Raw genomic sequence first — 72089 nt, forward strand, 5'->3', positions numbered from 1 at the left:
CATAATTCATGTTTTCATCAAGTTGAAAAATATGAACTTACTCAAGCCCTGTTGGCATGTAAACATCAAAATGGAAAGTTTGTATGTGCTCGTGTTCTGAAAATGAGATCATACATTGAGAGATTAGGGATGTTGGGTGTCGCTTTCCCAAGGGAGATAGCCATTGACTTGTTTCTACTCTTTCTTCCTAATTCATATAGTCAGCTCATTAAAGACTATTATATGAGGGACCACGACATGACCCTAATTGATCTGACACATATGTTGATTGTTACTGAAGCAGAAATGGTTAAGAGCATAAGTCAAGCAAACATGTTTGAAGGATATATCTCCCAGATTTCCATGGACATTGACGATGGAAACAATGGTAGTCTAGAAAAGGTTTCTCTTTCCAATGGAAAGGGATCAACCAAGGTCAAACCATTTGATCGTATGGTAAAGAGAAAGGCTAGTTCTAAGATAGTTCCATGTGCTGACCCAGAAGAATCCATATGTTTCTATTTCCAAATGAAGGGACATTGGTTGCGAAGCTGCCCTGACTACCTGAAAGATCTTAGAGATGGTAAATTCAAATCGCGTGACTCCATTTCAGGTACATCCATTATCTAACTCCATTATTTTAATAAGTTCCTATTCGTAGATTCTTAATACATGATGTGATGATCACATTTTGATGTTTTGCAGGATCTAAGAGAAAGAAGGAAGCTTAGAAAGAGTAAGTTGAATCTGATCTTGAGAGATGGATTTCGGTCGCATAGTTCAATGATCAGATTTTGGAGCTACTTAGGAGTTATGATAACTTAATAGATTGCTTAGGAGATGTTTAGAAACATAGTTTTCATATTTTGCATTGTAAGGACAATTTTTTTTGCTTATTATCAATAAAAGTAAATTTTGTTTTATCCAGTTTACTTTGTATTTTCTTGCAATGGCATTTATGAAAGTGTTGGTTATATTTTTATTGTTGGCAATATTAATCGTGGATTTAATTCTTGTTACATCGCTTATGGTATTGTCATAATCAACCAAGTGAAAAGGAATTTTCATCACCCAAGTTTCAATTCGATAGAAACTTGGAATCATGCAATTTGAATAGTGTGATGTATGAGAATCTTGACAGTTGGAGGATTATGAGTTGATCACATGTTTATATTAATCAAGTGAAAGACTAGAGGATCTAGTACACAATGATGTGGACTATTCAGATCCGTCACAAAGGATCATAAATTTATTCGTCATGATTTACTGTTACTTTCAGTAAATATGGTTGTGTTTATAAGATTAAGCATAATTCTGACACCTTGAAAAGTTTCAAAGAGTGGAAGAATGAATAAGAAGAATCTGTTAGATAGAAATAGGCAGAAAGATAAGGGTTTCTCCAATATGATAGGAAATAAGAGTACTTTAGTATCATGTTTATGATTGTGGAACTATATCACAATTGATCCTCAAAGAACATCTTAGTTCAATTGTATGACTAAGAAGAGGAATCGAATATCGTTGAAATATTAAGTCGAGAGATTAGTCATATTTCATTTCGAATCAAGTTTTAGAGCCATGCTCTGGTGACTCCAAATCGTATCTTGAAACTTATTTCATACTAAGTAGGTTTATAACACCCCATGTGGAGTAATAATGTTTTCTTACTCTAGAACATTTGGAATTGGTAGTTGTTCTGTTTTTGTTGAAACAAGGATACTGTAACACCGTAAATTTCAAAACAAAATTTTCAATTTTCTTATAAAACATAATTCGATTAATATTCATCAAACAACCATATTAATTATCCAATATAGGTTAATACAAAATCCCAAGATCACAATGTAAAAACTCCGAGTGTGTGTGTACGGATCAAGTCGGCGCCTTCCCGCGGTCGTCACTAGTACCTGAAACAATAACATCAAACACTGTAAGCACAAGGCTTACTGAGTTCCCCAAAATACCACATATAACACATATTAGCCACTCGAGGCTATAAATCTGTGGGTCCGTGCACCCAAACTCTGTGAACCCTCAGGTTCTAGCTCTGATAAACATGGACTACATAAATCACATAGAAATAATGCAGTACAACACATAACATACATAGCATACAAATACTCTATCACATAAGGTAATATAGTATAGTGAGAAGACTCACATCGCGTATCTCGGTATCTCACGAATCCTGGAAATCCCTCGTGCTCGATCCTCCGAGCTCTAATCCTCCTATAACATTATATGTTTCTAATTAACACTTTATATCTCTAAGGTTGACTATCCATAAGAAGTCAACACAGGTCAACTTTGGTCAACGGTCAACGGTCAACGGTCAACTCTGACCGGACTCGGCGAGTACCATGGCGACTCGGCGAGTCTAGACGTTTTCACCAGCCCTCTAAAATCCCCTTACTACACGTCGAGTATTCCCCCCCTTTACTCGACGAGTTTCACCTGAATGAATCGCGGGGCCACCCCGACTCAACTCGCCGAGTCTCAAGGACAACTCGGCGAGTCCAAGTTTGACTCAGTCCACTCGTCATCCTTCTCCAACTCACCCTGACTCACTGAGTCTACCCATGACTCGATGGACCACTCGCTGAGCAGTCCCAAGGCAATCTTCAAGCTACTCGTCGAGTCGGATGAACAGACTCGGCGAGTCCATGCCATGCAACCACTCCAACTTGCTTCTAAGGTCAGATCTGCTTCCAAAAACTATAGATCTGGCCTCCCTCGACTGATTCATCACGTAAAGCTCCTATCTTGGTGCTCATAACACACCCTATAGCTCATAAATGGAGTTTTTGACCTAAGGCATGAGGATTCCAATCCAAAGCCTCCATTGATTCCCAAAAAGCTTGGGTAAAGGGACACTCTGGACCTCTAAGGGTCCAGATCTATGGTTCAAACCTCATAAGGGACCAAGAGGACACTAAATCTTGCCATAAAAGGGTTCAACAAACCCTAAATCTAGATAAACAACAACAAGGAAGAAGGTAACTCGGATTTATTACCACAAAAGTGATGCTTTGGACTCCAAACCCACAGAAGTGGCTCCTCTTGCTTTCCCTTGGCTAGCTCTTCTCCTTCCTTGCAACAATGGCACCTCCAAGGTCAATAATGGCCTCCTACTTAGCTCCAAATACTCACACTCGATTAGGGTTTCACTCAAGGGGCTGATGAGCACAAATGACGGCCATTAGGCCCTTTAAATAAGTCTCAAACCCGAGAAATTAGGGTTTCATTACACAGCGCTGACTTGCCGAGTCCATATCCTGGACTCGTCGAGTCCAGGCGCGATCCCGCATCCAGATCCACGTCCCTACTCGGCGAGTCTGAGCTCCAACTCGCCGAGTCCCCCCACAAATCAACAAAATACAATAAACAAGATACCTGATAAAATCCGGCTGTTACAGATACACTAGATAAATTCCATGAAGTGTTTCTTATCAAAAATCCACACTAACTTTTGAATATTTGTTTTTGATCATCAAGGAATGTTCCTTGAGAGAGAAACTTATATGTCAAGAAATCAGTGGGAGTCTTATTGATCTTGAAAATTTCAAGAGTCAATCGAGAATAAACCTTTTAGTTTTTCACTAGCACACGACTTGAGGTTGATAATCTATCGTGTTAAGTTGGCACATTCTTGTTTTTGTACACCTTCTAGTTGAGTTGGCAATGCTTATGAGTTCTATGGTTCTCATTTGACTGCAAAAGGCAGGGCACGTTGGTCAGTGAAAGTTCATTGATCAATATGTTTGAGCCAATTAAACAACATGGAAGTGTTGGTCAGCCCTTATGCTACCAGACGAAAGAAATTAAGAACAAGTAAAGTCCATTCCATGAAAGCTGAATTAGAATTTGAATTTTTCATAAACCTTGTCTTATGATTGTAGGTTGGAAATGATAGATTTACATGGATGGGAACATATACACCATAAGATCTAGGTGGCAATGCTTTCGCTCTAATTCATAAAAATGATTATGAGGAAATACTTTTACTGGTAGATTTTAAAGATATCATTTTGGTTAGTGTTTGTGTTAATTGCGTTCTCAAATTCACAATATGATTACGTCATCCATTTTTATAGTTCGAATTGTGAGAAATGGCAAGGAACTGTTTGAACATTCAGGAGTTACAACTATAAGTTCTGAAAGGGTTTAAACACACACACACATATTCTATCTAATAAAGGTGTATAAGCTTGAGAAGTCTAGATGAAGACTTATCGAAGCATCACGTTTCAGAAATCTGCACTTTAGTAAGAAAGTAAAAAAGTATTAATTTCTATAAGTCCAGTTGATTTCTGGATACATGTCAATGCCATTGGGAGCATAAATGTTGTGCTGAGTGTTGTAAGTTGGCAATACTATTTTAGGGAAACAAAGTTTTAAGTTTGTAAGTTACAAGGTTTGGAAATTGTTTTGCTATAGTAAAGGCTCAAGGGAGAGGGCACTCATATTTTGTTTCAAATCTAAAAGTTTAGATTAAAGTTTTAATAAAAACTTAGTCTTGGAAATATATGAACATCGTGTTGAATCATTTCAACATAGGAAATTCGATGTATGGAAGTATTATAGCAAGAGACTGAGAAGATATCAAGTCTTTAAGTAAGACATAATGAATCGAGTCCCATTTGCTTTGGAAATTGGATCGATTATGTATGCTATAATATTCACTTGTTCTAATTTTTCCAAATGAATTGGGGATTGAGAGGGAAAAAGGTCTAGAACATGGTGTGAATAAAGTTGTTAAAAAAATTGTCAAGAATTTTCCGAGGTTTTACCTAAATATTGGTTTCTTATGGATAGTTGGAAGTATAGTATTATGTTGGACGGACCATATTGACATAATTCTGGGTGGAGGTGTTTCTTATCCAGAATATATGGTCATATGGGAGTACGGAAATGTTTTCATAATAGGAGTTGATTATTGAAATCTACATGTGACTTGGAAACTTTAATGCAATGAAGGTGTTCAAGGTGTGTATCTTGAATTTGAAGACTTCGTTACCATGGAATTGTTTTAAATAACCAAGTTTAAATAGAACATTTTGTAATATCGTTGGCAAAGTCTCTTTGACTTTGAAGCCTCGACATCACAAAAGGGATATTGCATGTAAGGTTGATCTATAACACATTTATTAGTAACAAGAATTTATAATTTTGAAATGAGCATCATTGTATTAGTGTCCAATCGATATGTTCACAAATGAAGGACCATAGAGAGTCATAGCATGCATGTTTATAACATAGCATGACAGATGTTTAATTCAAGTGTTTAGTTGATTGCTTGAAACATTATATAATGAATGAAGTCTAATTAATGTGGTGGTTATATAATAAGAGGTTTATTTATATTCAATAGTTTTGAGACCATAGTTAATTATGTTATTATTGTGTTTCACTATGCATGATTTACTTCCAAAATAATTTGATTATTCAAACATCCACAATCGATAGTACTTTTGGAAGTAAGTAGTGAATTAAGACTGTCATGAATTGAATTGTAGATTGTCTATGGGGATTAGATATAGCAATTATATGCTGCAACGTTCATGAATACTTGGAAAATGAGGATTTTGAGTATTGGATTAACCCACGCTTAGAGAATTACTTCGTGAATTTTATCACAAGTAATTTTGAGACGATAATATCTTGTATTCTTGAAACGAAGATATATGAGTTGTTGTTTACAAGCCAGTTGTCCATTATTAATACGTAAATGCATTGGTAACTTGATGTTATCTAACATATTATTGTATGTGATTTGATGAGTGAATAGTGCAAGCATATAAGTCGAAGTTTATACGTTTATTTTTCCCTAACGGGAAAAGTGATATCTGTGTGGCCCCTCGATGATTTGATAATGACATCTACAGTGCTTGGCCAAGCCTGTACTGAATTGATGTGTTCAACTGGTAGTCTGATTTTAGTCGTCATAAATCAGAAATCGGGAACAAAACTTGGACAATGAGATTAATTATATCCATGTCTCATGTCTTTTTGATATCTTGTAGAATGGAGGAATATTTGATCACTTATCTTAGGACACGTAACTAACTGGGCCAGAGATCGACAACATCTTTGAGAGCTACAATTTGCTAATCGGTTTTTTGAAGAATATATTGGCAACTATAGTTATTAGACTTATCCAAGTGGGAGACTGTTGGATTAGGTGTCTAAGCCCATAACTATAATTGGTATATACTTAAATTGATAGTAACAAAATCCTTTTGGGTTGCCCTAAAAGTTAGCAACTGTACAGATGATTTTGGAGAGAGAGATTGAATTTATTGTTTGATTAATAAATTGAAACAAATGATTTTTTAATATATTATGAGAATAATGTATTAATTTGAAATAGTAATACTTAATTAACACTTAATCAGAAATTAATTGGAATTAATTTTAGGGTTAAAAGAATTAATTAATAATTGTAGGGACTGAATTGTCATTGTTCAATAGTTCGGCAAGAGGTAATCTAGAACCATCCATAAGGTGGGACAATTTCTTGGAGCCTAAGGGTTCTAGAATAGTCTTTAATGGATAACTAGGAAAGTGGATAATTACCCAATTTAAGATAATCTTGGATTTGGGCTTATTTAGGGTTTTTGGATTGCACTATAAATAGGGCATAATCGTATTATTTTCGGCCAACTGATTCCCTAGAGGGTTAGGATGAAAATTTCTATAACATCATGTTTTGGATCGTCTGAGATTAGGGTTTGTGGGCTGCAAGCTGGGCATGAGGAAGTCTCGGGGTTGCGATGAGTTGCTAGAAGCGTAGGGCATCTCGACACCTTTCCGTGAGTATGAGGTTCATTGGAATTGGAGTTATATCGAGGAAGCTTTGGAAGTTTGAATTCTTGGAAGGATAAGTCCCTCATTTGAGAAATGTGGCAGCTGAGTATGCTGGGCGTATGTGTGTGTACGCTTAGCGTACTCATGTGTGTGACTTTTAAGTGGAGCCACCTAGTACGCTGGGTGTACTAGGCTCATAATGAGAAACCCTAATTGAGGGGTGTCCCTATATAAAGAATGATATGGCCTCATTCATGGCCACCATCCTCAACCAATAAACCCTCTTAAACTCTAATCCTCGTTCTTGAGCTTGTGTGTCTACCCATTTGAGAGCCTTGAGTGATTTTGTGTGTTCTTGGAGTAAAGAAGGAGCTTTAGAGAAGAAGGAGTGAAAGTCCAGACCTTAGATTTGAGCATATCTGAGTTGGGAGCTTCATCATGAGGTATAAAGTTCCAAGCTTTCTCACTCTTTTGTTTTGAGCTTCATATTAGATTATTTTTGGGTTTTTGTCCCAAAGTTGGAGACTTTATGAGTCATTGAGCTCTAGAGACTATGACCAAACCCATGTGAGTGTATTTAGTGGTGTTGTGTCGTAAAAATCAAACCTTGGATGTTGGAATCAATCCATGCATGAGTTATGAGCATTTTGAGTTAAGAGAGTGAGTGTTTTGGGTGTTTGTGACCATTTCAACCATGTAAAGGCTTAAATTCACTGACTTTATGGAGTAAGGGCTATTATGGAATCCATACCAAATGAGTAGAAAGAGTGAATCTGGGGAGTACGTTGAGCGTAATTCCAATACGCCCCGCATACTGCCCTAATGTCCCCGATGGCCAATCTGGATTCGTGAGTACGTTGAGAGTACCAAGGGAGGTACGCCCCGCGTAACCTTACTGTGGACTTTTAGGTTAAGTCTCATTTTTTGGGCCTTGATTGTTGGGCTTGGAGTTTGGGCTTGTTGTAATAGAGTTTTGGATCAGAGTATTATATATGTGATTTGGGCCCTTGAGTTGGGCTTGCCACTTATTGATTGGAACATGGGATATCATTATGAACGTTTTTATATCAATGGTTTTTACATTATAATCTATTTAAAAACGAAATTTTTGGCCTTGAATTTTGGGATGTTACAATGGATATCCCATGCCTTACCAAAACCGCTCACAAAAACTCTTAGCATATCTTACAAAGTTTGAATGGTCCTCTCACTCTGACCGTTGGTATGTGGATGATAAGCGGTACTTATGTCTAATCTCGTCCCTAGAGATTTTTGAAGTGACAACCAGAACCGTGATGTGAATCTACTATCTCTGCCAGAGATAACAGATATTGGTACACCATGCAGTCTCACAATCTCGCTGATGTATGTTCGAGCTAGTTTCTCCATCTTGTCAGTTTCCTTTATTGGTAGGAAGTGCACGGATTTGGTTAATCTTTCGACTATCACCCAGATGGTGTCAAGTCCACCTACTGTTTTGGGTAACTTGGTTATGAAATCAATGGTTATCCGCTCCCACTTCCACTCGGGTATTTCAGGTTGTTGTAACAATCCTGAGGGCTTTGATACTCTATTTTGACTTTGGTGCAACTCAGACGCTTGCCAACATAGGAAGCAATTTCAGCTTTCATGTTCGGCCACCAATACAATTTCTTGAGGTCCAGGTACATCTTGTCTGAATCGGGATGCACGGAGTATCGAGTCTTATGAGCCTCATCCATGACAATGTCTCTAAATCCACCAAACTTCGGTGTCCGGATTCGATTCCTGAAGTAATAAACTCCGTCACCCTTGACTTCAAGATTTTTATCCATTCCTCTTAAAGCTTCGCCCGCCACATTTTCCGTTTTCAAGGCTTCCATTTGAGCTTCCTTAATTTGCGTGGACAAGTGTGAATGGATCGTCATGTTTAAGGATTTCACTCGGCGGCCCGAGTATTCCTTTCGACTGAGAGCATCAGCTACTACATTAGCTTTTCCCGGATGATAACGAATCTCGCATTCATAATCGCTCGGTAGTTCAACCCATCTTCTCTGTCTCATGTTGAGTTCTTTTTGGTTGAGAATGTGCTGAAGGCTCTTATGATCGGTGAAGATTGTGTATTTCGTGCCGTAGAGACAATGTCTCCAGATCTTTAGAGCGAAAACGACTGCTCCCAGTTCGAGGTCGTGGGTAGTGTAGTTGACTTCGTGCGTCTTGAGTTTTCTCGATGTGTAGGCGATAACCTTTCCTCGTTGCATTAGAACACATCTCAGACCTTGGTTTGATGCGTCACAGTAGACCACAAAGTCTTCTGTTCCTTCAGGCAGGGATAATATAAGTGTGTTGCATAGGGCTTGTTTCAGTGTTTGGAACGCATTGCCTTGCTTTTCTCCCTAGTTGTAGGTTACACCCTTCTGAGTCAGGGCGGTAAGCGGTTTGGAAATCTTTGAGAAGTTTAGTATGAATCTTCGGTAATAGCCAAAAAGACCCAAGAATTGTCGGATTTCTGTTGGAGTTCTTGGAGTTGACCAGTTCTCGATTGCCTTGATTTTGGAAGAGTCCACGTGTATTCCTTCTTCGTTGACTACGTAACCAAGGAAATCTACTTTCCGAATCCAAAATTTGCACTTTGAGAATTTTACGTATAACTTCTCTGTCCTTAATGTTTCCAAGACTTGACGGATACGTTAACTATGTTCTTATTATTCTTCGAATATATGAGTATATCATCTGTGAACACTATTACGAATTTTTCAAGGAAAGAACGACATACTCGGTTCATTAAGTCCATGAACACCGCCGGTGCATTTGTTAATCCAAAGGGCATCACTACAAACTCATAGTGACCATAACGAGTTCGGCAGGCCGTCTTGGGAACATCTCCTTCCAGGACTCGCAGCTGATGGTACCCGGATCTTAAATTGATCTTTGAGAAGTAGCTTGCTCCTTGGATCTGGTCGAACAGGTCGTCTATGCGCAGAAGGGGATATCGATTCTTGATTGTCAGCTTTTTTAGTTCTCGGTAGTCGATGCACATGCGAAAAGATCCATCCTTCTTCTTTACGAATAGGACTGGTGCTCCCCAAGGTGAGAAGCTTGGCCCGATGAATCCTTTATTGAGTAGCTCGTTTAGTTGGCTGGATAATTCCTGCATCTCTGTCGGGGCTAGATGGTACAACAATTTTGCTACTTGGGTAGCTCCAGGAATCAAGTTGATTCTGAACTCGACTTGATGTTCTGGTGGAACTCCAAGAAGATCTTCAGGGAAGACGTCCGGGAAATCGCAATCTTTCGTTTCTTTTTCCTTATCTACAACGTGGGCTAGGAAAGCATGGTATTCTTTTCGCAAGTATTTTTGGGATTTGACGCAAGAGATGATTTGTAAACTTGTACTGATTTTATTACCATAAATGATAAGAGTTTCGTCATTTGGTAGATTAAGGCGAACGGCCATTTCGTGACAAAGTATATCGGCATGGTTGTGGCTTAACCAATCTATACCGATGATGACTTCAAAACTTCTTATAGTGATCGACATTAGATCAATTTAGAACGAGTGTTCATTTAAATCTAGCATGCAACCTATGTACATATCGTTTGTTCTTTCTGTTTTATCGTTGGCCATTTCTACTGTAAATATCTTATTAAGTGGTTGGGGGTTTAGTTTAAGTAAATGTTTGAATTCATGGCTCATGAAACTCCTCTCCGCACTACAATAAAAGAGTATGCATGTATATATGCTATTGAGGAGAAACATAACCGTAACCACCATGGGATCATATATTGCTTCGTTCTAACCTATTGCCAGCACCTTTCCTGTGCCTCCAGCATTCCTTGATTTAGGGTAATCTCTCTTGTAGTGCCCAGCTTCACCACACCCGTAACACGCCTGGCCCACACCGACTCCAGGAACTTAGGTGATTGGTTGTGTCAGTGCCTTACAAAAATGGGCAGTGTGCCCTTTCCTGTTGCAGTTATTACAGTACATCACCCGACAATTCCCATTGTGATGGAAATTGCATTTGCTGCACTTGGGTATTGCTTTGCTGGTGAAGGGGTAACAGGAATAGTGGTGGGAGTAGTATCGGCATGGACTGCCACTACCTGTTGTTTCTTGGAAGGTTCTTGTGAAGATTGACCCTTTCTTTTGTTCCAAAACTTCTTCGTGTTGTTGTTGTTGGTATTGTTGTTGTTTTTGTTGCTTTATATGGGTTGCTTCGGAAGAGAGGTCATGAATCATTGGCAGACGCCATGGTCAACGAGGGATTGTATCAGCTGTTTGGCACTGTCGAACGTAACTGGCTTGGAAGCGAGTACACTTCCTCGAATCTGGGGTGACAGTCCCCATATATATCTCCCGATCTTCTTGCTCTCTAGAGCAACCATTCCCGGGAAAAGCATTGTTAACTCAATGAACCTATTGGTATAGGTCGTGATGTCCGAGCCTACCATAGTCAGGCCCCAAAGCTCTTGCTCGAGCTTCCGTACTTCGCCTCTCGGGCAGTACTCTTGCATGAGTATTTGTTTCAGGTTTTCCCATCCCATGGAGTTAGCCACTACCAGAGTTAGTGACTTGACGTGGCCATTCCACCACATTAGGGCTCGTTCGGAGAAAGTGCAGGCAACAAATTTTACTTTGCTCCCTTCTTGGCATGAGCAGATCTTGAATACTACTTCCGTTTTCTCTATCCATTGGGATAGAGCCATGACTCCTCCAGTACCATTAAAGGATATGGATTTGCTGTTGGTGAAGTCCTTATAAGTGTATTCCCCGAAACGAACCTAATGTTGACCATTGGTAGAGCTATTTATTCTTCCTCCTGATCCATTGTTACTCATTTATGCCATTGCTGCTGTGACAACAGCTGTTACGGCTGCCTGGAAAATAGCATTGTCCATTGATGGGGGTGGTGGTGTTGGTGTTCCTGTAGTATCGCAGCGTCGTGGATTTCTTCTTGGTGGCATGATTCTGCCATAAGTTAAAAGATGAATTCTTGATAAGCCTTCAGAAATGATTATGGAAATTTTTAGTATTATATGCTTTATGTTCCGAACATTGCCGAAATTGTAAGTTAATTGTGAAATGGAAACTTAAAAAAATAAGCGCATGATTTCCTTAGTATTTTAAGAATTAAATGAAATACCCAATGAAATAATAAATGCGTGTCAATCTCATTGGTATTAATATTTGATACATCGATCAGGAAAATTTGACCTTAACACGGGTCTAGAGTACATCAATGAAAATGGGAAAATTTGACTGCATTCAGACCTTCGAATTGTGTACTCACAATTTGACGGGTTTACATACATAAAGGAAAGAGTGTCCCCAACACTCACTCGATAAGTATAAACATAGCGCAAGAAGTACGCGCTCTACTCCGAACGGGTGGTACGCTGCGGACCATGATATGTTGTCGTGGAAGTCCGAGCTCGAGCTACTTAACGTTCAGCCTCGATGACGCGCCTCTCCATTGCGGCTTGGTTTTTCCAAAACTCCCTAACCTCATCTCTTGCAGCGGTAATGTCTTTCTAGAGGGAAATGGTGTGCTCTATGGTTCGATCATGTTCTTCGTCTAGTCGACACAGACGTACTACCGTGATCTGCGCAGTGGCACCAATGTCTAAGATTTGGTTGGCGTTTACCCTTGTTTGCTCACCTTGGTTAGCGATGCGACGAACCATGAAAGGGAGTTCTCTGTCAGTCGAACCCCCGCTACGGAGGTCATAAAAGCCTTGTCCCATGTCGTAGGGTGGACATTGTCCTTGTTCCCTGCTCCATCATTTCAGATCCACAACCCAGAGGGGCGTCGGGATCTGAAAGTCCCACCGGAGATTTGGTACTACCTGGGGAGGATCGTAGACCTCGGGTTCTGAGTCAGTGCCTTCATCATCTGCTTCCTCATCTTCTTCTTTGGGTTCCTCATCTTCGGGTTCCTCCTCGTTGGGTTCCTCTTCGCGATCTTCCTCGGGAACCTCTACGGGTTCCTCTTTCGGATCTTCCTCAATCCAACCTCCATTGCCCTGGTTTGGGTAGTAGGGATCCCTGGGGATATGAAATCATGCAATTTTGTCTGATCGAGAATAGAGATAAGAGAATTATATATAAACTTGAGTGTAAAAGAGAATTTTTATGATAAATCCTACACTGAGTCCTCTTATAATTACCTAGTGTATACAAATTACATATATTTGAGATTGAATAGACCTGTGGATAAATAGCTTCACTCTAAGCCCACATCCAAACAAGGAAAATGACCTAAAGCGAAATCATAAATCCTAAACCCATGCAACCTCACTCATGTGTAACCTTAAAGTATGCACTTTGCAGTTATAGACCTGTTAGTGAAAGTTTTTAGTTTTTATAGACTTAATTTTTATTTAATTGACAATTGTAGTCCTAACGAAATGTCGGGGTTTACAAACTTGTTATAGTTTTTATTGTGTCATAAATACTCCTATAGTATTTAAAATTTTAAGTTTGATTCTAGTGTTACTTTGGTAAGTTTTTGACTTGTTACTCACTATGACTATTCCCCGACATACGTTGGTCATATCTCGGATAAATATAGTTGATCAGGCTATATTTATCCTAGATCTGATTACATATTTCGAGGCCTAATCATAGTGTCAAACTTGTCCTAATACTTTTTGTATAGTTTTGACTAGGATACTAGACCATTGCATGCATGTACTTATACTTTTATAAAACTAACATTTAAATTATTAAAAGTATAGTTTGTGAAAAATGTTTTGTCAGAGAGTTTTAGTCCCTTTGCATTTATAGTTTGTATATCTTATGTGTTTCGATATACTTAGTTCACTATAAACAATGCTCTGATACCAATCTCACACACCCCTAAGCCAGAACGGCGGAATCATTTGGGGGTGGATGACTTCATGTAGTAACATAACAGTTGAGTAAATAGTAAAGAAAGAAAACACAACCATCATAAATATAATTTAAAAGGTTACATTGTTGATTGTATTACATGTTTCAAAAGAAATTACATTATGATGATATGATAAGTTTGAAATTGACGCCTTAGCATCCCTTTCCCAAAAACTGTTGTTTACCTATATTACTGAATCCCTGATATCTACAAGTAGTTTTGAAAAAGTGTCAACAATTAAGTTGGTGAGTTCATAAGTGTTTTTGTATAAGAATTATATGCCTTTTTGTATAAAGTAATGGAGTTTGTATGTAACATCCAAAGTTTTGGTATGTCTTGAGACCTTAAGGAATGATATTTTTTACATAAATGGTCCCTTAAGTATGTTAGGCGTACTTAAGAGTACGCTTAGCGTACTGCATGGTTGTGGTCGTGGGGGAATCAGGGTATGTTGGGTGTACCTTGAGTTACATGGGCCGTACGCGCCAGGGATGCAAAACCATAAATCTCGGACTTGGGGCCTATTTAAACATCTTTAAGTCCCTTGGACTAAACCCCAGAGAGCCACCCTAGCTATACAACGTTCTTATACTCCTGGAAACCTTGTGAGATCATTCTTGAGCCTTCAAGAGTGCATTTGTGGCCTTTTTAGTGTGTATTTCAAGAAGAAGGGGTGGTCAAGCAGGCTTGGATCAAGTGGGTGCTTCAAGATCCTACACCAAAATCATATTTCAAGGCTTCTGGAGGTAAAAAGCTTGCATCTTTCCTTTCTAATCTTTAGATTTAGCTAGGGTTTTGGTGGTTTGTCCCTTTTGTGAACTTTAGACCTCTTTTTGTTGAGCTAATCCTCCCTATTCGATATGAGAGGCAGATCTGAGATCCCCTAGTCATGTAGAAGTATAAAAATGGAAGCTTGATGAGAGATTTGACCTCATGCTTGGGTAAAAGACCTTGGAAAGGTCTTAATGGGGTAGTTGGGTGTGTATGAGACATGCAAGGGCATAAAATTGCCAACTTTATGCTTTAGGACATCTTGTTAGACTTAGATCTAGCTTTTGGACGTGAAAGATTCGGGTACTAAGCACTTAATGGAAAAAGTGCTTAACATGGTTGTACACTGGGCATAACTGGTTGTACGCGGCGCGTAGTCACTAAGCCTTCAGTACGTTACGCGTACTAGGGTGGTACGATGGGCGTACACAACTCAGTTAGGCCCTAATCTGCTTTGGGCCTTTGGGCCTCATTTGGTTGTTGGATTTGATTGGATTCTGTGAGTTAGAGGCCTTTTCACACCTAGTTATCATTAAAACATTGTGGGATTGAAGACCCTATGCATCTCACCAGGTTTCCTAACCTGACCCACTCATTTTATATACATCACAGGTAGGGATGTTAAGACTACTGAAGATTTGAATAGGATGTTGAGTGATTGAAGAGAAGACTTGCCATAGTGTTTAGGACCATTAGTTCTTCATGTTGTAACATATGTTGTGTATAGATTATGACATCCTTAGAGTTTTTATTATTTTGAGACATCAAATTTGTACTCAAATGTTTAAATTTACTAGGATATTAATAAAGATATTATGAATTTTGAAAGAATAAAGAATTTTTTTCGATTCTGGAAAATAGGGGATGTCACAATAATTATAATTATGCAATTGTTGCATGTTTCGGAGGACATTCCAGAACGCCATTTGTTAGTGATTTTCTATCATTAGTATTATTTAACTGAAATATGATTAAATTTATTGACCAAAAGTGATCATGTTGAATATCGAACAAGTTAGGATGGTGTAGGAGTGCACACTTGTTCAAGTTTTTCAAGCTTCAAAGTACGTTGTTATTTAGGGGCGAAGCCCCTAAACGAACAGGGGTCCGGAGGCGGCAACCTCTGGCGGGATCCAAGGGACAAAGATACTTTCTGGTAGTTTTTTATGACAGTTCGTAACTGTCTAGTGATAGTTTTCAAACATGAATCATATAATTGTTTTGGTCATTTTCTGATACATCTTGAAGAACATTTTTACACAGGCATTCTCTGATTTCATATCTCTGAATTTCATCAAATTAAGTGTTCGATCTGTATCATCGAAATACTTCATTTTGATAGTGAATCACGCTTTTTAGAGAATCCAAGCAATCTATTCATCCCCTATTTTTAACACCGTTTCGGATCAACAATCCGGAGTACCATTCTGGGAAATTCTACACATTTCAGACGTGTTCTACATATTCCAAACACGATCTTCGTATTCTGAAGTCGTTCCGGACATTTCAAAATTATAATTTTTCAAAAAATTATTGTTCTAGTGCACACATAATCCTATAATTGCCTAAAAACTACTAAAAATCGAAGGAAAACGAAAAATACATATGTAATCGCATCAATTCACACAAAATAAACGAAAATATATACTGTTTAACATATAATCTTAAATGAATATGTATAATATAAAAATAATGGAAAGATACCCACAAAAAATGAATATCTTTATTGCTAGAAGAAAACATTGTTTGAGTTGGTTTGGTGTCCAAAATGTTGTCTGGAATGAAGGTGAGTTCAAAATGAAGTCTAAAATAGGTTCGAAATGTTATTTATAAGGGGACCACGTTACCAGGTGAAAATGTTATTTATAAGGGAAATCTTTTCACTACTATACCCATTTACCTATTACGAAATACGGGATAATTCCGGACAGAAATGTTATTTTTCAAAATTACTTTTATTGCAGTTATTTTTAAAATAATTAAAAAAAAAAGAATTACAAAATGGTTAGTTTACTCAATTTCTCATTGAAAAATCTCTATTTTAATAAAAGAATAGTTTTATTCTCCTTTTGACATGTATCACCTTACTAGACATTCTAATTAATACATATTTTATTCTTTTTTTACCATGTATCACCCTATTATCTAAACTAATTAATATTTTTCACTTATCAATCTATTTATTCTTCATTTCAAATTTCAAAATTTAAATATTTCACTCTATCTATATTAAATTAATAACATTAAAATAAAATTAATACAAAATGATATAATTTCATAAATTTATTTAAATCAATGATTATAATTTTATATAACTAAAAGAATCTCTTAATTAATAAGTTGTTTAAAATAATTGATTAATAACTTTGAGTTTTTACTATAAAAAATTAATTAATTTTGTAGTCGTGGTTTTCATGTGTTATAAACTAGTCTATCTAATAATTAGAAAGTTGTCCAAATTAATAAATGTCTTTAATGAATACTTATTACCAAATGACTTTTACAATGTCAAAAGTTTATGAAATCTACTAGTTTCTACGACAATAGCCGTTATATGATTGATTAATTTCTTGATAAGTAATGTGCATGATCACATTGCTAATCGACTAGTAATAATATGTTTCAATTTAACATTGTATTCAAAGTATGATTGCCAACCATTAATATACAATGTTTAATAGTTCTATATTGTTGGATATTAGTGATATTTTAGTTATATTACGTCATAACAAAATATTTTTTTAGACGCATGTGATTTAGGTAGTACATGTAAAATCAAGATTTAAACTATATTAGTAATATCACCAACAATATCCCTCCCATCCCATTCCTATAGATTCGTGACATACTCATTTTCGTCGGCTCACTCATTCCCATAGTTTAACTCCATCTTACTCAACACACTATCCAACATACTATTTAATTGACAATACTCATTTGGGGAAGAACAAGCAGGAGTGATCAGATGGGTTCAAATATACAATCGAGGATGTTATTGTTGGAGGGGGGATCTTCATAGGTGCCATGGCCAGAACATGGACGGATCATATCGACAAGGATAACTAATAGTTTTTATAATATTGAAGGTTTTATATTCTTACTTGTGGGAAGTGGTTAAAGATACGACAAAATGTCTTATATTATGCTTTTTTTATTTCATCGTGGTAACATGTTGGGTGTAAACTAATACCCAACTTGGTTATATGCTTTAATTGGTTATAAAAAGTGTGACAAAGTGATGAACTGATGATCAGCTTAATCACAGAACAGATACAAGCAAAGAGAGGAACAGAGATGGCAACAACATGTGTACTTTCCAGTATAAAGTGTTCGACTAATAATCATCCCAGAAGTGTTAAAGTAGGAGATCTTAAGACTGCACTCTCAAGTATAGTTAAGGTATTCTATATAAACTCAAAATTACTGAAATTCATCCTTCTATGTTATAATAGTCATGCGCATCAAGAACAATATATAAGTAGAATCGTAGATATATAGTCATAATTTTCTTTCATCAATAAATTTCTCCTTCCCAAAAAATACCCTGACAGAAGTTGAAGAACCTGTTAGTTTTAATTTGTTAAATGAATGATATGGATTAACCTTTGTAAACTTGTAATAACTAATAAACAAATTTCTTAACGTGTTTATAGCTTTATATGTTTTGTTGTATAATGAGCAGCTATCAAAACAAAAGCTGGAGAACTCAACCCTCAAAATTGAAGCTGGTAAAGCTATCAAGGCTGCTTCATTGGCAATGTTAAACACACTTGTAGATTCCATCTTTGAGTTTGTGGATCAACCCATGCTTCCATCTGAGGTATATATATATATATATATATATATATATATATATATATATATATATATATATATATATATATATATATATATATATATATATATATATATATATATATATATATATATATATATATATCCACTCTTCGCATGCAAAATAAGAAATTTTATTAATTTTAACTAATTTTTTTTATTGTGGACAATACATGAGTCATGAGTGTTGATTATAGACTTAAGTCACTTAACAGAGAATGCCTACACAAATTGCTGAAAAAAGTACCCATGATCGAAAACATAGTGAACACAAATGCTTATCCGGTCATAGATATTTCAACGCGAACTGGTACCCCATTTAATTATTTGATTACCATAAGCTTAATCTGCTCCCACAGCCGGCGTTTTTCAGGCTCTGAAACTGAAATTCACGGATTTAATTATTTTATCGATAGGAACCTCCAAAGTCCAGTCGTTTTACTTAAATGGTGCTACTAGTGGAATTTATTATTCCTCAAATATGGCGCGGCTATTCTTTTATATATTGGTGTTGTTGCATTCCCTGAATGCCAAAATAAATAAGTTAGATTTTTTTGTTTTTTTTTTAATTAAATTAACTTGATTTTGTAAAATATATTTTAAAAAAAAAAAAAAAAAAAACTAATAACATAAAGAGTATTATATTTTGTTATGTTTTCAATTGTAACCACCGAATTTTAACTTGTGTTAAAAAGTTAATAGAGACCAATTTTACTTCATTTTTTGTTTTTCAAAAAAACTATTCAAATCTTGAAAAAAAAAATTCAATCACATATAGTCATATACTATTATTAATTTTTTATTTTTTTATTTCTAGGTCTTATTTTTATCAAAAAAGTAAATACATAAAAAAAATTATAATTTTTTTCCTCTATAAACAAATTTTATATCGATACATGTTGATGTCAAATCACAAAATTCATTTTTTGTATTAAAAGTCATTGGGGTTCGGCTTGGTTTTTTTCGAATGAAAACGTATCCAATTTCCATTTCAGTTTTTTTAGTGTAAAAAACTATTTAATTTTGTTTTTTTGGGGTTAAAACAATCCCACCCACAAATTTCAATCAAAATTTCAATAACCATGAATATTCAGCAAAAATTAGTCAAAACAGGTACCTGATATATATATATATATATATATATATATATATATATATATATATATATATATATATATATATATATATATATATATATATATATATATATATATATATATATATAGAAAGAGAGAGAGAGAGAGAAGGTTTGTGAAAAGTTGCGAACTCATAAGTAACTTATCGTTTTTCAACACCAAAAACACAAATCTTCTCCTAATGATGCATTTAAACCATATCTAAACTTAAAAAATGTTGAATTTTATTATTATTATTTTTTTTTGGTTTTGTATGACTGCTGATGAGCACAATCAACAATTGTACGGACTGCTGATGAACACAATTAACAGTAATATAGACCGCTGATGAGCACAATCAGCAGTCATATGGACTGATGATTGTTCATCAACACTCTATATGGTTGTTGATTGTGAACATCTACACTCTATATGATTGTTGGTTGTGAACATATATCCGTATAACTGTTGATTGGGCATACATCAGCAGTCATTTAGACGTACCATTTGGAGAAAATTGATGTTTTTGGTGTAAAAAAATGATGAGTGTACTATGATTTTATAAGTTCACATGTTTTTTTTTTATTCGCACAATAACTTAACTCTCTCTCTCTCTCTCTCTCTCTCTCTATATATATATATATATATATATATATATATATATATATATATATATATATATATATATATATATATATATATATATGAAAGATCGGTTTCCGGTGATAACTTAAAAAATAGTGAGGACTGCGACGACAATTCTCCACCATCATTTCATCAAAGGCACAATTCACAAACATCAAACTCAATACTTGGACGTGGTGTGTTCGCATGTAAACCGGTGTGTTCGCATGTAAACCACGGCTGTGGTAATTAATATGGACTCGAAGATTTAATCACATGCGGCGACCATCCATGGAAAGTTATTTAATTGGGTTTTATTATTTACTTTTGTTTATTTTGGTTTTTTTTTCTTAAAAAAATTAAATAGATACATGCTCGGTTTTAACCTTTTTCATTTTTTTTCCATTTTTTTCCATTTTTCTTTTTAAAACAATTATTTATTATTTTTATTTTTTAATATCTTTACTACATAGTTGAAGATACTAGTGTTTTTCTTTATTTTTGTTTTTATTTTTTTATTTTTTGATTTTTATTTTTTATTTTTTTTAACTAAATATCGGTTTGAGTTTTTACTGTTTAACAACTATAAAATTTTAAATAAGAAGAATACTAAAAATCACAATATTTTTCGTTCATATTTTTTTTTGAATCATACTAATTTTGAATCACGTTATTTTGAATCAAATCATGTTTGAATCATATAATTTTGGATCAATAATATATTCAATTAAATATAATTTTTGTCCATAAAAAATTATGGATAATTACATATTTTGAATCATTTAATTTTGAATTTTAAAATGTATAATTAAAGATTATAAAATATTCAAGTATAAATATTTTTAGATCATAACAAATTAAGAATCATAAACAAGTTATTCAAAAAAAATTAAATTATAAATATTTTAAAAATCATAAACAAGGTATATACTAATATATATGTTTGTAATACTTTTTCAAAATAAAATGGTGAAGAATTCTCTTTTGCGTTCATTTAGTAAACAAGTCCAAAAAAATTGTTGATTTTTATATGATTCATTTATTTTTGGTGTTTCACAATAATCTTAGGGCCCAACGGTGTGTAAGGTCGTGAAAGTAACATACGCTAATCACTGTTATTATTATAATTACTGAGTTAACTTTAACAATTGACAGCTTAAGACCATCTACAACTCACTTGTTCATTTTGTGTACTAAAATGAAAAACAAATAATAATGCAATTAGTGTTTTATTTCCAAACATAAGTTATTTTCAAATGACAAATAATTTCAAGTATATTTTTTTAACTTATAAAGATTTTCCAAAACTCTTGTATACTACTCAGCTTTTAACAAATTTTTATTACATTTTTTATTACAATATTTTATCATATCACAAATTATGATATCGTGTTTTAACTTTATAAAGTACGTCATGTATTTTTCTAAAATGTATTAGAATTTTTATAAGAATTCCATATATAAACATTATTTTGTTTATGATTAGTTAATCTCATTTAATATATAACATCATATTACATATATTAATTATGATATTTAAACTATAAGTAATAAATTAAAATAAACTTGGTATGTATAAATCTAATGAATAAAATTGATAATTGAACATTTCATTCAATTTTGATGTAAATGAATGGTGTAGTTTCATATTTAGTATTTTAATATTCATCATCCCTAATAAATAAAAGATATTTTTATCGCATGTTACATTTTCATTTAGTTTATTACATGTAATTTTGTAGTTATTTCAAATTAAATTTATTTTACATGTCATTTTATGGTTTTTTTTTTATTTTATTAAATTGTAGATGGTATTTATATTCAGTAATAAATACATATGACTTTCATTAATGAACTTTCATTCTAATTTCAAACTACTAAATTAAAGATTCGTTAATTTTCTTTAGTTATTTATTTAAATTATTTGTTTAAATTTAAAAGAGAAAAAAAAAACTTTAATTTTTATAATTCAATATTTTATTACTTTTCTTATAAATTCATACTTTGCAAATGTTTAGAATTTTATATTTTTTTTAATTAAACACATGTAATACATGAGTTTCACACCTAGTTTACATAAATAAAGTGAAAACGGGATTGAGATTCCTTATCTCCATTCTCTTTTTCACTCGATTTTCAACCAATTCATTTACAATCCATCCATTTAATGTACAACTTTGATGTAAATAAAAATTATAACATCAAATTTAGTGTTATATATTATTTTCATCAAGATGGACTTAAAAAGTGAGTTATATAATTTGAACCCTTTAGTTTTGGGTTTAAGCATTTTTTTGTTTATTTTATTTGACTAGTTACAACTTAATCAAATAATTCATATTTATAATACCATGTTATACATTAATTCATAATAAATAATCATAATATAATGTTTATTTAAAAGTGTTTTATAAATATAATATTTTTTATTCAATAGACATGCTTTCATAAAAATAGAAATAAATGTAATAAATAATATAATGTTTATTTAAAAGTATGTTATATATATATATATATATATATATATATATATATATATATATATATATATATATATATATATATATATATATATATATATATATATATATATATATATAATCTGGGGTCTATGATTATAGGGGCCAACCGTTTCATACTCATTGATCATAATTGTCCAATCGTTCGTTAAATCTTGAACCTTGATTTTTTTTTTTCATCAAATAACAAATATTATTTTTAAAACTTCGTAGAAGAATGATGCTTCTTGTTTGATTTGGATTCTATAAAATTATTGTAACAAAAATAAAATAATACATGTTTGTTAAAATCTAATTGGAAAAAGAGTTTTGACAAAAAGAATTTATTAAACATATACCTTTTAATATATTATTTAATAAAATAATATACTAGCTATAATTTATAGTTTAATATAAAATGTATCAAAATATACGCACAAAATCCTAAGGTGTAAGAGTATCCATCCAAGATCGTTGCAAACCGATTTGAGGCTCGAGACAAAATCAGAAAAATAACCAGGCCTACTAACCATCCAAAGAATTCAACTATAGACGCCTTGACTAATTTCGTAACACATTTAAAATATATATAATACCGAACATAAATAATTTTAGGGCCTCAAACCATGATGAGGCCAGGGGCCGTCGCTCAACTCCACCCCCCCCCCCCCCCCCCCCTCCAATTTCTAGAAAAATTGGTCCGATTCAGTTCAGTCCTAATACACATCCTTAAGTTATAATAAATAAACTAACTTTTGATAGGACTTAAACGAGTTGTATCATATGCATATAAAATTGTATGGGCCCAACGATTATAAGAACCAGAAAACCCAGACCTAAACAGGACTCAATAGGTACAATCCAAGGTCCATTAATTTCTCCCAAACTAGTTCGGTTCGATCTAAATGTTCACCCATAGGCTAGTCTCATACTAAGGTCCCGTTTGATACGAATCTTTCCAGGTCCAAACAGATCTTTCTGATTGAATGGACCAGAAATATTGTTTGATTTGCACAAAAAAAAATGGATCTTTCCCACAAAGCTCTAAAATCATATCTTTCTGGTTGAATGGGTTAGAAAGATAACCATGCACCAAACTCCGCCTCTTTCTTTCTTGGATTATTAATTTTTTTAAATTTATTTTTTATTGAGTTAATATTTTTTTAATGTATTATTTTATATTAAAAAAATATTGTTTTAATATATAATATTTATGTATTAATAAATATTATTTTATTGGATTATTAATTTCTTTAAAATATATTTTTTTAAATTTTCTTTTTATGGATTAATTCTTTTTATTGGATTATTATATATTCATAAATATTATTTATAATATATAATATTTATATATTAATAACTATTATTTTATTGGATTATTAATTTTTTTTAGTTAATTTTATTAAATTTATTTTTATTGGATTAATTCTTTTTTTTTACAATACCACCACCATCCTAATTTATTTAAAAAAATCTCATTCATCCCATCACTATCAGACATAAGTCGGGTCATTTTTCATAATTCAGTACAGTCAATCAGATGTACAATCAAACAACATGGTTTCTTTCTCAGTTAAAAAAATTTCCCAGACAGAACTTTACCAAACAGAAACTATCAAACGGTACCTAACAATAAATGAATATACGAGACTTGTTTATAAATGGTGCTACTATATATATCCTTCACTCGTAATTATTAAAAAAAAAAAAAAAAACATGGGAGATAAACATACCCACTCACACAGGACAACAACAAGCAATTGGATCGATACGTATAGAATTAGAATTAGCCTTTATAAACCGTAGCGTATTGCATAGTGGGAATAGGTTTATATACTAAAAAGTACAAATGTTTATGGGTTATTGAGGTGGCATGATGTTGTAGGTCGTGACAAACTTATGGACTTTTGTAGAGGTCCAACGATGGGGATGATCTAAGCTTTTGACTATTGTAGAGATAAATATTTTGTTAAACTGCGTAAGCTCTTCTATCTAGGTGTCATAACTTCTATTTATTTTAAAGAAGTTATATGTTTAATTAACAAGGTTCTTTGTGAAAATTATTTCTTTGCAGAAAAACTTCGCACCCATTGGGGAGATCGGGGAACTTGTAAAAGTTGATTATCATGCAGGGAAACTTCCGGAAGATTTTCCAGAGGGAATTTACATTAGAAATGGTATTACTAGTTAATATATATATATATATGGTGAGGTTTAGTAGAGAACTAGGGGTGTGCAAAAAAACCGCAAAATCGTAAAACCGAGCCGAACCGGCCGATCCGAAACCGAAAAAAACCGAAACCGAAAAAAACCGAAACATAAAAAAACCGAAACCGAAAAAACCGGATATCAACGGGTCGGTTTTGGTTTTGATACTTAGGTATCCGCGGATAACCGAACCGAACCGCTTGATATATATATATATATATATATATATATATATATATATATATATATATATATATATAATATTATTCATTTTCATTGAACTTTTAGCCATATCCCAAACAAATATTATGATCGGCTATTCCAATTTTACACTTCTACGTTATGGTTTCTTCTATTTTTATTTTTATATTTATTATACCAATTATATTGTATGTTATTTGAACTTTATTATGTTTTTATAATTCTTTGGACTTACTAATTTTTAGAAAGAAATCGTTGGAATGAAGTTTGTAATTTTAATTGTATTTAAATTTTTATATTTAGCGGGTACCCGTGAACCGAACCGTGGTTACCCGCCTTTATACGGTTCGGTTCGGTTCAGTTTTTTTGCTAATTCGGTTCGGTTTCGGTTAGTGCACATGCAGTACCCGTCCCGTGATGACGGTTCACAATTTTATTACTATCCGAACCGAACCGCCCCATTAACACCCCTATAGAGAACCATAAATAACCAATAAACTAATTTTTTTTTCAACTTTTAGAACTTATTTTTTATCAAAAATAAATAAATAAATAAATAAACTAAAAATACAGAAATTCATATGAATTTAGATATTTTTAGATTTTTTTCGATAAAGAATAAGTTCTAAAAATTAAAAAAAAAGATCTGATTTATTGAAGAACCAATAATTATGATTATCTATTGAACTTTTCCATATATATATATATATATATATATATATATATATATATATATATATATATATATATATATATATATATATATATATATATATATGTTAAACGTAGCTAAATGGAAAACATTGGCCCAAAACAAGAAAAGACAATCAAGGCCTTCGTAAATATATCAACAATATGATGGATGAAACATGAGGAAGAGAAATAGTTCCATGTTGAAAGTGATGACGAGTGAAATAACAATTAATTTTAACATGTTTTGTCCGCACATGAAACATCGAATTCTTTGTAGTCATTATCACACTCTTATTGTCACATTGCAATGGGGTAAGCTGTGAAATATGAACACCCATATATGCAAGTAAACATCACAGCCACACAATTTCACAAGTAGTGACAACCTTAGCTCGATACTCAAATTTTGTAGATGATCGAGAGTCAACATCTTGTTTCTTACTCTTCTATGAAATCAATGAATCTCCAAGATAAATATAATACCCAGACGTAGACTTGCGATCATAAACATTGATATCCCAATCAACATCACTATAAGCACACATCTCAAAAGAGGAAGTGGAAAGAATTACAAGAATGTGAAATGAAGTACTCAAAGATATCTCAAAATACATAGAACTCCCTAACGAACCATAGAAGGAGCAGTGAAAAACCGGCTAACCACATTAATTACATGAGCAATAACAAGCCTAGTGATGGTAAGATAGACAAAACTCCCCATAATGATATGATAAAGACTTGGATTGGATAAGGGAACACCGTCAGTTGGTGAATACTCGGCATTACTCTCTAGAGGTATGCCAATTGTTCTGTTATCTGAAAGTTGTACGCATTCACATAAATCTGAGATATACTTCGTCTAAAATAAAAGATAACCTTTTAGAGATTGTGCATCTTCAATCCCCAAGAAACAACGCAGTAAGCACAAGTCTTTCATCAACATATAAGGAAAGAAGGACCAGACATGCACTTGTATATCTAACAAACAAAGCAAAATCATGATAGCTAAGTTGAAAATCAAGGGAAATAATTACCATAGAAAATTTTTCAAACCAAGCACGAGGGACTTGTTTGAGACCATACAATGCATTCTGAAGCCGACAAACTTCACCTGGACGGTGAGCAATACCTAATGGAGGAGACATGCATACCTCCTTATGAAGATTTGCATTCAAGAATGCATTCATGACATCCACTTGATAAATATTCAATTGTTGAATATAATAAAGAAAAAGTTGAGTAAAAACAGTAGTTATTATTTTACAACTGGAACAAAGTCTCTTCATAATACATAACATACTCTTGTGAATATCATTTAACAATAAGTCTAGCTTTATAACGTTCAATAGACCCATTAGACTTGGTTTTGATTTTGTATGCCCAATGACAACCAATCGTGTGCTTTCTAAGAGGGAGTGAAACCAAATCTCATGTATGAGTCTGAGAAAGAGTTGCAAGTTCCTCAGCCATAGCATTCTGCCAAAGAGGACCAGAGACAACATCTTTGTAAGACATTAGTTTAGAGAGTAGGTGTATATTCCCAATAAGGGAGGCAAATGTTGGCGAGTAAGACAAATATACAAATTCTAGAAGCTTGGTAGACTTTTCACTACGATTGGGTCTTGATGGTGGGGGGGTCCTGAGTAATAGTAGGTGTGGGATCAGAAGTTTGAGGTTATCTTGAGAAGTGATAGAGGTGGATTCTGAGCAGTAGTGGATGTGGGATCAAAATTTGGAGGGTTATGTAAATTAGGAGAAACATCATCAATGTTAATGCTAAATGGATCATTAATCCAAAGTTATGACTGAGTCACGTTATGTAACTGAACATGAATGTTATAGAAAGGGATATGATCCGAAAAGTGACATGTTCAGAAATGTACAATCTTTGACTTGTTAGGTCGTAACACCGATATCCTTTTTTTACTAATACCATACCCAAGAATACACATAGAGCAGATTTTTGAGAAAACATGTTTCGTTCTGCGTGAGCTCATAAAACAAAGCATGTAAACCAAAATACCCACAATGAAGAATAACCAGGAAGTTTTCCATACAGTTTTTCATAGGGGGGCATTCTTGAATTATGTGTTGTGGGAATATGTATATATGTAGCGGTAAGGACGGATTCTCCCCAAAAAGTACTAAGGACTTGAGAGGGAAAAAGCAACGATCATGCAGTTTCAACATGGTGACAGTGTTTTCTTTATACAATACCATTTTTCTGATGAGTATCAGTACATGATCATTGGTGCATAGTTCCATCATATGCAAGTAATAAAGTAAAATCATTTGAAGTATATTCCCCTCCCAAATCACAACGGACAGATTTTATAGCAGTGGAGTGTTGAGTCCTGACTAGGGATCTAAATCCGCTATATATGGAGAAAAATTTAGACATGCACTTCATAAATAAACCAATGTATAATGAGTGTAATCATTTATTAAGGAAACATAGTAAGTAAACACTCCTTTAGAGGAAACCGGAGTAGGAGCCCACACATCAGAATGCACAAGATAAATTGGAGCAATAAAATGAGTGACACTTATATTAAATAATAGAGCAGAAAATTTTGCCATTTTGCATCCACAACAGTCAGAAATATCATAAACATTCATATGACCTAAAACACCAGTAGCAACAAAAAAAACTATAAATGTGAAGCTGACAAATTTCCTAAACATGAATATCAAAGATAAAAGTCAGAAGACAAATTACCCAAACGAAAAGAAGATAAATTGATACTAATGGCAGTGACATAAGATACTTTGATTTGATCCAAGACATATACTTCTCCTAATATACGGTCAGTCCCAATCACCCTCTGAGAGTGAGAATCAAAAACACAAGAAAGAGAATCAGAAAAGAAAACTCAATAATTGGATTTACACAACTGATAGATAAAGCAAGAATTAAATCAAGTGTAGGAATATAATACACATCACTAAGAGATATATGATGGGTGACTGTAGAACCAAAACCTTCTATAGGCATAGGTGTAGCACTAATAAACATAACTGAAACTGATGATCCATAAAACAAAGAAACAAAGGATGAATAAAAAAGGTGACATATGATGAGATGCACTAGCATAAAAGATCCATAGATATGAAGGAATACATGAAGTATTGCATGATGAAAGACTTGAATAAGATATGAATGTAAACATGGTTGTATAATTGAGAGCAAGGAACTGTTTGAACTGCTCAAGAACTTGAGGGTCTAACATAGAAGATGACGTGATGGTAGCATGGACATTAGTTTCTACTATAGATTGAAATGATCTAGATGATTGATCTTATAGTTGCTTGTCATTGTTCAATCACAATGGGAATGGAGACTTCTAATGGTTCTTCAATGTGCACTAAGCATACTCATCAAAAGAATTTTTTCCAAATTAGTCTATTCTTTGGAGCCATATTGGCAGTAAACAATCAAATAATAATAAACCAACAACATATGAACAGATCAAACTCCCAAAACCACTAATGAAAATCAACATTCAAGAGAACATCAAAACCTCATAATCGACAAATACCGGCAATAACTAAACAAACTAAACTTTGAAAAGTAACCAATGACAACAAAAAATGATTTTTGAACAAAAAATCATGGCGTGGTCATAATAATCATGGTGAGAAATCGGTGAAAAGGGTATTTCATGGCACAAAATATAAAAATTGGCGCGAAAAACGTTGAAATAGGAACAATCAAAACCCTTAAAATGATAAAATCAAACAAAACAATCCATACAAAATACATAAACAATTTAGAAAATCATACCGAACATCACCAAAATTTCCGTGGAACGCCACAACCTCATTTATATGTCACCCCAACAATCTTAAATGACAGATCAAATATAACTCTGATACCATATGAACTAATGAACAAAATACCGCTAGGGTTTCATTATTGAATAATAAAAGAGTACAATTACAAAGAAAAGGAAAGACTAAAGGGTCAACATTGGCCTAAATTAAGAAAGGGCACAATAAACTAATTAGGCTAACAATAACATCATCGAAGAAAAAATCATATGTTCACAAATTTTATTTGGTGTTATGATGTTTATGATGACTTGAAAAAGTGTCTCGGTTGCACAAATAAATTTGATTAGAGGTAGGTTGGTGGAGTAGGGAAAGGATTATTTTCACGCCACAAGTTAGACTATGGATGTATAAGGTAGGTTGGTAGTCATTAGTAAGTTGAGGAAGCAAGGGGCAGACCAACACAATCAAAGGGTGACTGGTGAAAATGCAGTCGGTTAGGAGGTCACGGTGAGTGGGGGCAGTTGGAAAAGTAGTGGCAGGTAAAGGGTATCCAAGTGTGTAACATCCATAAAATTCATGAAAATTTAAAACTTTTTCAAACATCCAAAAACCATTATTTATTACAAAATGTTTTCAAAATAGTTTCATATCAGAATATCCCATAAATCAAAATCATAAAATGTGAGGAGGTGCACGATCAAACCTTCGCCTTCCCACGATCATCCGAAGTACCTGAAACAAAATCCAAAATTGTAAGCTTGAAGCTTAGTGAGTTCCCCTAAAATATCAATGTCATAAAAGCCATAACCATACCATAACAAACAAACATCATGCATATAGAGTCTTCGGTATGAATGGACCACCCTCATCAGGCCTTCAGTCTATCTGGCCCACTCTCAAAACCTTCAGCATGGTTGGTCCGCCCTCCCGGGCCTTCAACATGTCTGGACCGTTCTCCGAGCCTTCAGCCTGATTGATATGCTCTAATGGGTCTGTATTCTATACGATCTTCCCTAGGTCTGTTGGCCTTTAGCACAAAGCAGGTCTGCCTCAACCAGACCACACATATACAATCAACACATAAATATCATACGCTAGCTAGCATGCACACACAGTCAAACTGATCTAACATATGACAAATCATAGTATCATCCTATATACTAGGATACCGACCTAACAGGTCACTAAGCATATCATCATGCAATAACCAGGATAACAATTCAAAAAGGACTTGCATTGGTGCATTCGACCCTGTTAGTATAGTGAGGACAACTCACCTCACAAGTAGTGCTAAAATCAAGAAGATCAAACTCCAACTCTCGGATCCAAACTCAACTGCCTGTAACTATCATACAACTAATTCCATTAAAATCTCAAATTACCAAAATACCCTTATAAGTCAAACTTTGTCAACCCTTGGTCAAAGACAAAGTCAACGGTCAAGGTCAACAGTCCATGTTGACCCAACTCGTCGAGTTCATCCACTAACTCGTCAAGTTCCTCCAGAAATTGAAAACTAGGGCCAACTCGTCGAGTTACCTGAGTATCTCGTCGAGTTCCTTCAGAACTTCAAAACCAAAAACTCGAGTCGAATCGCTGAGTTACCTGAGTAACTCGTCCAGTTCTTCAGTGTCAAGAAGATTGGGAAAACCCTCATCAACCCGCCGAGTCATCTCACCCACTCGCCGAGTTCACTTAGAGTCCAAAAGGTGGGTAAACCCTAACCATGTCATCAATTTGGCTTATGCAACTCGTCGAGTTCCTTCAGCCCGTTTCTTATTCAGACGATCCTGAGAGAAACCAAGGCTCTAAATTGTAGATATATCATCCTAGGGTGTAGTTATCACATAAACTTGCCAACTTGACATGCATCCAAGGCCTGAAAGGGATTAAAACACTAGAACTAAGCTTAACAAGAGATTTAGGGCATGGAAGAGGGCCAAAAGTAGATAAAGTGGGCAACTTTATGTTCATGGAGGCCTAAAGGTGTCCAGATCTGAAACCACATCCTCTGGACAAGCTCAAATCCTAGAATGACCCCATTTTGCACCAAAAATGACCACATACTTCCATAAGAGGATATCTAAGAAATAGAAAGCCAATGTAAAGACTTTTTACCTCCAAATGGTTACTAACACAAAGTAGATGTCGGATCTATTGTTTCTCCTTTTCTCCAACCACTTCAAACTTCAAAACTCTTCCAAAAGAGAACAAAAATGACCTTCTAAGCTCACACACACAAAGAAGTAGTAAAGCATGGATAGGGTTTCCTTCCCTGGGTAACGAGGTGATAAGGGAGGCCAAAGAATGCGGGTTAAGTCCTTTAAATAGGGTGCAAACCCTAAAAATTAGGATTTTCATGCACAGCCTCAACTCATCGAGTTGGGTCCTCCAACTCGTTGAGTTGGTTCCATAAACCACGTGGCATGATCAGTTTCTACATAACGAGTTGGGGGCAACCAACTCGTCGAGTATGGTCTAAAAATGTGAATTTAAAAATATTAAATGAATATCTGGGAATCGGGATGTTATAAGGTGGGATGTGGGGGTATTTATGGGGGACTTACTGTCATTATACCATTAAAATTGTTTTTGAGTGATGGAAAATATTTTTGTCATCATTTTATAACTCTATTACTTATGAGAGAAAATTTAGCCATATTATCTTACATAAGATCAATAGATGCATGTGACCAAATTAATAAAGTATACTTTTGCAATATATTAGGATTAAGGACTGTGATAAGCACACAAAACACAATCACACAAAAATTTAAAGATGCAAAGGAAAATAAAGAACACAAGAATCTAACGTAGTTCAATTTTTGATGGGTTTTTATTCAAAACTACTTTCAAAAACATGATTTTAGGCAACTGAAGACTTGATAATTTGAATAATATAAAGAGTAAATTACATGAATGGTCCCTATGGTTTAGGGTAATTTGCACATTTGGTCCTTAACTTATTCTTTTAACTCGGAAGGTCTCTATTGTTTGTTTTTGTTATGTGTTTGGTCCCTATCTTACCTAAAAAGACTATTTTGCCATTGATTTTTTAATTTATTTAAATAAACACACTCCCAACCTTATCTACCCCATAATTTTTTCCTATTTAAATAATAGTTTTTTTAGGTAAGACAAGGACCAAGCGCGTAACAAAAACAAACAGTAAGGACCAAAAGCGTAACAAAAATGAAAAGTATGGACCTTCTGAGTTAAAAAAATAAGTTAGGCACCAAGCATGCAAATAACCCCAAACAATAAGGACCATTTGTGTAAGTTACTCTAATACAAAACAAGTTTATACCCACGAATGATCATCTTTCAAGTTGTAGAAATATTTAAACACCAACCAAAGAAGAGATAAAGAAATGACAACCCTTGTAGTTCTTTGGATCCTCTTGGGATGCTTGGAAATTGATGAAGAATGATAAAATTTATGGACACCAACAATGACTCAACTTGTTGTAGAATGCTAGTTATTTTGTATAAAACTCTTAAGACTCTTAGACTTTATGTTCTTATCAAAACAAGAACACCAAGAGAGCATAAGATGCAAGTAATCTTCAAGACTTGAGAATAAGAGAGAGAGAGAGAGAGAGAGAGAGAGAGAGACAGAAAGAGAGAGAGAGAGAGAGAGAGAGAGAGAGAGAGAGAGAAAGAGAGATAGCACATGCATATAAGCATGTTACGGTTTTTTGTAATGAAAACAACAAGCAAAAAGCTAGCAAGTTATTCAACCAAAAGCAAGGTATTTATCTATTGAGTCTTGTGCTTAAAGACACAATGTCCCTAGCAACAAAAGTCTATAAAAGCAAGAGCATGGCTTTGTGGATAAATTAATACAAGCATGTCGTTCACTAGCTTTCTTGTTCCTCCATCAATTTTTGGCTTTTTAAGATATAAAAAAGAAATCATGAGTTTTATATTTTATAAATCAAGTTTATAAAATATAAACTTTAACTTTTTGGTAAAATACAAAAGAATTTATTTAGTCCAAAATGTTGTGCATGACTTATTAACTCATACCATATGAATTATGTAATATTACTTGCTAATAAAAATTATTATTTGCAATAAATAATTAATTTCCAATTAATTATAAGAGATTATTGAATATTTATTAAAATAAATTTCTAATAAATAATCAATTATATCAAATTGTTATTAGTTTGACTCATTAGTATCATATTTTAATTATCAATATCATTTTTATATGATTCTTGAGCATACAAAATCCGTCAACTCCGTCACAGAAATCAAGCTATGTGTTTTGGACGAACTAGAGAGATTTTATTAATAATACCCATTGCTTACGATATTAGGGTTAAATTCATACAAGTGACTATATTTATAAAGATAACTTAACCTAAATTTTTTAGGGAATACACCTAAGAAATGTCGCCTACAAATCTGGCCTATTGCATGAGCACTGCAATAATACGTAGTAGGCGCTTATACTAGAGTTGTAGTCGCCAACACTAAAGTACTTACACTACAGCTATACACCATAATGTTTACATTACAACTATATACTATAGTGATTCCTTACATACTTACATTCTAGTTGCCCTAAAATGTTACTCTGCATCCATGGAATTTAAACGATAACTCGTGTTTAGTCTGTATAGTGGCAATGAGTTCAAAGGGGAGATCATACTTCACAAATTAATAATCTCATGATTGGAGGCTGATAAACCAATGTATTTCCATCCAAACTTGTATCCCCTATCTATCTATTTTGTTCATTCTTTATGACTATTGGGAAGGTCGGTTGAAGCCATCCATAGTTATTATCACTACCTTGGTAAACATGCCTGCTAGATTCTTCATATCAAGGAACTTCTTCAAGTTGAGGGTACCATTGGTTATCCATTCCGTGGTAAAGTGATACCTTATATGAATGTGTTTCATTTTTTTTATGAAACACCTATTTCTCTAAAAAGTAAACTACACTTTGGTTATAACAATGCATGACATAGTCTTCTTGTTTCATGTCCAATTTTGATAAACTTTGTCAACTGTATAATCTCTTTAGAAGATTCTAAAATTCTCATATACTCATTAAAATTGATAAAGTAATATTTTTCTAAAGTTTGGACTTTGAACTAACGACTTTAACCCTACTGGTAAACTCATAACATGTTGTGCCTTTCCTTGAATCTGCACAACCTCCTAGATATGCATTTATGAAAACATGTAAGAACACCTTTTAATCCTATCTTTTATATGGTGGTATCTTTTTCAAGACCAAAGTCGGGTCACACAACAACATGACCCAAAACTATCCAATTACATCTTTCTTAAACTAAATAAATATGAACTTTCCCTATTTACCTTATATGTTTATCGTTTATGAATTTTTATTCTCTAATCCCTATCTTTTTTAGTCTACAACTTTAACACATAATCATATGATATTGAAACTGTATTTAGGTTCAAATCCCTTATTTGGAGGCTTAAAATGTGCACTATCGGTGTTCGGCAAAACAGACAGCATCTGGGTTGAAGGCGAAGGGATGCTTCATGCTCTACATTTCACTAAAGATTCGGAAGGAAATTGGAGCTTTTACTACAAAAATAAATATGTGGAAACAGAAACATATAAGATGGAATCACAAAGAAAGAAACCTACTTTTCTTCCTGTAGCAGAAGGAGATGCTCCAGCTGCTTTAGTTGGATCATTTTTCAACATGGTAAGATTTCCAAATTTTATGAAATGTCATCTCCATCATCTACAGAAAACTAATAGCTAACCATAACCAATGCAATTATGGGACCATTTTAACCAACTTTAATGGGAATTTTTTTTTATTGGCTATACACCCAATAACCTAAACCATGATGAATGAGGGTTCTACCAAGACATGTATCTTAGTAATAAGATACTTAGTAGTATAACATTTTTTCCAACAAAACCATAAATAAAAGAAGATTTTGAAAAATAGGACAAAAACCAATCATACCAACTCCAAGAACTTAACTATAAATATATTCCTTAAGCCTATAAGATTCCAGATTTAAGGCTTGACTTCACGTTGCAGTTGACAAACATTACATAAGTGTATTGCAAGAAAAACGTTAAACTACAACCATCACAACATTGTTTATCTACTTACTTTATTTTCTGACTTTGGCAGTTAAGATTTGGTCATGTCTACAAAATTATAAGCAACACCAATGTTTTTGAGCATGGTGGAAAACACTATTCTATCTCCGAGGACTATTTGCCACATGAGATTGATCTTATTAGCCTTGAAACTTATAACGACTGGAACCCAAGTGGAATTTGGTCTCGACCTTTCACATCACACCCAAAGGTTAGTAGATTTATGCATGATGGTCTATTTTATCTTTCGACATAATCCACACATAATGGGTCCAACGCTTTCAGCACTACACTCTTTAAAATACATGATCACATAAAATTGATTTTTTTAATGTAGACAGCACCAGGAACCGGGGAACTGGTTATAGTAGGGGTTGAGCCATCAAAACCATATTGTGTTGTGGGTGTCATTTCAGGTACTTCAACAAATAACTAATGATGTATAGCGCTTGGGTTATTTATTCTTTTTCTAATAACTTCATATTAACAGTCGATGGAAAAGAACTTGTTCACAAATTGAATCTACAGCTAGACCATTGCTCACTTTTTCATGAAGTAGGTGTCACAAAGAGGTGAGTTTCCTCAGTTCCTATTTTTAAGTCCTCGGTTCCTATTTATAAGTTTGGTTGCAGAAATATGACATACTTAAATGCATTTTTACACGTGATGGTTAGGTACAACATACTGGTTGATTCTATGTTTACATTGAGCCTAGAGAGGGTAATGAAAGGAGGCCAGTAAGTACCATTGTGAATTTAATTTGTGATGAAAATACTTGAAGCAATACTTGGATTGACTACTTTAAATTTAAAGCAGAGTAAAATCAGTGAAAGAAAAAAGAAAAACAGAGAACACACTTACTCTTATCGGGTTATATTCTGGTACAAAAAAAACAAAATATAGACTCTTTTAACTGATAAATACAATTTACATGTCTTACATAAGGGGAAATGAAAACACTACAAAGATGATGATTAATAAACTTTTTCAGACCCTAAACCACTGTTTGTTGGGCTCAACTCGTCAACTTTGGCTTTCTTCTTTCTATTTTCATTTGGGTTTAGCCCCAACAACATTTCCATATATATGCACAAGAATTTGACACTCTCAACCACACATCCACTTTTTCTAAAAAAAATATTAAAAAATTCCATGAGTAAAAGGAAACATAAAAATTGGTTATTGGTGTTAGGTTATTTAAGTACGAGAGGGAGAGAGATGCAAGGATTGCAGTGATTCCTCGGTATGGTGATGCAGAATCAATTAAGTGGTTTCATATAGAACCTTGTGTTACTTATCACCTAATGAACTGTTTTGAAGATGGGGATGAGGTGCTTATTTTATATTTATGTTATAGCGTCATTAAACTTGCCCATTATTAGTTTCAATAAAAAAATATTCAAAGTCTTCTTGACACTAACATGATCTATGAATTTATTTGTTCCACAAAATAGGTTATTGTGAGAGGATGTAAAGCTAATGCATCCATTCTTCCAGGACCTGATTGGGGAGAAGATAAATTTGAGTGGTTCTCTAGAGGATTTGATTTTAAATCTGTTGACAGAAATAATGGGCATGATCATAATACAGAAACAGGACATGGAATGTTGTTTACTAATGTTAGGGAATGGAGATTGAACATGAAGACCATGGATGTGAAAGAGAGAGATGTAACTGGAACAGAATACTCAATGGACTTCCCAATGATCAATGCAGATTTTACAGGTCTTAACCATAAATATGGATACACCCAGGTTATCGACTCTATTGCAAGCTCTAAATCAGGTAACTAATTTACAGTTCTCTTACAATTGACATGGCTCGTAATCATATTGTTAATTTAAAAAATAGCTCTCTGAAAAACTCCGATCTAAAATAAGTAGACTAGGAGCTTGAAAACGTTCAATTTCCCCTCCATTATTGCGATATTGATAATCCATAGAACCACCCATAGATGCAATATTTAAGCTTGAAACCTGCTACAAGTTTGTAAACAAGGAATAAAAATATGTTTCAGGAAGAACTAAATATGGAGGACTAGCAAAATTATACTTTGAAGAAACAGATGTTGAAGGAAATGTAAAGATGGAGTATCATTGGTTACCAAAAAATAACTTTTGCACAGGAAGTGCTTTCGTGGCTAAGCTAAAGGCTGTAGAGGAAGATGATGGTTGGATTGTTACATTTGCTCATGATGAAGAAAATGACATTTCTTATGTACGTATCATCAAATATCATCCACTACCCTTCTGCTATTAGATATTTCCGTATAAATAAACATATGAATTGATGATGTTATCTTTTTATATGTGTTTTTCCTTTGAGGTCACAGGTAATAGTAGTTGATGCTAAAAACCTTAGGCATGAGCCTATAGCAAAAATAAACCTCCCTCAACGTGTGCCATATGGTCATCATGGAGTTTTCTTTTCATCGACATAAACTAGGACTGGAATCTATCAAAGACATTGGAAGTTATTCTATGAACTTCTCTGAAGGTAGCGGATGATCATGATTAGTACGTACTAGCAATAAAACATTCATCTTGTATATTCTTATAATATATTGAACTATTTTTTTTTTATCTTGTCTAATATCAATTTTTATTTGGTGGAATTTGTGTATTATGCCCTATTGGTCTTTCCGCTTTTAAAGAGGAAGCCTATATATTTTAGTTTCTATGATTTCTTGTCCCATCTTGCTCTATAAGTTCTAATAAGGCTTTAAGCTTGGTTCGTCAGTATCCTTCAACTTTTTTTAGGAAAGAAAGATTGGTGAGGCGATATCTTTCATTTCTGGTGTAACTTAATTTATGCTCAAAAGGTAATATGTAGTATTTAGTATGTAACATGCATGTGTATGTGTTTGTGTTTGTTAGTGATAACAAAATCATTGTGATTTATCTTTTACTTGGTGTATTTGTTTATTTTTGTTGCACACCAATTTTTCGTATGAAATGCCTACATGAAACATTAGTTAGTTATTTTTTTTTAATCTGATTGAGCCACTTATATGTTTTGCTATCAAGATTATTATGTTTTGGATATATAATTTGATATCTCATGCTTGGTTTAGTTTGCTTGGATGAGATTAATCAAACATCGAGCCCCATGTTCATGAAAGGTAAGTTTAATCTTTTTAATGCTTTATAAACCTTCATATGAACAATAAACGAAAAGGTAAATTTATTTTTTACTTTAGTTTTTTTTTATTAATCAAGTCTTGCATTATTTACGCATGGTTCATGTTTTGTTCACAAAATACTAACATTAAGCTGTTTCTTTGAGTGTTATTGAGTTCACTTTACATTATTTGAGTTATGAAAACATGAAGGATGGTTTCTGAAACCTTAGTGAAATGTCGGAAGTTATTTATTTGGGTTGTGAGTCTTTATGTTTAAATATTTAATAGAGAAATGCTTAAGGACTGTTACAACCTCTAGTTAGTAAATTCTTTGATCATCTTATAGATGTGTGGATGCCCAAATCTTTTCTTTATGTTTATAATGAGGTTTTCTATTATTGTCGATGATTGAATGGCTTTTGCATGGTTCTTTATGTACATTGATGAAGGCTTTTTGTGAAATATGTATTTTTATGCTTTTGTAAGTGTTAACCTTGAAGCCTTATGACTGAATCATTTAGGTAGACTAGCTAGGAAAGATGCTAATAACATGATTTCATCTAATTTGTGGATATTATTAAATGGACTATCGTCTTCTTTTGCAGATAATAAAACAAATATTATTGCTTAACAGAAAAGTCAAACAAATTTTATTGTGATAGTCCATTATAGGATGTTTAAGTCGATACAATATATATCTTTATTTCAGTGGTTGAAAAATCGATTGGAGAGTATACAAATGGATCACATGGATTTAAAATCAATTAGTCCCCGATTAATGGGGATTATATATGGAAAATCAATTGAAGAGTATACAAATGAACGAGGATAAACATATGTCTAAGAGTTTAGGCGGGAAAACTCATTTCACGATTAATCACAAGACGACATGTATCGAATTTATCTTTCTTTAACCACGGTTACAAAATTAATTAAACATTCATAATAAAATTTAATAATTATTAATCAATGATTTTAAATAAATAATTTTAAATAAATTATTAATTATTAATTAAGAGATATATCAAATTTTTTAAAGTTGTTATAACTTCAAAATTAACATATAATTAGAAAATGTAAATTTAAATTTTGAAGTGAGTTGACTAATATATCTACATAACAAATAACATAATATTAATGAGGGTGTTGTATGAGAATAACACTTGACAAATGGAGGTTAAAACTATTCTTTTATTATAAAAGGGATTTCAATATTAAAATAATATATTTACTTCTAATTATAAAGTTATGTTTTTTTAACTTTTAACATATTATACTTAATTTATTATTTTTAATATATTGTTAGATGTAAACCATTATTATTTTAAAACTACACTTTTGAACAATTTGTATAAAATACTTAAATTATAAATTTAAATATAACATTACAGGATCAACGTATACAACTATTGCAGATCGTGGTAACCTATGTCCCATGTTGTGACACAGGTTTTTCCTAAAAACCCCATCTTTGATCTCAGTAAGTCTTTAGTTGATCCACTTTAGAAAACAGGTGTTACAGCTCTTATGAGCAAACTATCATCATAAATCCCCTTAATTAACAAATTCAATAGAAAAGTTTCAAGTATATAGCTTACAACCTATCATTTAGTGGTCATTTTACAATGCGAAGCGGTTTTAGGTAACGATCCTTCCTAAAACATATCCATGAGTACTTCTTGAAGAATCATTCCTAAGCGGTTTTAGGTAGTGATCGATCTTTCATTTTCTTATCTTCAGTCCAAGGAGTTTGAGCTTTACCTCCCTCCAAATCCAATGTATCATCATAGTTAACTTGAGCCAAAAGAGCTCTCATAACATTTTCTTAGAGAAAACCCGATGTCACAATCCAAAGGTGGAAGATCGTACTTCATGGAATTCATGAAATAAGTCGATTTATAACTTGTAAAAGGTTAAAAAGAAAATTGAAAATAGGGTGTAACTTTATAGGATAAAAATTATTTAGCACGTAAGAAATTCAGAGTGTGAAAAAATCGATTAGGGTAAGGAAGTATAGTATGTATGTGTGTGTGTGTGTGTGTGTGTGTGTGTATATATATATATATATATAGTCAAGATCAAATAAGAAGAAAAATTTGGTAGGAAGGTAAGAAGTTTTTTTTCTACATATTTTTTTAGTGAACATACAAAATGAATCATTAGATGATTCAAAGGTAAGATGATTCACAAGAAAAAATTCCCAAAAAAACATCTTCATGATTCATTTTTAAGTAAATTAAGAAAAAATTCACTTTTATGACAATTTTAGTGAATAACAACGAAATCATTGTATAAATGAATCATCGGTGTGTTTTTTTGAGATTTTTTTTTGGTGAATCATGTTATTTTTTATTCATCTAGTGATTCATTTTTTTTTTTTTGTTCGTCAGAAAAGTATGTAGAAAAAAAGTTTCTTACCTTCCTACCAAAAAAAATTTCTTACCGGATCTATATCATATATATATATATATATATATATATATATATATATAGAGAGAGAGAGAGAGAGAGAGAGTAAAATCGATTACGGAAAGCTCTTTGTAAGGTTTACAAAAACCGATTATGGTTGGGAAGAAAGACAACCAAGAAATAACCATGTTAGGGTTTATGAACTAAAGTCGACTATGTGATTGTGGGTTTTTTGGAGTATAGATTGTCATACCACTTTTTTCTGTGTTGTGAATAATAGATCACATGAAATCTCAAACAAATAACACACGGATTTTGAGTAAAAATCCAAAGAGGGAAACAAAAGTGTTGTTATTAATTAGAAGGTTACAAAAGTCTTAATTGATCTCTAACATAAGAGAAAGAAAAAAAGGAGAGAATGAATGAAAATTTGGATCCAGTGTTTGCCTTGAACAGAAAATGACAACGGATGTGACACTTACTAATGGGAACTGATTTGTACACAACACTTTTTCTCCGCACACAACAATTTATGCTTTAAAGTGTTGTATTGTACAACTTTATAATGCATAAATTGTTGCGTACGGCAAAAAATTGTTGTGTACGAATCACTTCCCCTTACTAATGCAATACTTTAGGAAATGTTGCCTAAAACTAGAAAACAACTTGTATGCAAGTTAGTTTGGGTTTTTGAGCATCATTTAACATATACTTAACAATGGTACTTGTCAAAATTATTTATTTGCAGAAAAACTTCGCTCCAGTTGAGGAGATTGGGGAACTTATAAAGATTGATTATTGTCAAGGCAAAATTCTAGAAGATTTTCCGGAGGGCGTTTACATTAGAAATGGTGTTTACTTCTTAACTTCCTTTATATGATACGTACTTTCACCAATATTTTCTTATGCTAAGTTATGTATTTTGAACTTGAAACTTTTTCAATCCTAACTTTTTTCAAATCAATTACTGATTGCATAATTGTTTTGTATTTTGAACTTGAAAACTTTTTCAATCTTAATTACATTTATTTAAGAATAAAAATGTTTCCATTTTCTTATTGAAGATTCAATGCCCAATGAACTCCAAGTTGGCATCCAATAATGGTTAAGTATAATTCATTGAATGTCAACTAGACATTTCACGTCATTCAACTTTGATCCAAAAATGAAATTGTATGCAGGTTCAAATCCCTTATTTGGTTGTTTAAAATCCACAATCTCATTATTCGGGAAAACAGACAACGTATGGGTTGAAGGTGAAGGGATGCTTCATGTTCTACTGCACTTCATTAAAGACACAGATCAAATTTGGAGCTTTTATTATAAAAATAGATATGTGGAAACCGACACATATAAGATGGAATCAAAAAGGAAGAAACCTACTTTCATTCCTGTAGCAGAAGGAGATGCTCCAGCTACATTTGTTTAGGGTTCCTAAAAAAGTATCCAAAATATGTTTTCAGGGAAATCTAAATATGGAGGACTAGCAAAATTATACTTTGAAGAAACAGATGGTGAAGGAAATGTAAAGATGGAGTATCATTGGTTACCAAAAAACAACTTTTGCACAGGATCTACATTTGTGGCCAAGCCAAAGGCAGTAGAAGAAGATGATGGTTGGGTTGTTACTTTTGCTCATGATGAAGACAGTGACACTTCTTATGTATGTACCATTAAACACCCTCTATTATTACATAAACACCCAAATGTAACGAGTTGTCTCTTTACATGTTGTTTTTCCTTTATGGTCACAGGTACTAGTTGTTGATGCTAACAACTTTGGGAATGAGCCTATTGCTATAATAAACCTCCCTCAACGCGTGCCTTATGGTCATCATGGATCTTTCTTTTTGTCTACATAACCAACCAGCGGAATCTACCAGCCTTATGAAGTATTTTTTTTTTAATATTTTATATTTGAATATGATCAACTTCTTTTATAAACTTGTGTTGCTGAATGAACATTTCATGGTTAACATAATGCACTCCAGCCCAAGAAAATGGTTGGTGTTTCCCAAATCTTTAATAGGAAATTCATCATTGAGAAAGCGCTAGCGATAGTTTTGCATCCGAAATTTATCCATAGACATGTTTTTCACCAATAGATATCATAAAGATTCTATTTACAGTGTTCAAATCAGACCACCTTTACTTTGCATTTTTTAAATCATAAAATAAACTCCACTTAATGGGAAACACATTTAAACAGAACAAAGCAACTATTTTTAAGTTTTAAGCACTGCCCTTGATGACTGCATCAGCATCATCATAATCAGTGGTGACACCATCAGCTCCTTTAACATCATCAAAGTAGTCTTCTCTTGCATTATCAGCCAACATAAGTGAAACCAACCAGAAAAGAGCCGAATCAAGAGCTAAAAAAGCACCTCCACCAAGCAACCCTGTTTTGGCTGTAGGGCAGCTTGTTTCAAGGTTATAATGGACATTACTCACAAGGTGTTTGTGTTCTGTTATCGTGGGCCACAACAGCATTGTAGCTGCCAATCCAGTTGAACCCCTGTGCACATGTCACAAAATTTATAAAAATGTTGCTATTGATTAATGGTTTTAATTTTTAATATGGAAGTAAGGTGTAAGATTAGGGTGATGTGTACTTACAAAGCTATAAGGAAAAATACAAAGAAACTTGTGCTTTGAAACAATGCGGGCCATGGGATTGACTTCCCTTTGTAAGGGTAAAATAGAGATAACCCTCCAGCCAATGTTGAGGCAACAAGAAACCCAAATGATAGATACCCCAAGGCAACTGTGGGGTCCGCTGGATACTTGCAGATAACTACGTCTTTTCCTGTTATTGGAGTTCCAGATGCAGGCTGCATAAAGAAATTTTCATCATAAATATCATGGAAGTACAAAAAATATATAGTTTTTCCTTGTTTTATGCTAATGGCCTATTGAGATTTTATGAATATATTAAAACAAAGAAGAATGCCTTCTTGTTTTCAGCAATAACACCAAATATGAAGGACAAGGTGCCAAGGGCTCCCACAATCAATGACATTTGTTTAGTAGTAACGGCCATTGCACCTTAAAGACTTTGATTCCCTGCAATTAAAATTGAAATTGAAGAGTTTAAATTAAACAAAGGGAAAATTCAAGAAATCAAAAGCTTATTTCAAGAAAGGCTGAAACGTAAGGATGTTGTTATTGTTGATTAATTACTTGTATGTATTTCAGATCTCTGTTTTGGAAAAAGAACCAGAAAAAAGACACCCGTGTTTATTAAAAAACCACCCACATTTAGTCTCTAAACGTGCTGCAATTCCTACACCTCGAAGCACATGGATGAACATAATTTCATTTAAAAGTTAAACCGATAATGCGAATTAAATTAGAGAGTGGTTTTTCATAAAGTTGGGCGGAAACCTCCGTCAATTTAAAAGTTCAAGATTTAACAATCCAAGAAGTTCAAGGGTAGCTTGCTTCTGGGAATGGAATGAAGATCCAAATGGATAAGAAGAAACGATAATCCTCAAACCATATAACACATACTATTGAGCAAAGATTCTGATTTCATGATCGTTTGAATGATCCAAGAAACATCATAATTAATTAAAACTTGACTAACGATTTGCACTAAAAGCCACATAAACATATGTTTAAAGCAGATTTTGAGTGATCAAATCAATTCGGGAGAAGTAAAGAGTAGCCCGTTTGACATCTAAAAAAAATATCTAAACCTACTTCTTTTTCAGAAAAATGTTCACAGCACGAACTAGTGATCAAACCACGCAGATTATTACATACATATGCATATAGCAAGAACCAAAAATTATCATAAAAATATACAGAATCCAGAAGTCAAAGATGCATTACTATGTTCACAAATACACACCAATTTGACTAATTAAAACTCCAAAATTGACATTCAAAGATGAATTCCCAGTCTGAAGAGTAATATCTAAATTGATAACACGAAATCCCTATTTATATCTGCAAAAATTCATCTCAACAAACAAACCGCAAGCAAGATCCACATATGAGAAAGCTTACCAGAGTCAAGTTGAACGAACTATTCTCTGAGAATTAAACTAGAATTGAGTTTTTATAGGACCCAGATAGATAACAAGAGAAAAATTATCAAAACCCGGAGAGAATTCACATACCAAGAATCTTTGGAGTTTGATAGAAATCAAATAGCTCGGATACGTACCAAACCAATATAAGGGAACGAATCTCGGGATGGGATAAAAGATAAAGCGAAATCAAAGGAATCAGCTATTGGGATAATTTAATAGTCAACGATAGTAGAAGCCCACGAAAAAAATGGGATAATCACCAAGAAAAGGAATATTGTAAAATAACTATTTTTCATATTTTAAAATATTAAATTAAAAAAAAAAGTTATAAAATTTTTTTTAACACATATCAATAGTTTTTGTACTTGTCATTTTGTGGTATTTTTTAATAAATATTTTTTTCATTTGTTATTTTCTTTTTTTTATCTTTATTAATTAACACATCATATTTTCACTTTAATTAATAATTGTTTTAATTAAAAATAACCAATAAATTAAAATATTACAACTCATATAGTATTTAATATATTTCCTTTTAAATTCAAATTTTAAATTTCAAATTTAAATAAATTTTTGTTTAAACCTTCATTTTTTTTTTATCCAACCCGTATAACATACGGGTTTCACAACCAGTAAAATATAAATATTAAGTATTTTGTTAAAGAAAACGTTGAATATAAAAGTATGAACATTAGTTATTTTTTTAAAATAAAGTTTCAAAATAAATACAAATAAAGTGATGAATAGATAAATAATTTAATTTATACTAATAAAACAACTATAAATAAAATAATTATATTTTGATCATATTTTAGTTTTATCAATGAAAACAATAAAATTTGATTATTTTTCTTATGTAGACAATTTTTGCCTAGAATGATAATAAAGTTTGAAAGAAATATGCATATTTGAATTATATATAGAAAGAAATATATTAAAATATGAAAATATAAGGAAGCAAATTAATAACACATTATTATTTTCTATAACCTAAAAACCAAAATAGCAAATTAAGAAAATTAAAGTTATTACAAAATGACAAGTGGAAATTAATGTCTGAGAATTAATCATAAATTTATGTATCAAAATACATGAGAATGTGACAAATGATAGAATTTGTTTTTATTTATTAGAATAGATATTTTCCATTTATTATCATATTTAATATTTTTCTTGTATAAATATTACTATTATATGATATTTTAATTTAGAAAAAAAAAACACACAAAATTACATGTGGCAAAATTCTTGAGAATTTGACAATGGATAACAAAATGATCATTATTTATTAAGATAAGTTTAATACTTTACATATATAAATATTTTCTATTTTTATCATATTTAATACTTTATATATATAAATAATTTTATTAAAAAAACCCATAAAATTATTTGTAGTAAAACTCATGAAAAATTAACAATTGGCAACAAATGATATTTATTTATTAAGATGAATTTAATACTTTATATATATATATATATATATATATATATATATATATATATATATATATATATATATATATATATATATATATATATATATATATACACACATTAATACTATATGACATTTTAATTTATGAAATCCTTAAAAAAACATGTGGAATTAAATTTATTCAAGCAAATCACAAAATTATATGTGAAAAAAACTCTTTAGAATTTGACAAGGGGCAACCAATGATCTTTATTTATTAGGCTATTCGGAGTGGCTTCGGCATCTTATTCAGCATTTTTGGCGAACACCAGGCCGAGGCCGAGGCCGAGGCTGAGGCATGTCGAGCTCGGCTCGACAACTCAGTGATATTTCACCGATGAGAGAGAAACGATTTTCTTTTTTTACCCATTAACTCACATTCCTTTTCAAAAAAATGTCTTATGTGCAAAATATATAACCTTTTTTTTCAAAATTTCAAATTTTAAACCCTCAATTTTCAACTATAAATATCATCATCCATATTTATTATTCACCCCATTTAAATCTTCTTAATTCGATTCTCTTAACTTTCTTATTGTTCGTCTTCTTCTAAACATCATCACTAAAAATGGCTCGTGTTTGACCTCCTGAAAAAGAGATGTTACCCGCTTGTTTATTGATTGAAGTAACAGAAGATTCAATCCACATTAATGACAATTCGCGTAGTTTTCGAGGGAGAGTCGTCGAAACATTCAACAGTCAAGCCCATATTCCTCGAAGTAAAGATCAACATTATTTGTTTAATTACATATGATCCTCTCTCTCTCTCTCTCTCTCTCTCTCTCTCTCTCTCTCTCTATATATATATATATATATATATATATATATATATATATATATATATATATATATATATAAAGAAACGAAAAAATTTAAAAATGAAAGAAAAATGTTAAAAACATTTAAACCGAGTATATATCTATTTATTTTATTATTATTATTTTGAATTTTTTTTCTTTTAACGAAATTTATAAATAAATAAATGAAAATGATAAAAAAAATTAAAAAAACACACACTACACTTAGATGACGTTCCATGAACGTTCGTCACACGTGATTAAATACTTGTGTTCGTATTAGTTATTACGAACGTAGGTCGCATGCGAACGCACTACGGTCAAGTGTTTGGGTTTAACATTTGTGTCATTGTCTAAATGGATGGTTAAGAATTGTTATCGCAGTCCTCACCGGAATCGGACCCTATATATATATATATATATATATATATATATATATATATATATATATATATATATATATATATATATATATACACACACACACACACACTATGGGTGAGCATTTTGAGCCGTATATCGGACCGAACCAGTGAATCGGAGCGAATCGGACCTATACCTGGACATTTTTTTGGACCCCCAGGCCGGTTCTCGTTTCTAGGATTTGATCAAATCCAGTCTGGTTTTTTTGCCGGTATGGTACAGCTAGAGCTGGCAAAAATTGATTCAACCCACCAACCTAACCCGAACCCAACCCAAAATTAGCAGGTTGGGTTGATATTTTCAACCCATTTAAGTCAAACGGGTCAACCCGTCTAACCCATTTAATTAAATACGTTGGATCGGGTAAAAATTATCAACATATTTTCAACTCACCAACTCATTTAACTTTAATTTGTATTTAATTTAATAATTATTTAAACAGTATCATGTAATAATATTAGTTTATATATTTCAATGTGTGTATTATTATTTATGTTTAAAAAAATGGAATCCTAATTCCTATCTTTTTTCTTATCACCAACAATACTAGCCACTCTCCAAAATCACTTAGAAATTACATTTGTTTAATGTTATTTGAACAATTTCTTTGTATATGTAAATTATAATTGTACTTTGAGATTTTATTTACGTCTATAACTAGTTTAAGTGGTGTAATCTTTAGTTAATTTATATATTTATTTTTATTTTAAATGGTCAACTCGGTAACAACCTATTTATTTGAAATGTTCGATTAGATTGGAAATATTAACCTATTTAAATAAATAGGTTGGGTTGGGTTGAAATCTTCAACCCAATTAATAAATTGGTTGAACCCAAACCCAACCCAGATCGACCCATTGTCAGTTCTAGGTACAGCCGGTTCTGGGTAAAATCGGTTTTAAACGTGATTTAAAATTGTGTATTCTGTGAAATTCTTTAAACAAGCATATCTCATTCGTTTTAAATTGGATTGACATTCGGTTTTTTCAAACGTGTAATTTAGAGTTTGTAGATGATTTTAGACTATAATTTTGTTATTTTTGGAGTTATATTCAATTAATTACAATCCTTCAAAGTTGGGATATCAAAACTGAAATATTTCAACTTTTCGGTAAGAAATTTAAACTTTTGTGATCTGTGAAATTCTTTTAAACGATCATTTCTCATTTGTTTTAAGTCGGATTGAAATGCGATTTTTTCCAACATGTAGTTTAGAGTTTGTAGATAAGTTTAGACTATAGTTTTGTTATTTTTAGAGTTATATTCAATGAGTTACAATCCTTCAAGGTTGGGATATCAAAGTTAAAATATTTCAGTTTTTCAGCAAAAAATTTAAATTTTGTATTTTGTGACTTTTTTTAAACAAGCATACCTCAAACCTTTTAAATCGGTTGATATGTTGTTTTTTCCAACATATAATTTAGAGTTTGTAGATGAACTTAGACTATATTTTGTTGTTTTTTGTATTATATTCAATGAGTTACAATCCTTCAATATTGGGATTTCAAAATTGAATTATTTCAATTTTTCAATTATTACTTTTTATTAAAAACAAACTACATTTTCATTTTGTTTTTATGTAGAGATTGCACAAGTTTTAAACATGTTAGATTTAAATGACAATGATATGGGAAATGGGTCAATGAAAGATTACATTATGACGTTTGTTTGTTAGATTGATTTTAAATTTTAAACTATTTTGGTGTTACGTTAATTACTTTTGTATGTTTGTGTTAAGCTTGTTAACTTTTGTTGATGAACTTGATTTATATGTTAGATGCTTTTAGTTGAAAATTTAATTTTGTGAGTTATAATATTATAGATAAAGTTAGATTAGTTATGCATGAAATATGATAAAGTCATTAATTTATTTGACTCAAAGTTCAAACAAATGATATAAACAATCAATATTTGACCGGTCCGACGAGTACGAGAAACAGAAACATATTCGTTTTTACGAACTGCATCGTATTAAACCCAAAAAACATATTTATTTTAATGACTTGTAACGTATCAAACCGAATAACATATTCGTTTTAACGAGTTGTATCAACCCAAAAGCGCGTTTTAACAACTTGTATTGTATGCATTAAAGTTAAACCGGTCTAACCGTGTCCAAGAACAAAAAAAAACAGACCTGGACCAGGACCCAAGTCTCATGACAGTCCACAATATTCTCCGAGACAAAACCGGTCCAAAAGCCGATTCGTTCTAGTCCAAATGTTCACCCTAATATACACGACAACATAATCTGCAACTCGATGTCTAAAATATGATTTGAAATTTCAATATTGTAAAAAGGTCGGGTTAATGGATCGGACTTGACTGTTCAAGACCCTGAAGGTTATTGGAGCAGAACAGGTATGTTTTTATTTTTTTAAAAGGCTTGGATAAAAGGATGATTTGCTCCAAATACGTCAATGTGACAGGTCTACATGAAATACAATAGACGTCCCTAGGTTAACACTTTATATTTCCAATTAATTATTCCCTTTGTCTACAATGCTTGATATCTATTAATTCCAAAGGTAACGCTTATTAAAAGATATTATACATTAATAATATACAAGTAATCTATACGTTACACTATTAATTTACAAACTCTTAACCCTGGACAAATAAAAGGACCAAAGCGGCCAGACCATCAGCCCAATTTTAGTTCTTGGCTTGCCAAATTCAGCCTAGACTCTTTTCAAACCCCCAGTAACAAGTCCTCCAAACAAGATCTCTTAGAACTCAAGTTAGACAAAAACTAACAATGAAATGCTAACCCAAAATAAACAGGTTTTGGTAAAAGATTGCAATATGTTTAAATAAACAGGTTGACACAACATTAAATTAAACCTGTAAGGTTAGTGTCAAATTTATTCAACCATACGATTTAGCAGGTCTACTTAGGACCAACCAATACCCACAACATGAGCCTACCTCCCTCCCTCCACAGGTTACAACTTACATGATCTTTTCAAGTTACAAAATCTTTTGATTAAAAACATCTCAACATTCTTAAAAAACCAACACATCCAACTTCAACCAATTTATGACATTTTTCCTACAAGACAATTTTTACAAACCGGGGATCGGGAATTGAGTTGTGAGTACCTCAACTCTCTTTCTGAGATCCGAAACTTGACCCGTGAAACCAAAATCTGAAGAAGCTACATACTTGATAAAATCTTGTACCTTTGACCCACCAGTCACAGCTTGTTTTATCTCACGTGTGAGTTGCACCCCTTCGTGAATTAACTCAGCAATATAAACAAATTCATTTTCTGTGAACCCACGTGTCGTCATAGCTGGCGACCCAATCCGTATGCCACCTGGCACCAGTGCGCTTTTGTCACCTACAACATTTAAATCAAAACAATGTTAGTACTAAGACTCAAGACCTTGACCATTTCTTTTTCTTTTACACCCCAGGGGTTGTTTTGTAAATAAGATCAAAGTTGGAGGAGGAAATACAAAAAAAATATACCAGGTACGGAGTTCTTGTTCAAGGTGATGGAAGCCATGTCTAGAATTTTCTCTACCCTAGCACCATCAAGACCCTGCATTTATACAATTTGGGTTGGAGTTAAATACAAGAAATAGCTTATTTATTTCTATCCTACTTTCTGTTCTTTCTATTTTGTTTTTTTTTTCTTATTAATGCATCATACTTTGAAATTTCTGTCCAATTTTTTAAAGAAATTGGATAAAAATTTCAAAGTAGGATGCTATAATATAAGCAATACCTTACATTTTCAATGGTACTTATGAGGAATAGAATTAATCCAGTAAACTATATATGGGTGGGGGGGGGGGGGGGGTATTTCTTTTTGACTTGATACAGAAAGGAGTTATCAATGAAACCAAGTTTTTACAATTTTAGCCTCGTTTATTATTATTATTTTGAAAGAAAAAATAACTTACTAATGGCCTCAGATCCACAAGAACCAAGTGGTTATCACTTCCACCAGAAACCAATGTGTAGCCCAACTCCATCAATCTTTTAGCAAGAGCTCGACAATTAGAAACAACCTGCAACCATGTTATGTTATGTTATTGAAAATATTAAATGTAAAAAAAAAAAGATAAAATGTAAAGAAAAAGACCTGGTTCTGGTAGGCCTTGAACTCTGGAGACTGAGCATGCTTCAGGCAAACCGCAAGTCCTCCTATTGTATGGTTATGTGGACCACCCTGTTATTTTTTATTTTTTTTAATTAGTTAAAAGAAAAAGGATTAATGAAAAAGTTGGGAAAAAAAAAAAAAAAAAGGAAAGAGAGTGGAACTAACCTGCAAACCTGGGAAAACAGCATTATTGATGGCGGATTCTAATTCGATGCCTAAAACAGGATCTTTCTTGAAGAATATCATGCCGCCTCTAGGCCCTCTCAGAGACTGGAAACATGATGGAATGGAATTGAATAAGTAAGGTAATAATAGAATGGAATAAGCAACTTTTATATGATGTGTAAGAGCAAAACACAGAAAAGCACAACATACTTTGACCATAAAACTATGAATTTTTTATCAACTCAGTCAGCAGCAAATGCAATATTTACCATTACCTACCTTGTGTGTTGTGGTGGTGACAATATCACAGTAATCAAAAGGATTCCCAACCACAGAAGCAGCAACAAGTCCACTAATATGAGCCATATCCATCATCAGAAAAGCACCAACACTATCTGCAATCTTTTCGAGTGCAACAATCATACATGTCATTATTATATAAGAAAGAAAAAAAAAATACTCAACATTTTAAAGTCAACATTCAAAAAAGGTATACCTTTCTCATACGAGGATAGTCAAAATCTCGGGGGTAAGCACTAGCACCAGCAATTATAAGTTTTGGTCTAAATAAGGTAGCAGTTTTCTCAAGCATATCATAATCAACCAGGCCTATCATATGGAAAATAAAAAAACTAAACATTACATTAATATAAAAATATTATATTTTGTTGGAAAAGAAAGATAGACAGATTATAACACCTGTAGATTCATCAAGACGATAAGGCATAGATTCAAAATATATGGATGTTCCTGAAACCCGTCTTTTTGGTGTCATGAATCCATGAGACAAGTGTCCTCCATGAGGCAAGTCCAGCCCCTGAGTTTTTTTTTTTTTTTAAACTAATATCCATCTGAATATAATATTAAAAAATAAAAAATAAAAAATACACAACGCACCATTATTCGGTCATGAGGGTTGAGAATGGCTGTATAGACCTCAAAATTAGCAGGGGAACCAGATAATGGTTGAACATTTACACCCCATTTTTCTTCATCCAAATGAAATGCTGCTAATGCCCTCTTTTGGCAAAGAGTTTCTAGTTCATCAATGTGCTCATTTCCACCATAGTATCTGCAAATTAATGTATATTATAAACAATTAAACATTATTAGAAAAAATATATATATTATTTATGTATTGACCTTTTTCCAGGAAGTCCTTCAGAATATTTGTTTGTAAGGCAAGAGCCAACTGCTTCCATAACAGCTCTGGATGTGAAGTTTTCTGATGCAATAAGCTCCAAGCTTCTAAACTGACGTTGCTTTTCATTGTATATTATTGCACTAACTTCAGGGTCAACATTACTCAGTTCATGGTCAACAAACCCATTTCCATCACCTACACAAGTCAAATTTCATTCATCTTCATTCCATTATAAACAGATATATTCCATCAACTTTAAAATCATTAAAAATGGAGAAATTTGAGTCGGTTACATTTTTGGTCCCTGAGTTTAACCGCTCTTTGTAACTTTGGTCCCAAAAAATATCTCTTGCAATTTTGGTCTGTATTTGAGATTTTTGTAACTTTTGGTCCTTGTTATACCATTTTCAGGTTTTTTTTATAAATAATTGTTATTTAACTATTAAATAATTATTTTGTTAGATTAGGCTTCTTCACACCGGTAGAATAATTCAAACGAAGACAAAAATGGTTAGAATACCACAGCTAAACTCAGGGACAAAAATTTTAATTTACTAATAAATTACTTTTTGGTCCCTTGGTTCAGCTTATCTTTGCAATTTGGTCACTGTTCCAAGTAAGACAAAAATTGCAAAAAATCAGCAAAACTCGGGGGACAAAAATGTAATTTACTCAATGTCTGCAGATCTAGATATTCTTGCAAGCACTTCTTACCAATTTTGGTAAAGAGCTTCCTTCGATATCCTCAAATATTTACTTTTATATATATTCTGATTTATAATATATTATAGTTAAGTTATTAATTTATTTGGGCTCTTAAATAAATATCACTATAGATCTCTTCTTTAGGTGCAACAATTAATGACTAATTACCTCCTTCAACAACTGTGACTGGGACAGAAGTGGTGGATGGCTTTCCAGTAACCAAGCTAGCTTCAATTTTAGATGATTTATATGGCTTGAGTGATCCAAGATTCAGCTGATGTGGAAACTTAGTGAAACCAGGTCTTTTTGGGAGGAATGTTGATTCCTTAATCCATACAGGCTGTTGAAGGGAACCCATGATAGCTCCAGAGCAGGTATTCATACTGCTTAACATACAATGAATACCAATAGAAAACAGCATTAAGAAGAGTTACTCTTTTCAAAGATTCATATGCATAGTTTAAGTGTATGTAAAATAAATAAGCAAAATAATAATCACCTAAGCATTACAAGTTTACAACTTGTTTGATCTTATGAAACAAACGCAGAAGGGTAAGGGGTGGTTGAAATTTTGATAGTTTTGACAAAAGTAATTATTTTAGGTCAAAATAATCAGATACCGATATATGTATGTCAGTATGTGCCTATATTAACCTTTGTTAAGTGATTATTTAATTTGATTCTTTCAACTCTGAGGCAATCACTATCAAAAGGCAACACGCATAGTACAAACGCCTCTAAAACCATGGCATACATTTTCATGCATTGCAACATCCCATGTATCAACATTTCTTACGAGCCCTAATCTAACTCCACTTTCACCACAACCATTATCCAATTTTCAACAGCAAAAACACTGTCAAGTAAGCTTCGAATCCGCAATTAAGATTAGGCATGAACAGAGTCTCCAAGTACAAGCTTTATAAATACGCAAAAGTTAGAACAACAAACAGAAACTCCAAATCTAATACTAACAAATAATTTCCACACACTCCATAGAATCTCGATTGTAGATAAGGAAGTATACAATAATACAAACGATTCCAACCGAAACCTAACAAACAGAGGCATAACTGTGAGCACAAACAGCACTGGTGCATGCTGTCGGCGCAAACTAACAAAGAAAGGAAACATATATACAGAAACTAAGAAACTACAGACACCAAAGCGCAAAGCTACCTTCAAACCCAATTAAGAAAACAGTGTTCGTTTAACGCATATATATGTATATGCATGTGACTACCAAATGAGAGAACGACAACAAATTGAGTAGAAAAATACCTACGCTTGTATATTTATATGTTATCGAACCGCTTATCGGCGATTGAAGGTGTTGCCGATTGCGGTGCGAACGTGATTATGGGCGATTGATAAGAGAGACGAGTGTTGTGTGTTGTGTGTTGTGTGCGATAGACGAGAGCGAGACAAATTTATGTGTGCGAGAGCGAGACAGATGATGTCGGCGAAGACATATACTACACTAGTCATAAAACAAAAACAAAAAACCCTAGTGTATTTTAATTTTGTAAATATATTTTATTTTTTGAAAAAATACTATATCTCTTCTCTATATTAATAAAATAGTAGCTCTTTTGTCATATGTCATCATATTCGACATTTTAATTAATATGTTGTCACTTGTCAATCTATTATTTTTCCATTTTAAATTTATTAAACCTCCTCATTAATGTGATTCTATTTTAAATTTTAAATTATTGTTTTCATTAATTCACAAATAAAAAATATCTAATATATATTAAAAATTAATTTTATATATTTATTTAAATCAATGATTATAATTTCACATAACTAATAAAAATATCTGTTAAATTAATAATTTATTTAAAATAACTTATTAATAATTTTAAGTTTTTACTACAAAAGTTTGATTAATTTTATAACCGTGGTTCACATGGGTTATAAACTAATATATATATATATATATATATATATATATATATATATATATATATATATATATATACACACACACACAAGGTAATTTTTGAGACCCGTGCTAAACACAGGCCATTAAATTTATTTTGCGTATCTTAAAAATGAAACTAATATGTTATATTTTATTAGATATTTTAAAGTGCAATATCCTAATGAGAAAAAAATGAATGTTAAAAAACTTATAGTGTTATAGTAAGGAATAAATGAAACCACAATTGTAACACCTATAAAAATCATGCTACATTTATACTTTTTCAAAATCATTAATCATTACAAAACTTGTTTTCAAAATAGTATAATATCAGAGTATTCCAGAAACAAGTCATAAACTAAGGAGTTGTACGATCACGCATTTGCCTTCCCGCGATCATCTGATGTATCTGAAACAAAAACTGAAACTATAAGCTCAAAGCTTAATGAGTTCCCCCAAAATACCGATACACTGCAAATAACACATATATAAATAATAACATGTATTGGGTCCACAACTTTACAGACTGGATTACCCATGGGCCCACAGTGTGTGTTTGGATTGCCTTCCGGACCCTCAACTCATATCTAGAATACTCTAGGGTTTATTGGTTAGGATATCATACTCAACATAATACCAACTGTTAGGATATCATATCCAATGGGCCGACATTGGGGCCTTCGACCCCTTAGTATAGTGAGGATAACTCACCTCTCAACTGTCGAATCAAAGTGATAAACTCAAACTCTTGAACCACGGCCACGAACTCCACCACCTATATTTACCATAAGACCATTTCTATAAATTTCCAATTTACTAAAATGCCCCATAAGTCAACTAGTCAACCCTTGGTCAAAGTCCAAGTCAATGGTCAAGGTCAACAATCTATGTTGACCCGACTCGTCGAGTGCAGTTCATTGACTCGTCGAGTCCTTCTAGAACTCGAGTAGTCGTGAAATCCCCCGTTGACTCGTCGAGTTTCCCTGCAACTCGTTGAGTTTATGCATATCTAAAAGTCAGGAAAACCCTAGCTGACTCGCCGAGTCCATGCAGAAATCCTTGCACGACAATCTTCATCAAACTTGTCGAGTTGACTATGCAACTCGTCGAATCCCTTCAGTCCTTTCTCTGTTCAAATGCTTTTTAAGCCATTCCAAAGCTCCATACTGCAGATCAGGTTTCCCAATGCATGTTTATCACGTAAAGTTGCAAACTTTACGTGCATGCAAGGCTCTAAAGGCTTAGATTGTCAAATCCAAGCTTATAATGGGGTTTAACTCAAAAGGAAGGGTTCACCTCCTATAATAAATGAAGGTTTTTTTGCCACATGTCATCTTCTCATTCATTTGGACACATGGCATTTTATAGAATTTTTAAAATTTCTATTTTCCACTTGTCATTTATTGTATTTTTTATTTTATTAAATTAAAATTCCATTTAATGTGTAAGGTAATATATATATATATATATATATATATATATATATATAAAGTATTTATTAGAAAGAGTTTATACATGTAATGTATTCAATACATTAAAGTCTCATTAATTTTAATAATTCAAATTTTTTTCATTTTTTTTATAAATTCAAACTTTTTAAATTGTTAAAATTTTATATTTGTTTTTTTTTTTAATTAAACCCATGTAATACATGGGTCTCACACCTAGTACTTACTAAAACTGAAGACTTTATAGCTATAGAGACCAAAATAAGCTCAGATCTGAAGTTGCAACTTCAAATCCTAGCTCACACTCGAAAATGGTCAAGATATATACAAGAAAAAGCCTTAATATTCAACATAAAGAGATCTAGAAAGATAGAAGGTCAAGGTAACGACTTGTTACCTTCAAACTGATGCCAATAAGCAGAAGAGTCATATCCTCCAGCTCCTCTTGCACTACTCCTCTTATGCTTCAAGTCTTTTCCTTGCAAATCACATTCCAAGCTTGAAATCACACAATAATGGAGCATACACACGAATTAGGGTTTCTGGACTCACAGTGGGTTGTAAGGGGAGGCTGAGGAGGCAAAGGATCCTTTAAATAGGGTGCAAAACCCCGAAAATTAGGGTTTCATCCTTCAGTTAGGGATGAGCGTAGGCGGGTACCCGCCTCATTTGGCGAAAACCGGAACCGGCGGTTCCTAGAAAGTTAGAACCGGAACCGGAACCGCTCTAGGCAGTTCTTAAATGTTTGGAACCAGTCCCGGAACCGACGGTTCCGGTTCCGGGAGCGGATAACCCGGTCGCATTAATTTTGTTAACTTTTTTTGATAAAACCACAATTTAGTTCGATCTAAATCAAATCAATTCGGACCAAAGATGGATAAAATCGTACCAATATATTCTAAACCGGTCTAAGTAACACACGTTTATATATATATATATATATATATATATATATATATATATATATATATATATAAACCGGTTCCGGTGGGTACCCAGCGGGTAGCGGTTCCGAAAAAACGAGAACCGGAATCGGAACCGCTTAAGGCGGTTCCATAACTTTAGGAACCGGAACCGGAACCGCCTAAGGCGGTTTCCGTTCCAAAACCGGCAGTTCCGAGGCGGTTCCGGTTCCAAAAGCGGGTACCCGGTTCCGATGCTCATCCCTACCTTCAGTTCCAATTCATCGAGTCGTATCCTCCGACTCGTCGAGTTGGTCACTTAAACACGTGGCCAAAACGTTCCTACTCGACGATTCAGGGCATCCAACTCGTCGAGTAGACTTTTCAATATGAAAAATAAAGTTGTAAAATTAATACATGGGAGTCGGGGAATTACAATTCTCATCCACTTGAACTAGACTTCATCCTCGAAGTCCGCTGCGGTGAACATCTCCGGATAGTGCTCCTGCATCTCAGCCTACGGCTCCCATGTGCACTTAGACCCTCTTCGGTGCTCCCACTATACCTTTACCAAAGGTATCTCCTTATTCTACAGAACCTTCACCTTCCTCTCTAGAATGGCCACGTGCTTCTCCACATAATTCAAGCACTCATCAACCTGAATGTCATCCAATGATACTATTGCCTCCTCGTCCAGGATGCATTTTTGTAATTGCAAAACATGAAAAGTGTTGTGGATCTGACTGAGTTCCTCAGAAAGATTTAGTCAGTAAGCTACCTTGCCAACCCTGGCAATGACCCTAAACGGCTCGACGTATCAGGGACCCAATTTTCCCCTCTTCCTGAAGCGGATCACACCCTTCCAGGACGAGACCTTTAGGAGTACCATGTCACCGACCTGAAATTCTAACACTGATCGGCATCGGTCGGTGTAGCTCTTCTATCTAATATGTGCAGTCTACAACCGTTGTCTAATCTGCTGAATCTTCTTAGTAGTTTGTAAAACTAGCTTTGTCCTCCCCATCACTATATGACCAACCTCACCCCAACAGATTGGGGTGCGACATCTCTGCTCGTACAACAACTCAATAGGTGGGGCACCAATACTAGAATGATAACCGTTGTTGTAGGCGAACTCTACAAGGGGTAGGTGGGAATCCCAGCTCCCACCGAAGTTGATGACACGATCCCTCAACATATCCTCGAAGGTTTGTATAGTCCGCTCACTCTGGTCGTCGGTCTGCGGATGATATGTTGTACTAAAATGTAGCCTCGTGCCCAACTCCTTGTGGAACTTCTGCCAGAAGCGGGAGGTGAATCTAATATCTCGATCCGAAATAATAAAGACTGGAACTCCGTGGCGAGTAACGATCTCGCAGACATAAACGTTGGCCAGCTTCTCGGCCGACGAACTCTCCCGTGTGGCCACGAAATGGGCACTCTTGGTCAACTGATCCACAATGACCCATATAGTATCAAATCCCTTTCCCGTCCATCGTGATTTGTTCATCGTGATTTGTTCCCAATTCCACATGGGAATCTCTAGAGGTTGCAGCTTGCCATGCGGCCTCTAATGCTCAGCCTTGACCATCCTGCAGGTTAAGCACCTCTCGACGTACCAAGCGAGTTCTCGCTTCATGCACGACCACCAGTAGCTTAAACTCAAACCCCGGGATATCTTGGTGGCTCCGGGTGAATAAAGAAGTAAGACTTATGAGCCTCCTCCATAACCACATGCCTGACCCCACCAGACATCGGAACCCATACCCGGCTGCATCGGATCAACAATCATCGGCTATCCTGCACAAATCGGGCATTCTCGCCCCTGTTCCTTTCTAGTTTCTAGTTCTCAGGTCGCATGTCCTCGGCCTGAGCATCTCTAATCAAACCCACGAGTGGATAATCCACTGATATCCTCATACACGTCACTGGTATGGAAGACCCAGCTGACTTGTGGCTCAGAGCATCCGTCACCACGTTCTCTTTACCTGGGTGGTAAAGGATCTCACAGTCGTAGTCCTTGACAACATCTAGCCACATACGATGTCTCGTGTTCAATTTCGGCTGATCCATGATGTGTCTCAGGCTCTTTTGATCCGTGTATATGGTACAACGGAGCCCATTGAGGTAATGTCTCTAAATCTTGAGAGCGAATACCACCGCTCCCAACTCCAGATCATGACTAAAGTATCTCGTCTCACGCGTCTTCAGCTGTCGCGATGCATAGGCTATCATCCGTCCTTTCTGCATGAGGACCGCACCCAGTCTTGTGATGGATGCATAACACTACAAAATCCTCAACTCCCTCCGGGAGAGTTGTGACATCCCCATTTTCATGGTCAGAAAAGACCGGTTTGTTTATGCTTTGTTTTATAAAATCAGAGTAATATTTTAAAGAAAACGGTTGCGGAATTTGTTCCCAAAACAAGATATGATAATAACTTATCAAAACATTTCTCGAAGAGAATGTATTTTCATTTAATAATAAAACCTCGGGATGTCATGTTCCGATACAGACATATAAGCATAAACAGAACTTACATTTAATTACACAATTGATTTATATCTCCTTTAAATCTCTCTGTGAAATATGTCTTCGTACTAATACATGTGATACAAAGAAAACTGAGTGGGTCAGGCTTGGGAGCCTGGTGAGCATATAGGGTTTTCATCCTACAATGTTATATCATATATTTATAAATATAGAACATTCAAACTTGTACAATTTCACCATATAAAGTCAACTCTTATCCCACCCCATCGATCCTCACAACAACACGATCTAAACTCTCGTATCTGAAATTTTCCTCTTTACCTGATCCCTACTCACGGATCTAAAACTAACCTTTTTCACCTGATCCATACTCACGGATCTAAAACTACCTGATCCATACTCACGGATCTAAAACTAACCTCCTGATCTGATCCATACTCCCAGATCAATAATTGTACCCAATCCATACTCCTGGAATAAGGACAATTAACTATACCCTAATCCTGATCTGATCCATACTCCCGGATCAATAATTGTTCCCAATCCATACTCCCGGACTAGGGACAATTAACTTAGTCTTAATCCATACTCCCAGACTAATAACAAGTTTTATCTCTTTACCTGATCCATACTCTCGGATCTAAAATTAACCTCTTGGTCTAATCCATACTCACGGATCTAAAACTAGTCTCTTGATCTCATTATACAACTCATCTTTTTATCACACACCAACTATCTAATCTACCCATGTTCTACCCAACATATTTGTAGATATAAATATATATTTTTATACATAGTTTAAAACCTGTATAGCATTCTCATTCAATACCTATTCCACAGAACAGATGAGGCACACACACATAACACGTATTTCATAGAGTATAAATCAGATCTATGAGATAGAAGAAAGTGAATATACATTCACGCATATAACAACAAAATATACACATAACATGTATTTTATATTAAATACTTAATAATTATGCGTTAGAAGAAAGTAACCACACACTCACTTGATTAGAAGATGATCGGACAACACTACGACTTATAGAAGTAGTATTCTTCGGTAGATCTGGAAGATCTTCAAAAAAACCAGGCTCCTCGCGGGCAGAGCTTCGGCTTGGGAATCTCACTTCTCGGGATCTTCGGGGCCTCGGGACTTGCTTCGGGGATCAGGAAGGATACCGGGGCTTCGGGATAATTCTTGCACGAAAAACGATGCAAAAACGCGAGAAAACGGGAAGAAATGAGCAAAGAAGTCGGTTGCCCTCGACACCCTTTTATAGGGGGCTGGAAGCCCATTTACGCTGGGTGTAACTTCACATTACACTGGGCATAATATGGATCAGATCGCTGACTTCCCCCATGGATAATATCGGTTAATTTATAATTAAATTAAATATCGAAAATATTTAATAAACTTCAAAAATTCATATCTTCCTCATACGAGCTCCGTTTTCGACGTTCTTTATATTCTCGCGTAGGTGAGACCACGATCTACAACTTTTGTTTAGACTCTGTTGGCTAATTTTGAATTTATTTTTATTATTTATTTTTAGTAGGTCGGGACAGGAAAATTCCGTTATAAATTCATAACTTCTTCATCCGACGTCCGTTTTCGCCTACCTTTTTATCGTTTTACTCCTATTAATGAGACCTTCAATTCTCATTTAGATTGTTTCGGCTAAAAACCACTCGGTCTCAAATCGAGTATTCGGGCTGCATACCGTTAAGTCGAAACTTAGAAAAATCATAACTTCCTCATACGAAGTCAGATTTGGACGTTCTTTTTACACACGCTCATGGTTTAACGAAATCTACGACTTTTGTTTAGATTGCTAAGGCTAAATATCACTCTAACGTAAATTCACTTTTTACATCATTCAGCGTCGTGCCGGTTCCGTCGCGAAACTTCGACAGGTCATAACTTCTTCGTTATAACTCGGATTTCGGCGATATTTATATGCACGGAAACCTTGTAACATATGCTATAACTTAGTTAAGATTATTCATCCTAAATAATCTTTCATCAAAAATTCATTTTTGACGCCTATCGTCTCTAAATTGACTAGTCCGGATCTACAGGTGTTACAAGAGTCAAGACTGTAGCCTCGCATAGTCGCTGTCGGAGGGGCTCAAATGCCCTCTACTGCTCGGGGCCCCACCGAAAATCCACCCCCTTCCTTGTCAGACAAGTGGGGGGTACTACAATCTTGGAGAAATCCTGTATGAATCTCCGATAGTACCCTGCCAATCCTAGAAAACTCCTGATATCTGAAGGGGATTTTGGAACCTCCCACTGCATAACCGCCTCGATTTTGGTCGGATCCACCAAAATCCCCTCCTGGATAACGAGGTGTCTGAGGAACTTAACCTCTGGTAACCAAAACTCACACTTCGAGAACTTGGCATAAAGTCGTTCCTACCTCAAAAATCCCAATAACTCCCGTAGATGCTCCTGATGCTGCTCTCGAGTCTTTGTCACACCCAAAACCAGAACGGCGAAAACGTTATGTGGCGGAGGACATGATGTACAGTATCACAACAAAGTATAATAGTAAACAACAACAACATCATCCATTGCATTAATAATATAACTTAATACAAGTGTGTTCTGTATAGTTTAAAAGACACCAAAAATATGAATCAAAATAAAAGATAAGTCTTGAATGTGCTCCATCTTCTCAAAAGTTGGCATCGGTACCTATCTACCGATGACCTAAGAATACAAGTTATTTTGAAAGAGTTTATCATATTTAAAGCTACTAAGTTTATAAGCATTTTAATGTCATTGTTTTTATAAAAAGGTTTGTAGCGGAGTAATGTAAGTGTTTGTAATTGTTTGTAAATGTTTGTAAATGTTGGCACTTCCTAGAAAATCCTATATTTTTTACTAAAATGTATTCTTCTACCAAGCCCCGACTATTTGTATGTTTGTTCTTTTGTAAATGTATGAGTTTTCCCAAGTATAACTATCATTATCAAAATATAGTTTACATTACCGTTTATGTGAGAAGATCACAAAGTAAATGCAATAGGGAAAACAATGTTTTATCTCAGTAGTGACACTACTGATTAAAAGTTGATAAAATAAAGACTCCAGGTAATATTAAATGTGTTATACCCCTCGGGGAGTCTTATTACCTTTAATTCTTAGTCGGTTAATTAAATGTTTATATGTGAACTGGTTGTAACCATGCTGATTGACGGCTGAATACTTGACAACCTTTTGGTGTCATAAAATAGTGAGGTGACATTTTGTCACCCCTAGGCCTTACCAGCTAGGACTGTAGCTAGCAATTGGGGTGTGGGAGTGTCTGTCTCGTATAGATCTATACACATGATGCCCACTCTCCCTCCAAGAGACTCTGGTTACAATATGATACAATAATGTCTTGTTGTATCTAGAATAGTATGTCACATTCTAGTTATCGTATTCTAATGTTTGTATAGCATATTATCATGTATAGTATTGTGTAAGTTCCCTTAGTTTCTCTTCATAGTATGTTCTATTGTATAGTGTATAGTATGTATTGTTTCTCGTTATAGTATTCTTTGTCTGTTTCTCTTTATAGTAAGTATTTACTCATGTATGAATGCACTCTTTGTATGTTTCACTGTACTAGAAACAGTGAGTAATGACTTCCTAAACTATACCTATTATAGTTTACTGGTAGAGTTATTGTGTGACTGAGTGTGTTAAACTGCAATAAAAAGCTTTTATGTTTATACATATATACTAAATATATAACTAAGGTTCAAACCACACTCGGACAAATAATAGGGTACTCTAAGTCCACAACCAAACAAGGAACAGGAAATAAAGTGAGTTATCAGTCCTAAGTCCTTCAAACCTTACTTATATAACTATATATGCATTTGACATGGTTTTGACAATATATAAGTTTGAAAGAGTTTAAAAGAAAAGCTTTGGCATATAAGGACAAGTTTGGTAAAGAGTTTAGTATTGTAAAAGAGTTTTTGAAATAGTTTGTTTGATAACACAGTTAAAAGTATAGTAAATCCATTTGTTTGATAGTTATTAATCACATGTGATTGATATAATAACTATAATGTTTCAACTTGTATTACCCCCCCCCCCTTTCCCCATAAAAGCATTTAAAAGGTAGATTAAGGGGTATGAACTCACCTGCAGTGAGTGATGTGAATGAGAGATCGGTATAGGATGCTAAGTGTCAAGTGAGACTTGAGCATACACAGATCCTATTTAACATATAATGACACATATATGTATCTAATTAGTGATTTAAACAACTAATTAAGTAAGTAAAGACACTCCAGTACATGGAAAACACTTTAATTCAAGTGCTAGAAGTACAAAGGGTTGCATCTAAAGGTTGTAAGGCCTCACATAGGAGTTTACGACCCAATGGTAAGACCTCCATGAGTTTACGGCCCAATGAGTTTACGGTCGTAAACTCATGGTATCTTGTACCATTTCGTGTTTTAAGGTCCTATGGTCTTCTTGTAAGTGTTTTGGACTTAGTTCCAGACTTAGGAAGGAGTAGTGGCAACATTGCACCACAAATTAGGCCGTAAACACCCAAGGGAGATTGCCTTGGCCGTAAACACCCTTTTGTTCTTGATTTCTTGGTGTTTTCTCGGTGTTTAACATGTGATTCGTGTATATAACAAGCCAAGGGTAGTGTACTTACGATTTGAAGGAAAATGGGGGTGTTTTCGGCCCAAAACACTTAAGTGTTCTTGATGTTCTTGATCATCTAGACCCAAAAGATGAAATTTGTGGATGAATTCAAGAGTGAATCAAGAAGAAGTGATGTATTAACTCGCAGAGGGAAGGAATCACTTACATTTATTAAGTTTGGAAGCAAAAGCCTTATGATACTTAGGAGAGAAATCTGATTTCTTAGCTTGAAATGTGAATAGTGATTGAAAATGACTAAGGACCATATATATATATATATATATATATATATATATATATATATATATATATATATATACACACATATATATATACATATATATAGCATGGAGTTTACGGCCACCATGAGTTTAGGGCCGTAAACTCATGGTTCCTGGCCGTAAACTCACCTTTTGAAGGTTTATGGCTTGCTTGATAGTTTATAACTTCAATTGGCACTTCCTTTCACTCATTCCTTTGGTGTACTAAGCTCAGAATACTCAAACAGACTCTAAACGGTGCTAAAAGTTAGCAGAACAAGTCTGACTTTGATTGAAGTGCATGGTTTGTACAAGATAAAATTTTCGGTTATTACAGTCTTGGAATACACCAAGATATCGTCTATGAACGCCGAAGTACCTGAAACCAAAACTAAAAACTGTAAGCACGAAGCTTAGTGAGTCTCCTCAAACTACCACATACCATACAAATAACATGCAACTGGGAGATACGGGGCCTGCCCACTCTCTAGGAGATTTGGGCCCCGCCCACACTCTGCTGTCTATGAGATTCGAGCCCTGCCCACACTCCGTTGTCTAGGAGATTCGGGCCCCGTCCACCCTACGCTATCTAGGAGATTCGGGCCCCACCCACACTCTGTTGTCTAGGAGATTCGGGCACTGCCCACACTCCGTTGTCTAGGAGATTCGAGCCCCGCCCACACTCCGCTACTATCATGCATACAAGTATCATAAAGACAACAAGTATATCTAATTCTATCAAGCAGTCACATATCTATACTCAAATAATATTACGAGATTCGGGCCCCACCCACACTCGAATACTATGAGATTCAGTCCCACCCACACTCGAATATTAATGAGATACGGGCCCCACCCACACTCACATACATAAACAAACACATACAAGTATCATACAGATAACAGGTATAACAATCCAACAATCTAACTGATCTCTATACTCTGGTAATAATGAGATACGGGCCTCGTCCACACTCCATGTTCCTATCAAGAACATATAAATTACACAGGTCGACATTGGTGCCTTAGACCTGTTCCTACTCGAAGAGGACTCACCTCACACTGCTGATGTCCCACGGATAAAAATCTAGTTGTTGGATGACAGGTTCTCGAATCTGTCAACATCAAAATAACACCCAATTAATAATTGGGTCCCAACACATATCCATAAGTCCATGCTTGGGGTAAAAGACTACTTTACCCCTATCTTAACATGATTCAAGCACAAGGCCCAATCCAAAGGCCCAAAAGTCTAATAATGAACCAAAGCCTAACATATGGCCTAATTTTCCAAATTGGGCCCAAACTCCTCACATGGTATTTCCTTAAGGCCCAACCATTTATTCTTGGTCCAACACTTGGCATTCTGATGGTCCAATATCTCATAATCATTCAAGGCCCAAATATGGCGCATCTATGGCCCAATTTTCCAAATTGGGCCCAAGCCTGTCCAAGGGGCCTTATCCTAAAGCCCGATCCAAATATTCTAGTCCATATACTTGTTAATAGTTGGCCCATCAAGAGTCCAAACATCTAGGCCCAACAGAGAGTCCTAACTCAAAACCCAACATAATTAGGGTTTTCACATGAAATGACAAATAGGGCTAAGTGTCTCGTACATTGGAATCGGTATAAGTCATAAATTCAATCTACTGGTTCAAACGCGGGTCACGATAGGTCCAAACCAACATTTTCTAAAAATTAAGGTTTTCTAAACCCTAATTAGGGTTTCCAACCCAATCACCATCCAACTAAGTTCACGATTAAACTTTTAGGCCCATTAGGATTCCACTAGGATGGGCATCATCCACTGCCACCTCGGCAGTGGTGGTCGGCGGTGGCTCGCGGTGGTGTTGGGGGTTTTCCATGTTTTTTTCTCCGGCCAAAAACACCTAATAAACATCTCAACAATGAGGAAACACTCTCACATGCATCTATTGACACACTCATAGCCACCCACGCGGCGACACGTGACAGCAAATGGTGGTTAGAGGCAGCAACCACCGCATTGAGGTGGTGGTGGTGGGTTTTTCCATCCAAAATCGCACAAATAATCCTCACGAATATAGCAACCAGATGAACACTCGAATACACACTCATATAGTCACCGCCTAGGCGGCAGGCGGCGCCGGAAAAGACGCAAACGACGGCCCCATGGCCACTGACGACAGCTGTGATGAGTTTCGGCGTCATACCCACTGAAAAGAACAAGTAAGGGAGAAAAGATGAGTTGCAAGCGAACAAACCATGCTTTTCCGGTGGTTCCCGATCCTCATACGACGAAAACATTACCTCATTCGATCTTTGACACATCTTCTTCAACTTTAATCCAACATTTACCCTTTATCCCTCTCCCTCATAAATCTTTACAAAGTGGCTCCAAATTTTACACTTAACCCCCACAATTCTAAAAATTATGACAATTAACTCCCATGGCTAACATCCCTAAATTATTATGGATTTAGGGCTCGAATAAAATAATATAAAAATACATTTCTCATCCCGGGGTTCATTTATTTATTTAGTAAATTTTATCTTATTTATTTATTTAATAAATGGGGTGTTACACATAATATCCAGCTCCACCATTTCCTGAAGAAGAGAAAACATTTTCACATTGATTAAAATGTGGAAGTACATCTTCAGAAGGAAAAGGAAAACCATTTCCAAAAGAACGAGGAATACCATTTATATCTTCATAATACATCTAAAATTTAGGAAAAATAGAATCCACGTTAGTCGATTTTAATCCTCAATTATTAACACAAAAATTAAATTAAGGATAGGATCCATATTTTCGATTCGAACTTTGAATAGGGATGTCGTAATCAAACTCGAATCTATTTTAGGTAGGTAAGGCTTTTACTAATTCTAATGTTATGAAACTCCTAGATCTTTTTGAGATTCATTGATTTTTATCAACAGCATGTTTAATCTTAAATTATGGTCTCACTTTTGTGACTGGGATGTTGAGGGTCACAAACGAGATGCGAATAACCATGCAAACCCGCTTGACAACTTTGATGTTATTTACCACCTCATATTAATATGACGGCTAACCAAACATGCTCCACCAACAATGATAAAACACACACGCTCAACTTACGACATATACAACATGATATGTGTTTTCATTGATTAGCATATTTTCACATTTTTCGTATAGTAACTAAGAGTGAGATTTTAAATTGGTTTAGTTACTTTATATAATTATACTTATTAATGAGATTATGTCCTATCAAATCCGTATGGCTAACGACCCTCCACCATAAAAGAGAGCAGTGGGTAAGAGTGAATACCAAATGACGGTCATTTTATAGGCCGATTCCTTAAACTCTCCTTATAGTATGACTTCGTGAATGAGGCACACTAGCGATTTGACTGACTTTGTCTTATAAATATAATATACATTAAACTTTTAATTATATATCTAGTATAAGGTGTATTTTAAACAATTTTAAAAGACTAGGGATTTGACATTAATTATTAAAATTAACTAATATCTAAATTAATCATTTACATATTTAAAAAATTAATTGATTAATCGATTAAATAATTAATCAAGTCAAAGATTTATCGCTTAGTTTATATTTAATCATCAAATATATAGGCAAATTTGGATTTGGCAGATATAAAACAGATAATTACCAAAGAGTTTGGATTGTGAATTAAGTAGTGAATTAAGATTGTCATGATTTGAATTGCAGATTGTCTAAAGAGTTTTAGACATAACAATGATATTGCTACAATGTTCATGCATACTTTAAAATGGATATTTAAGTATTGAATAAACTCACGCTCAGAAAATTACTTTATGGAATTTATCACGAGTAAGTATGAGACGATGATATCTTATAATCTTAAAACGGAGATATATGAGTTGTAGTTTACAAGTCAGTTGTGTATTGATAGTACGTAAACGTAACAATAACTTGATGTTATAAAACGTATTGTCATGCATGATTTGGTGAGTAAAGGGTGCAAGCGTATAAGTCAAAGTTTATTCGTTCCTTTTGCCCTAAAGGGAAAAGCAATATCTTTGGGCCACTTGGTGATTTGGTGTTGACTTATAGTGTTGTGCCCGAGCAAAACTAAATTGATGTGTTCAATTAGAAGTTATGTATCGTTACAAATCAAAAAATCAGGAATCAAAGTCTTGGACAGTGAGATTGATTCTATTTTGTCTCATGTTCAAATGATATCTTGTAGAGCGGATGATTATATGATTACTTATCTTAGGACATGTAACTAATTGGGTCAGAGTTCGATAACGGCTTTTAGAAGCTACAATTTGCTGATTAATTCAGAAGTTATACTAACAATTATAGTTAGACTTATCCAAGTGGAAAACTGTTCTCATAACTAAATTTGGTAAATACTTGAATTGATAGTAGCACGATTGTATTGAGTTACCCTCAAATCTAACAATTTGATATGATGCCTTTTAGGGAGAGAGAGAGAGAGAGAGAGAGAGAGAGAGAGAGAGAGAGAGAGAGAGATTAATTTATTATGTGAATAATAAATTAAATAAATGGCTTATTAATGTGTTATGAAAGTAATATATTAATTAGAAATCATATTATTTAATAATAATTAATCAAAAATAAATTGAAATAAATTTTAGGATTAATTTGATTAATTAAAAATACATGCACTATTTGGTTATTTATATAGTTGAGTAAAGAATGTTCTAAAACCTTATGTAATTAGGTGGACAGAAATCATCTAGGATAAGACCTATTTTGTTCAAGCCAATTGGATAAGTAGACTGGGCATCTAAAGGAATTTAGGTTTATCCTTTAAAGCATAGCTTTGGCCCCAAATATTTTCGACTATATAAGTAACCCTAACCCCTTGATTTCATCAAATCCTTCCCTCTACAGGCCTTGGACGAAAATTGATTCACCCATGATCATACCTTGTTTTGATTTATGGTAAACCTTACTTATTTATAGAATAAATAAAACATGCAAAAATGACATTCTTACATTGTTGAACCATTTAAATTTAAATAGCAAAATTAATTTTATATCTTCTACAACTTACTTTGTAATATTGGTTATTATATCGTATATAAACGCACATCCAAACATCCCCTTAAATAGCCATTTACATTCATTTATTCATCTACGTTTTGAATTTGATCGTTATTAAACTAATCTATTTTTTCTTTTCACTTATTGAATAACTTGAATGCTTAAAAAAAACAAACCACTCTTACATGCCAAAAAAAAAAAAAAAAAAAAACAAGATAACGTCCAAACAATATCTGTTTCCGTCATTTGAATTGTCACCAAATCCAAAACAATATGATTGTTTTGAATTGAACTATTCAAACTTTGGAAGAAAGATTTACAAAATTATAAAAAAGTGGAAATGGAAAAGGGCAAAAAGTGATATACGATGATAATATCATATCAGATCCAACGTTTGCGATTTCGAGATGAATGATTTGCTCTTTGAAACCATCTATCCCATCCACCATCCGCCGGCCCTCTTGTCCTGTTTGTATAGTTTCATCATCACTCATACTCATTATATTTTTTTTATAAAGAATGCAACTAGAAAAATTAATTTTTTAAAACTGTTTTGGTAGGCTAGTTGAAAATTTAAATTTATCAATAAGCTATTTCAAATATATATATATATATATATATATATATATATATATATATATATATATATATATATATATATATATATATATATATAAAAGAAAAAAAAAACTACCTTACAACTCACTTATTCGCTCCAAACACACTGCATAAATCGTCGTCTTGAAAAATAAATAGTTTAATGATCAACAAACAATATTTTGGACTATTAAGTTTATTAACATTCATATCCAAAAGGAATTTTATAGATTACTTTAAATGGTTAAAAGTCTATTCAAAGTGACCTAAAAGAAGATTGGGTTCAAATTAAATGTCATCTATTTAATTACCATATTTATGTCAATGAAAAAAACTTTTAAAATGCAAATGTTTAACCAAATTGGCTCATTTTAAAGGCCAGAATCATATAGAATATAAGTTTCACAAATCTAGTGGCCTTTTTTCTTTATATTTGCAACCGTAGCCTTTTTTCTTTATATTTGCAGCCTTAATACATTAATCCCACAAAGAAAAATGTTTTACCATTTTATTTTACTAATATATACAACATTCTTTTTTAATTGCTCAATTTTTTTTATTATTTTTTTTTTTACGAATTTATCTATAACTTACTAAAGATAAGTTATTAACATAAATGTCAGATTTTACATAGATGATTAAAATAATAATGATATGATATATTAAAAAAAAAATTACGAGCCATAAATTAATAAATTTATTTCCCTTTTTTCAATTAAAACAAGAGAAATTAAATATCAATTAGTTATTGTCCTTGTTATCTCATAGACGTTTTGGATTTGTGCGTTTTTTCAGCAAATATAATAATAATAATAATAATAAAAAAAAAAAAAAAAAAAAAAAAAAAAAAAAAAAAAAAAAACCTATCAGAATCAAAG

At 33.6% G+C, this 72089-nt stretch overlaps 4 protein-coding genes and 1 long non-coding RNA gene across 8 annotated transcripts in view; 1 reads left to right on the forward strand and 4 right to left on the reverse strand.

The window, feature by feature from the left end:
• Positions 1-17592: 17592 nt before the first annotated feature.
• Positions 17593-38070, forward strand: LOC145034778 (carotenoid 9,10(9',10')-cleavage dioxygenase 1-like). Its single transcript, XM_078983282.1, has 12 exons — positions 17593-17831; positions 18115-18252; positions 24578-24680; positions 34816-35075; positions 35520-35699; positions 35826-35904; positions 35979-36060; positions 36163-36225; positions 36681-36819; positions 36943-37273; positions 37506-37705; positions 37821-38070. Exons 1-12 carry the CDS (start codon positions 17679-17681, stop codon positions 37926-37928), a joined length of 1836 nt encoding a protein of 611 aa, XP_078839408.1. The 5' UTR covers positions 17593-17678; the 3' UTR covers positions 37929-38070.
• Positions 29997-32921, reverse strand: LOC145034777 (uncharacterized). The gene is made up of 3 exons (XR_013678219.1): positions 31498-32921; positions 30193-31258; positions 29997-30111 (listed from the first exon to the last, which is right to left on the reverse strand). It is a non-coding gene; the product is annotated as an uncharacterized LOC145034777 (long non-coding RNA).
• Positions 38071-43058: 4988 nt separating the features above from the next.
• LOC145034779 (keratin-associated protein (DUF1218)) lies at positions 43059-45298 on the reverse strand. 3 transcript variants are annotated; one of them, XM_078983285.1, is made up of 4 exons: positions 45193-45298; positions 43972-44084; positions 43638-43852; positions 43059-43536 (listed from the first exon to the last, which is right to left on the reverse strand). In XM_078983285.1, the coding sequence occupies exons 2-4, from the start codon at positions 44059-44061 to the stop codon at positions 43251-43253; spliced, it is 591 nt and encodes a 196-aa protein (XP_078839411.1). In that variant the 5' UTR covers positions 44062-44084; positions 45193-45298; the 3' UTR covers positions 43059-43250. The 3 variants fall into 3 exon arrangements, with proteins under 3 accessions (XP_078839411.1, XP_078839409.1, XP_078839410.1); XM_078983283.1 differs by having other exon boundaries at positions 45146-45290; XM_078983284.1 differs by lacking the exon at positions 45193-45298 and adding an exon at positions 45033-45183.
• Positions 45299-50588: 5290 nt separating this feature from the next.
• LOC145034780 (serine hydroxymethyltransferase 3, chloroplastic-like) lies at positions 50589-55339 on the reverse strand. Of its 2 annotated transcripts, none has more exons than XM_078983287.1 (12): positions 55167-55339; positions 54050-54264; positions 53176-53371; positions 52930-53104; positions 52732-52849; positions 52529-52641; positions 52312-52434; positions 52033-52137; positions 51850-51936; positions 51668-51775; positions 51231-51303; positions 50589-51099 (listed from the first exon to the last, which is right to left on the reverse strand). In XM_078983287.1, exons 2-12 carry the CDS (start codon positions 54261-54263, stop codon positions 50822-50824), a joined length of 1590 nt encoding a protein of 529 aa, XP_078839413.1. In that variant the 5' UTR covers position 54264; positions 55167-55339; the 3' UTR covers positions 50589-50821. The 2 variants fall into 2 exon arrangements, with proteins under 2 accessions (XP_078839413.1, XP_078839412.1); XM_078983286.1 differs by having other exon boundaries at positions 55163-55338.
• A 15239-nt stretch (positions 55340-70578) lies between these two features.
• LOC145034781 (guanine nucleotide-binding protein subunit gamma 2-like) overlaps positions 70579-72089 on the reverse strand; it is a 2221-nt gene continuing 710 nt past the window's right edge. Inside the window, exon 4 of the mRNA XM_078983288.1 lies at positions 70579-71080. Coding sequence (XP_078839414.1) covers positions 70996-71080 — 85 coding nt within the window. The 3' untranslated portion in view covers positions 70579-70995. The remainder of the gene's footprint in view (positions 71081-72089) is intronic.

Source organism: Lactuca saligna, chromosome 3 (genome assembly GCF_052625555.1).
Source record: "Lactuca saligna cultivar CGN05327 chromosome 3, ASM5262555v1, whole genome shotgun sequence".
NCBI lineage: Eukaryota > Viridiplantae > Streptophyta > Magnoliopsida > Asterales > Asteraceae > Lactuca > Lactuca saligna.

Bases quoted from the DNA above. Each gene is read 5' to 3' on its own strand.
- LOC145034778 (XM_078983282.1), top strand. From the start codon at position 17,679: ATGATCAGCTTAATCACAGAACAGATACAAGCAAAGAGAGGAACAGAG. The intron at 35,905-35,978 runs GTACTTCAACAA...TCATATTAACAG, and splicing joins TGTTGTGGGTGTCATTTCAG to TCGATGGAAAAGAACTTGTT. The intron at 37,706-37,820 runs GTACGTATCATC...TTGAGGTCACAG, and splicing joins AAGAAAATGACATTTCTTAT to GTAATAGTAGTTGATGCTAA.
- LOC145034779 (XM_078983285.1), bottom strand. From the start codon at position 44,061: ATGGCCGTTACTACTAAACAAATGTCATTGATTGTGGGAGCCCTTGGC. The intron at 43,853-43,971 runs GCATTCTTCTTT...TTCTTTATGCAG, and splicing joins TTATTGCTGAAAACAAGAAG to CCTGCATCTGGAACTCCAAT. The intron at 43,537-43,637 runs GTAAGTACACAT...ACATGTGCACAG, and splicing joins GTATTTTTCCTTATAGCTTT to GGGTTCAACTGGATTGGCAG.
- LOC145034780 (XM_078983287.1), bottom strand. From the start codon at position 54,263: ATGAATACCTGCTCTGGAGCTATCATGGGTTCCCTTCAACAGCCTGTA. The intron at 52,850-52,929 runs GTGCGTTGTGTA...AAAAAAACTCAG, and splicing joins ACCCTCATGACCGAATAATG to GGGCTGGACTTGCCTCATGG. The intron at 51,100-51,230 runs GTATATTTTTTT...TAAATGTTGTAG, and splicing joins GAACAAGAACTCCGTACCTG to GTGACAAAAGCGCACTGGTG.